At 42.3% G+C, this 72,089-nt stretch overlaps 1 protein-coding gene and 1 pseudogene across 2 annotated transcripts; both read right to left on the minus strand.

The window, feature by feature from the left end:
• Nucleotides 1–969: 969 nt before the first annotated feature.
• Nucleotides 970–30,618, minus strand: LOC147881806 (uncharacterized). 2 transcript variants are annotated; one of them, XM_087401335.1, is made up of 8 exons: nt 29,839–30,618; nt 13,902–14,267; nt 13,503–13,768; nt 13,118–13,262; nt 11,910–12,284; nt 11,373–11,504; nt 3,969–4,097; nt 970–3,798 (listed from the first exon to the last, which is right to left on the minus strand). In XM_087401335.1, the coding sequence occupies exons 1-8, from the start codon at nt 29,983–29,985 to the stop codon at nt 1,357–1,359; spliced, it is 4,002 nt and encodes a 1,333-aa protein (XP_087257461.1). In that variant the 5' UTR covers nt 29,986–30,618; the 3' UTR covers nt 970–1,356. The 2 variants fall into 2 exon arrangements, with proteins under 2 accessions (XP_087257461.1, XP_087257462.1); XM_087401336.1 differs by having other exon boundaries at nt 971–3,798; nt 13,118–13,259.
• Nucleotides 30,619–62,403: 31,785 nt separating this feature from the next.
• On the minus strand, nt 62,404–64,119 carry LOC147881807 (tubulin beta-1/beta-2 chain-like; annotated as a pseudogene).
• Nucleotides 64,120–72,089: the final 7,970 nt, after the last annotated feature.

Consider the following 72,089-nt stretch of genomic DNA (forward strand, 5'->3'; position numbering starts at 1 on the left):
GGAGAACTACATCTCTCCAATTCCTCTCTCAACAAGCACGAGTGCAATTGATATGTCCAAGGTCAAAGACCTTACAAAAAGAGGAATCAAGCAAATCTTTGTTTCACATACACTACCAGCAGTGCTCTCTTTGAACCACGTACACTACCAGCAGGACTGCTATCAGACTACACAATACATCTATCATCCTTGTGAATGCATTTTTGTTCTCTTATACCACGTTCCGCATTCCAAAGGTGTTCATGTGATCATCTCTCCTATCCTCAACTGGCCGGCAGATTTTGTCCTTCAGATGCATATACAAAGGTTCCGACACCTTGGAGGACTTAATTCCCCTGCAAGGATCGCCCAAGGCCCATGGCTCTCATGCGATCAGATATGCTAGGCCATATGTGCCCTCCCACAAAAACACGGCAGTGTACTTCTCTACTTGCTCTTCTCGTCTCAGACATTGAGAGTGGATGCCCACATTTTATTGTATTTGGTCTCCTTTAGTCTCATAAGACACTTAGGTCTTTTGAAGACTTTCATATATTTTCTTTCTTTCTTTATTTCTCTCTCCCCCCCCAACTAAATACAAACAAATAAAGCAAATATGTACGTCTTTGGCATCATATTTTTGCCATCCACAAGTTTATCCTGTTGGCAGAAATGTTCGCGTAGTTGGAAATGTGTGGATTTATCCCCTGGTATGCTTTACAAACAGAGCATTGGCTTAGGGCAGCTATGTTGAAAAACACACTTGTGCACATCCGTACTTGCATATCTTGCAAGGCCTGAAAAGGAATGTGCAAATGTACACCTTTGCGCATGCTTGCCAATGCTTGCCATCAAATAATTGATGCAGCTTAACAGGGTATTTACTAGAAAGCTCAAGAAAGACATATTTCATTGAGAAATCCATCTCAGCCAACATAAATTATTCACACCCACAAAACACAGGCTGTGATCAAGAAGCACAATATTCTTAGCAGGAAGAGCTCAACAAATGGCAAACATGAAAGCAGGCCAATAGCGCTTCCAATACTTACATAAGGCATCAGCTTACCAGTATACAACTGGATTATTCCGTTCTGAAAATTCAGATGTATATTCTAAATCGTTTGTTTTACTTCATGGACAGTAAGCAGCTATCTCTTTATGTCTGGATTTGAAATTTAATACACCCATCTTTGGGAAGATTTGATATCACAAGGAAACTTTGCTAATGAATGATAGACAAACTACACTGACCAGGTAAAAGGTAACTTCAGAGAATTGTACAGGCCCCTTTCACTCGAAGAGCCATAAATAATCATATGAGCACACCTACACTCGAAGTACTATTGAGAAAGCCACCTACTTCTTCCGTTCGTTCTAGAAAATACCAAACATATTACTACGAGTTGCTGCAAACAAGCTGTACTCTTCCACTGGAAAATTCGTTTTTGATATCCCGACAGCTTCCTGTTGCATCGGCTTACACCGCATCTTTGAAAGCCTAAGTTTTTCACTTGAAGATTCAGCCCTTGAGACAGAGACCAATGGCTCTTGCTCATCTTCAACAACTCTTGCAACGCCTCCAAAATGGAATAAGGAGAATTCCGAAGTATCCTCTAGTTTTGAGGTTAAAGTCTGCGCTGTGTCTGTTGAATGCTCAACAAATTGCTCCTTAACCTGTCCTTCATCGGGATAAGACTGCCCAGGATTAGCACCTATTTCAGTGACATCGGTGATAGCTTCATCCTTAGAAGTAGCATGCCGATCCCTTTGTTTCTTAAAGTTTGAATCCACTGGAATAGGCAGGCAGCTCAAACCAAAGACAGGCTGCAAAGGTTCAAAGGCAGTTGGCAGTGGAAGTAAAGCAGTTGGCACCCCGAAACCACTTGGGTTGCTGGCTAGCATCAAGCTCCCAGGATGAGGAAATGGCAGGAGACCAGGATTTGGCACTGATGCGCACTGTCCCTGTATCCAAGAGTACCCAAAAGGTTGTGGAGGGTGCAGCGGCAGTAGGGATGCTGGTAATAGTGGGAATTGCACTGAAAAATTCATCTGGCAGGACTGTTGTGACACATCAATTGGTGGAGTTTCTGTGTTGATTCCCATTTGGTTCAGCCCATGACCATGCATGTGCCCATGCGGGTAAGGCAATAGATCAGAAGAGCTCAGATAAGAGTGACAGGAAGGAGGAGGAAAATTTCCTGAGCATATAACCGCATGAGAATCACAGGAATATTCTGGGGCACCTGCCGGTATATCTGTTTTATCAAAAACTCCATTCCTACAATGCTCCTCTTCTTTGAAAGAGCCTTGCAATTCACATGGAAGAAAGGGAAATAGTTCATCTGTCACAACCATTTGTGAAGGAAAGCTTGCCTCCAAAGTGCTTTCAGTTGTTATACTGTCAGAAGTAACACTATCAGTGGTATCAGTGACACATGATGTTGCTGAGGAGGGGCTCAAATCCTCATCAAGATTTCCTCCTGGAGGAAGGTCCCCCAATATGCAAGTTGCTTCTTCATTACTAAAAGATTTCAGCTGTACTGCTGGAATCCCAGAAGATGCTATTGTCTCCACAGAACACCCAGAATGTGTCAAATCAGTATGCAATTTTTTTCTTGCAAAGTTACTGACAGAATCATCTGAATGGAAAACTAGATCCTGTTGACCTGCGCCTGCAAGATGTGAATGGGTCACTGACGTTGAGAGGTCCTTCTGAGGTCTACATTCCATTAAATTAGTCTGCACTGAAGATGACTTTATCTCTTCTTTGGTTACAGCTGAGATCACAGGAGAAACCTCATCAGATATTACTATTCCAGAAGAATTCTCTGCATGATCTATATGATGCTGATCAGGTTCCCCTCTTTTCACTCCACCACCTGATGTCAATGTCTTGTCTTTCATGATTTTCCAGTTATACTGCAGGGACCCAGGCAGAAAATTATCCAGCCTATACACCTGTTTAGAAACTCCTACCCTCGCATTCTCCCTTTCACACTTTTTTATTATAAAAGAATCCTTCCCAGCCGAGCCTGTATCATTTTGCATATTCTTGAGACAGACACCATTCTTGAGATGTGGAGATACATGCTGCTGATGGTTGTGCCTTTGTTGGGACCGTCGGGTCCAGCCTTCGATCCACTGTGGCCCAGAATTTCTGTCGGATTTGTAAGACCCTTTATTATGTCTCGGAGGGCGTGGGAGAAATTTATCTGTCACCTGCCTTGAAGGATCGCATATCGATTTCACAAAGCTTCTTGAAATTCCTTCTGATTCATAGGCCATGAGAGAGCTTCTCCTTGACAATCGACGAGAAACTGTCTCCATAAAGGGACCTTTTCTAATCTTTGACCTTCTCCTTGCTGCCTTTGATTGTTCTACAATAAAAATGTCATTGCTATCCAGAGCACTTATTGTGTCATCAACATCATCCATAGAGACAGAAGGGTCAAGATCTTCTGTAGTTCCATTGTCTACATCACCACCATCAGCAGATGATCGTGCATCCATTCTGTCAGGTGATGATGGTTGACCCATCGAATCATGAAACATGCCATCGGCCCTACAGGAATCTTTTGTTTGATCATCAGAGCAGACACCTTCATTTCCAATCGTTGAACAAACAGGTCCACTGCCACAGTCGACTCCAACACTACAAGTTAGCCTTGTATTTCTCTTGTCTTCTTCTTTGTCACGCTCTCTGCCTTTCAACTTTTCTTTCCTCCTCAACTTCTTTTCCTTCTCTTTAAGTCGCTTCCTTTCCCTCCTCTGCTCTTCTTCTCGCTTCTCATGTTCTTCCTCCTCAAGAAGTTTATTCTATTAGACCCAAGACGACCAATCATTGTCAAATTTAGCATCGAGAACAGAGATTTACAAGTATCAAAACCTACATACTTTTATGAAGCAATGCAGTTGCATGGATGATCATCAGCAGCACTACCGTATCTCAAATGAGTCTAAGTAAGATTCTATCCAAATGAGCACACCTGTTTCTCCAAAGTGCTTATTTCTTTGCAAGCCACATGAATGCGTTCTTCCAATAGGCTAAGAGCAAGACAAACAAATATAGTGTGAGCATTCTGTCTGGCAGTTCCCTCTCGAAAGGCTTTTTCAACCTGCCATAACAAAACCGATTGAATCTCTTAGCATCAGCTGATATGTTTCCAAATCATTATACAGATAATAAAGTATGGGAACTTAAAATCAACAGTAGATGAATGTCATCAGTCAGGACTGGACAATCTTTACCATCAATCAAACTCTACCATGAGCCACATTGTCAATGACAGTCAACAGTAGATGAATGTCATCAGTCAGGACTGGACAATCTTTACCATCAATCAAACTCTACCATGAGACACATTGTCAATGACAGATACTACAATTACTCATCAGCAGAACAGGGAAACCAACCAACAACACATCATTGTAACCCTGCTGTGACAAGACATTGTCACACCCTCCTAATGGTGTTATCCCTGAGATAGGTCGACTGCCAACTCCCGGATTTAAAAGAATACAACCAGACATGAATTCATGTAATAGCAGGTCAGCCAGTGCACTATCAAGTAGCAGAAAGGGAGTCTCCTCACCAAATTCCCTCACATCTGCACCACTGGCACCTCAGTTTTTATATGAGCAAAAGTCCAGGCAAAAAGTGTCTCAAGGCACAGAATGGAGACAAACACTTAGTAAAAAACAAAATATGGGAACAAAAGAAGGATAAAAAGAATCCTCTCAAGAAGAGTCTCTAGCAAGCTGCAAAAAACATTAAATAATAGGATTTGGTGAAATCCTTGGCTTTACTTTTATTGTAAGACTCAACTATCCGCACAAAATACACACACCCAGCCACGTGTGTGCAAAAGCTGCAATATATTTTTGACTCTTTTGAGTGTGCTCAGTGTGTATGTGTGTATCGGAGAGCTCTTTTCACAGAGAGAGAATCTGGAGATAATTATTTATGTTTGATATATAATTAATATAAAATACAATTTTTTAACCCGTTTCTAGACGAAACACCTGGCAAAACCCAGAAACGTTTGTAGAAACGTTTTGCGAAACACGTTTCTTGAACGTTTCTTGTGACACTGATGAGAATCGTTAACTGGTTGCAAACCTTGCAAAATGGAGGATGGCTTGAAACAGACCCTGAGAGCATGGTAACTAGAGGAGCCCAGGCTGGTCATTCATTATGAGAGGGACAGCTAGAGGATGTTGGTACCTGGATTGCTCAAGTTCAAAGGCTAGAATGCGCCTCAAGGTGGTGGTGCCATCTGGGATGGACCTGTGTACCAAGGTGGTTTGCTTGTGAAGAACCAGGCCTAGCAAAGTAGGAGCCACTAGATGAAATCAACGAATCGAGATCGACACCAGATTGTTCCATAGGGTTTCAAGCCAATGGAGCATCTTCATCGACGAGGGTCAAGCGTCGATGAGAGGGGGTATTGTAAAAGTCACCTCCCCATCTATAAGCCCCCATACGAGGAGAGCGCACGGGAGGTGGACTAAGGATTAGGGCTGCCACATGGGCAGCATGTTTGCTGCCATGTGGGCATCATACACATAGAGAAAAGCAGGAAGAGGGAGCTGCCACATGGGCAGCTCCTATTCTGCCATGTGGGCAGCAAGCTCACAAAAAAATAAGGAAGCATGGGCTGCCACATGGGCAGCACATGGGCCTGCCATGCGGGTAGCACAATGAAGGTCATACCTGGCAAATCTGGAGCTCCGTGGTGGACTGCAATAGGCCGGAATGAACACGTGGCAGTAGGGCTCATGTGGGAGCAAGTCTGCACAGATTTAGTGTGACGACATCAGCAGCAGCAGCCAGGAACAGTACGGACCTGTACAGACCAGAAGGGCAGGCTGTACGGACCTGCAGCAGTAGATCCAGGGCCTGGAACAAGTCAAGGTACAGTGCGGAACAGCAGCAGCAAGCAGGCACCTATTTGGAGGTGGCTTTGGACCTGGTGTAGGGCCTAGAACTGGTCAGATTTAGGGCAGGACCTCTTGGGCCAGTGGCAGCCTCCCATGTGGCCAGCCTCGCTGGTCGGTTTACAGACCAGGGCCAATCGATGGGGGCAGACTGGTGGGTCAGCTGTTTTGAGGCCTACTCATCGGCCAGTTTTGGAGGCCTTCAGGGCCTAAAAAAGGGAGCCATTGCGGCTCATATCGCATCCATTGTAAGCTGCCTTCAGGAGCAGAATGAAGCGGCGGAGCAGCAAGGCTTGGGGCCTACATTCAGGAAGACCAAGAGGAGCTGTGTACTGCAGACAGAGCTTGAGGAAGGGCGTTACCCTTGGCTGTGTAGAGTCCAGACAGAGCTTGAGGAAGGGCTTTACCTTGGCTGTCTTGCAGGGCAGCAAGATACAGGGATCACCCCCACTAGAGCAGCAGATGTCCAGCAGATTGGACCATCAGATCAGCAAGAGTAGGGCCTACATCCAGGAGGTCTACAAGAGGCTGAAGAGCTGCAGACAAAGCTGAGAGGAGGCCGCACACCTAGGCTGACAGTTAGGGCAGCAAGTGCCAAGGTGCAGGGGTCAAGTCACTGTGACTAAGTCTAAAGAAGCTCAACAAGGAGCATGCGGCCTCAGGGATATAGAAGTGCCAAGGAGATAGTAGGACAACTTTTGGTAAGGACAGAGGACCATGGTTTGGTAGGACTCAAGACTCTTTTGTATTGTGTCCTTTTGTGGACGGAAATATATACTTCGTTGGTTCTATATCTCTCTTGGATAATTGTCTATTTGCTGGCTTACACACACACACATGTATGTTGAGTACACATAAGGAAATAAGTTTTGGATTCTGTAGTTAAACACTTCTGCGTGAATTGCGGGGCCCATCTATCAGTCTTCCGCTGCATAAGGTACCCTCTGTTGAGGCAAGCAATAATAGATGAGGCTGTCAAGTCCTGCAATTCTTCCCCCCCTACTTCTCAATTAATTTATACTGTCAAAGATTTGGTTTAAAATGAAGTACAGACAGCCAAGTGAGAGGTCACTGTAGAGGTTGAAGCAAAGGTGAATAAAACTGATTATCAAGAAGAAATCAAAGAACATGAAGCCAGATGGGACAATGCACTAAAAATCAGAATTGGGGGGCTTCCAAACGGATGGTACAAGGTGGACGATTCCTTTGATGATACTTTAGCACAGGTTCAAGCAGCTTTGCCTAACATTGATTGGACAGTAGATGAAGATGATAAGCCAGACAATCCTAATGAAGAAGGTGAAGCTAGAGTGGTCAATATTGGTTATCGGAGAGGGTATATACCTAGATGAATCCAGGAACATTCCCAAACTCATCCTCTAAAAACACAACATAGTGCAGTTTCAATCTCACGAGAGTCACTCATAAGATTGAAAACCATAAACTCCATCACGCATAGCAGGGACTAGCTACTATGACTTCCCCACTGACGTCATCAGCGCCCAACAGTGGGTGTAGACCATAGTATAAAAGTATGCTCTCACACATACAAATCCACATACCCACACATACTTGAGCATCCATTTATAGAAAGTCTTCGTACTAAGTTTCTGTCGGCACTCCGGAGGTGAAGGGCAAACTCAGCCATGACGAAGGCTAGCACTAAAGGAGAAGGCTAATCAAAAAGTAGTCCAAATCTCTTCATTCAAGCTACAACTGCTTGTGAAGTCTAAATGATTTCATTTTAGTCTCTCCCAAACGAGCATCTAAATCTAAATCTAGTTGATAGGGCAACGAACCATTTAAGATAGAAAGAATTATCGCAATACCAGCAAGCCGCAACTTGGACAAAAACTTCACAAGGTGAAGTTTGCATGTCCGCTAATATGGCAGAAGCATATACCTAGATAAATCCAGGAGCATTCCTCTAAAAACACAACATAGTGCAGTTTCAATCTCACGAGAGTCACTCATAAGATTGAAAACCATAAACTCCATCACGCATAGCAGGGACTAGCTGCTATGACATCCCCACTGATGTCATCAACTCCCAACAGTGGGTGTAGACCATAGTATAAAAGTATGCTCTCACACATACAAATCCACATACCCACACATACTTGAGCATCCATTTATACAAAGTCTTTGTACTGAGTTTCTGTCGGCACTCCGAAGGTGAAGGGCAAACTCAGCCATGACGAAGGCTAGCACTAAAGGAGAAGGCTAATCAAAAAGTAGTCCAAATCTCTTCATTCAAGCTACAATTGCTTGTGAAGTCTAAACGATTTCATTTTAGTCTCTCCCAAACGAGATATACTGTAATTTCATTTAATTCACGAGATATACGGCTTAAAGTCCTCAGACAATCTTACAAGTTGAAAGGAACTAAACTATGGATAGCCGAGTAACTTACAAGAGCCCAGCTGAAAGATAAAGCAGCGGAATTAGCTAAGGTTAAAGCTGCCAGGAAAGATGCAAAGTAGGCAGTTTACCGTGGTGGAATAGCACTTATCAACGAGTTTAAATCCAAACCAAAAGAGACTCAATCGTAAAATGATGTATGGCCAATGATATATATGGTCTTAGAACATAGTCTAGGTACTCTAAATAAATGGAGTTGCTTCTACGCTCCTTGGGAGCTGCCATGTGCCCTCCCTAAGCTGATGTACTGCATGGTTTTCTCTATTGTCTCATAGACCTCTGGTCTCCCGTGGACATTAATAGACTCTCTCTCTCTCTCTCTCTCTCTCTCTCTCTCCATCTGATTCCAACAATTGGTATCAGAGCCAGGTTTGAGAAGACTTGTGACAGGTCCTAATATTTGCAATGACGAAAGGCTCTGGCGATTCAAGACGATTAGCGTCAGAAATTGGATCTGTGTATTTGCATGTGAGGCAAACTTTGCACGTGAGGTCATCGTCAAGAAGCAATACTATCAAAAACTTCTATGCGCACGCTGTGACGATTCGTCAGGTGTTATCGCCGTCTGTTAACTCTCTATTCCAGCCACGTAATAATTGGTGGCAGAGTACAATGGAAGGCTTGAAGTTTCATGCACCTGCGAATTCGGGCGTATAGCATGGCAAAGATAGCTCGCGGAAGATCTCCAAGGTTCAACCTTATCACAGCGCCCACTGCCTAGAGCTATCAGAGGACCAAGAAGCAATTGAAGGAGCGTGCTGGCTATTGATATCCTTGTAGACGTGTGTGGACGATTCCTCCAACAGTAGATGCGACGACCCATTCCGTCAAAACGCCGCCATATTCTTCCTGCACCAACTTGCTGTTTGGAAGGCTATATTTCGCTGTCTGCATGCCACTTTAGTTTCTCTCCGTACACGAAGTTTCTACTGCTATTGTCATCAGCTGTTCGTACATAGCAAGGAGCATAACTGACTATTATCATCTTCAATAAATATTATGGCACGCCTATCTCTTTTACAGCAGCTGAAGAGTTTTCTGGAAAAGGATTCCCCAACATGGCAAACAAAGATGCAATTGATTCTTATGAGGGAAGGTCTGTGGGAGTTAGTTTCTGGTGATAACAAACCACCCTCTTCAAGTCATGCTGAATATAAAACTTGGAAGCAGAAAAATCAAAAGGCGATTGCTATCATCGGGCTTGGTTTGGCTTACACTCTTATTCATCATGTGGACTTCAAGTTAACTGCAAATCAGATCTGGGACAATCTCGAAGGCATTTTTTCTAACAAATTACTATTTCTAAAGTGTTTCTAAAGCTTAAGTTTTATGATCTGAAAATGGCTGAAACAGATGAATTCAGTGACCATATCGCTACTATGTATTCCCTTATTACTCAGCTAGCAGGCCTTCAATGTGAACCGGATGATAAAGACAAAATGGCAGTTCTCATGAGGAGCATGTGGGATATTTCACGCTTTGAATCTACTCTTGAAATACTTCGTGTGGCTAGTACTACTTCTGAAGATATGGTTGGCTTACTTCTTGAGAAAGACTGTCGCAATAAGGATGAGAAGGACAAGCACACCATCTCCCTTGATAAAGCTTTGACCTCTTCATCGCAGTGGAAGACAGGAAAGAAGATTCAGTACTGCTTTTGCAAGCGTCTTGGCCATAAAGAAGCCTTTTGCTTCAAGAAGGAAGAACAAGAACAACACGTGCAACATGCTAATCTCATCAGAGTTCACAAACCACTTGAAGACCCAGCACCAGAAGCCGACATATCTGCTGCAATTGTGGAAGATCACCTCGACCCCAAGTTCGAGGATGTGTGGGCTTTGTAGATTTTGTTGAGTCGGGTACTCTGCCTGGGTAGTCCCCCATAAATGATTGTATTTTTTTGTTGTGTCAGTCTCAGTTTTAGGCATTTGAATTATCTTGTACCCAGTTCTGAGTAAGGGGGAGAGACAGAGTGATATATTCAGCCACAGGTCGCAAGCTGATTGGGAGATATGCTATCAACGGGAGGTGTTGGATAGTAGTATCTGCTGTCATCTCTTTGGTGTATTGGGTCTCACCACCTTTGCTCCGAAGGGGGGTATGTTGGATAAGTTGGAGCCTCAGGTGTGTGTGTGTGTGACTAATGTTGTATGTGACTAAGGTTCTAAGGTTAGCGTGTCAGTGTGAAGGTACTTAATGGTAGGGGTCAAGAGTCACTTGACCTTGAGTGACTTTAGGAGATGAGGTGTCATTCGCTTGCGTGTGATTGGTTAGTAGACATAAGAGAAGGTTGCCCTCGACCTAAAAAATGAGGGTGCTGTAATCGGTTAATTCACCACGCATGAATACGAATTCATTTTGCCTCGCATCTCTCTCTCTCTCTCTCTCTCTCTCTCTCTCCCCCCCCCAACCATCTGATTCCAACAACAACAGACCCTAATTTCCAATCTCTCTATGGGGTCCTACCATGGAGAGTCAAGTATGCTTATTTCACGTAACATGGTTGGCCAAATTGCTCCTTTCCACAATAGAGTCAGCTTTGCTACCTAAATACCAAAACCGATGAGCTTGCTACACTTCCCTGTTTATAATAACAAATAAGCTAAAATATCTCACCCATCCATTCCCAAGATGATCTGCTACCATGTGTAGAGTGTGAGGCATCCATGGCCAAGCCTATGACAGCAACAGACTATATCACATGGGATATGTAACTTGTAGGTTCTCCAAGAGGTAGGCCTCAGTATACCTTGCTAGCATACATGCTTACATATAGGAGTATACCTTAGCAGCAGGGCATTCATGGGAAATGCTACTATCAACAGCAGGTATTCAACTGTTGTGAGTCAGCTTCTAATGGCATTGCATGTCAAAATTAGTTACAGAAAGACCTCTAGAAATGTTGGCATGCAGGCAATGAGACACATCTACTCATGAAAGCCAGTGTTATTCTTAAACTTTGCATAAAAAATACAAGCACAAAGAGGATATAACCTCCCTCTTGTGATTCAGGGGGTTAAGGAGTTTCTTACCTGCTCCTTGAATATGACAGTTGCTGCATCCAGAAGGAAGTCCCGTGCCAGTTCAGGACTCTTTGCATGTTTCTGGAAGCGAGACCCTTCACTTTCAGGTTCACTTCCATCCTTGTCCATGCTCTCATCATCCTGATCACCAGCACCTCGTTAGTACAATATATGACTGTATTTTCACCTGGCTTGTGCTAGAATTGAGCATCAGTCCATCAACAGTGTAGATATACTGATGGCGTAGTGAGCATGAGGCAGCCATACAAACAGAGACATATCTACCATACCATTGAGATAGATCAATGTATGCCAAGTGAGAAGCAAACTTGAGGCAACCATATAAACAAAACCTGTGTATCATCATCTGATAATACAGGCTTCCGGCATCACCATTAATTTGTTCTCATTGAGAATTAATTTCTATTGTGTATATTCAGGAAAGCCAAAGATGAGACAGCTTTGTTTCTCAATGCATATCCATCATATGCTATCAAAGCAATCAACTTACAAAGTTACAGCTACAGAAACAGCTTATCAGCGCACCTCTTCTTCTTCAGCTTCTTCAGCATGCTCAAAAAAACGTTTGATGCCCTCTCCTTTGGTTATTGTCACATAACCATCTCCAACGATAAGTCGGCGATGCACACATTGTCGTCCTCTCAGGGCATGTGCCTTCACCGAGACCTCTGTACACCGTCCATCACGCTTCCAAGCCCTCAGGGTTATATAAAATGCAGAGACATGTCCTAAATCAAGCCCATCAACCCTGGCACCTTCTGAGAGTCCAACATCTTCAAAGCCCAGGATATCAGAGTGGCCTTCTGCTGAACCTAATCCCCACTCAAAGTGCTGATAAATGCTACCTATGTCTCCTCCAAAACACTCTCTCCAGTTGACATGCACAGATGTATCTGAAACCTGGAACTCGGAAACAATATAGACTTGTAAGCTAAACTGTTACAGTTTATAAGCAAACTTGTCATCCATCAATCAACTTCAGATGAAAGGAAATTCAGCTGTACATATTTCAATCGGATAGTTCAAAAGTAAAGAACAACCCCATAAATGGACATCAAGAATATGAATTTGAGCATCTGAAAATTTTCTGAAAAAGGACTCCCAGTCACTTTTATTCCTCGTGCATCAATATTGCAGATCACCTATGTATGGACTTAAAAGGAAATAGGAAACAAATGCCCTCTTATTGTCCTTACAATACCCTAAACAACTGATAATCTCAAAAAAAATCATCCTGTCTCCTCCTCCCATTCGATATTTGAACTTGCAGAGCTTAAGGTAATGTATCCTGGATCCCCCTTCATCTGTAAAATACCATAATCACACTCAACTCCACTCTAAAAATGTCATATCTGCTGCTTCAAAAGCTCAACTCTGTACACACCCACTAACTCAGGTCCCATTAAAAACCTATCTCGACAATTCTGCTTGTCTAAAGCTAATCAGATCTCCTAACCTGAACCTAATCTTTTAATAAATATAAAGCAATACCTATTTAGAAAAGCAAGACTATTTACAAGCATTAGAAAGAGTCGATTAGCATATGTCATCAGAGACAGATTTGAGATATGTATTAACGTAAGGAGACAAAAAGCGCAAGAAATAAGGTCAAAGATCATCAGTGGTTATGTAAGCATTCATCAGCAAAGCTAGACGCGAAATACCCAGTTCTGCAATATATATTAAGCAACGCAAACCAAAATGCTAAAAAGCCCATTGCCAAAGACAAGCACCTCATAGCGAAATGAGGTGTCTGCAGTACAAAACCATCGTGTACACCTTGGCTCTTTACGAGTACGTTTCAGCTCCTTCATCTCCTTAAACTCCCTCAAAACATTGCGCCGGCAATCCTTGCAAAATCGCTTACTGTCAAACCTGCTATAGCACAGTGCTTCAATTTGAGGTTTTATTTTGAAGAGAAAAAATTACTCATAAGAGGGCAACCCCTATAAAATGGAGCAAGCAACCAAATAATCTGCATATTGAGAAAGCGAAGCCCCTCCCAACTACCGATATGTTCTCTCCATATATATATATATATATATAATGACGAAGTCAATTATGCCAGCTCAAGCCTCGTACACATGCATATGCAAGAACTCATTCTTGGAAAACTACCTGAACATAAGCCTCTCAATAAAATCTTCTTCTTTCATCCGCAGCAAGGATCTCCTTGTTTCCTCTCCCAGTGCTGACCAGAAGTCAACCAGAGCATCACACGAGAGCCTCGCTGTGTGGAGAGCACATGTCTCTTTGAGACTGTGTCCTCTACCAGAAACAGAATTGCCACTTCCTTGGCTAATCCAGCCTCGCCCTCCACCACCACAGGCATCTGGATAAAGAAGTTCACGTTCCCGCTCCCTTGCACGGGCACTATCAAAAACCTGGGAGGACATGCTGTATACATTAATGAAAATGACTAACAACCTTCAAAAAAAATCATTTGAAGAATGTAGGAGATGAAACTACAGCTGAAGATGAAAAATAAACAGCCAAGATGGATACGGCTAAGCATACATTCTGAAGCACTTCAAGGGGTTGTCCATCCAAAAAGCAGTCGAGAAGAGTCAACATACTATCACGTGTTGCTGTTAACCCACCCCAGGGGTGCACTGATGGATCCCTCACATCATCTTGAACACTAGCACCTGTCGTTTCGCCTCTTCTCTCACAATTTGCTTTGTTGCATCCAGCAGCACAATTATAATGACATGAAAAGCATCCCCGAAGGCTCTTACCATGGAGAATGATCTGAGAAAAACCTTCAAGTAAAAGGCCATTACATCGTGAGCAGTACAGATTCTTGCGTACTTGCTCAAACAAGGCTTGTTTATCAATCCGCAATAAGTCATGCCGGGAAGATGAGCTGAGTTCACTCCAAAACTGCACGAATTATTCCTCATGTCAATAAGAACATTCTGGACAAGTCAACCCAATAACATTGAAATCTATTCCAACTGTTCAACTAGCTATAAGAAAATGCTGAAGGCATCACTAAACGGAAAACCTTAGATCTTGAGCCCTGGAAAGCCTAGAGTGCAGTACTCATTTCAAGACACATAAATCCTCAACAAGCAGCATATCAAAAGCACTCAAAGACACTAAAAGTTCACAAGGCTTCCCACAACAAGCTTCTTACAGCTATGAAAATTGCAACGAGAGCTTTGAGCTTCATATCAACTCAACACACTAATTAGTCATAGATAGGATGTCTCTGTATACCAGAACCACACTTTCAAGATATATTGATAGTGAGCTACCGCTAGCAGACCAAAAGAACTCAAACAGTTTATACAATTGAGTGGCACTATACAAGAAGTCAGCCACGTCACCAACAAGAAGTTGCATTACCTTTATTGCGGCACCAATATGGACAAAAGATTTCGCTTCTGAGGATGGTTCTCAAGCCAACAGGAGAGTGGTACTGAATGCTTGTATAGGCAATGGGTTGTTCAATTCTACTGTTTTTGAGATTCTGCTCATAAAAGTTGTGGTCCTTTCCAATGCAATGATGTGCTGCTTAGCTGCTGGTGTTTTCAATTGATGTTTTCCTGGCCTCCCCATGGGCAAGAGTCGTACACCTTTTTCTCTTTAGACTTTGAGAATAGAGCCTGTTCAGCAGTCTTTGCACCATATTTCTGACATATACCTGGAATCCATTGTCACGGTATATGACTGCTTTATATGTGGATTTCACCAGCGTATCTTCAAATTTTCTGCAAATTACTGTCTCTTGCTCTGCGAATCGCTTATTATATGCTATAATAGTATGAAGAAAATTCTCATTCTCCTATTGCAGGCTTGCTCTTAATGATCAAATGATTCAGGGATCAAGTCCAAGAAGATGACTTGACCAACAACCGCATCTCTCTCTCTTCCTGTACAGCGTCGAGGCCCCTTCCATCCCGCTTACATATCACGAGGTGAACCAGGTCATCCAAGAGGATCTCTTACAGCTATACACACATTTAGGACTTGGTTAGCAACTTCTACAAAGACCACTACCTGCGGATTACATACGATGGCTTCATCGATCCACCAGGATACACACGAATCCACCTCCCCCACTCCTTGGGGATATCGATTGGACAGTTCCGTGTCTCATCACACTGCCTTCAGTTTGAGAGCGGTCGGACAGAGGGCATACCCACTACCCAGAGAGGGCCGCGTCTGCACTTTATACGATCATCGGAAGATCGAGTCAAAGGAGCACTTCGCTTTCAGATGCCCCATGTACTATGAGATCAAAAGTCGCTATAGCTGCCTCTTCAGAGATGGCTTCGGGCCCCTATCCAACCTCCTCTCCTACCCAAATCAGAGATGCCTAGCAGCTTTCATTCATGCGGCGGAGACATTGGTCCGGGCACATAGGCAAAATCAGGGTACACAACCAAACTCCTCGCAGAGCTCGATCACAGAGTTTTTCCAGCCAGATAGCACCGACCAGTAGGACTTACGAAGATGACGAGCACACGAACCTGAGCTAGAGATACAACAGACTCGACATGGGACTGAGGGACATATCATTTTAGGAGAACTTCCCTCCATGCTCACTAGACCGGACTCCGGAGGCACGACCCAAAGGAGTAAAAGTGGCACTTCTCCGCCATAGGGCCATTGCTAGGAGACCACAGCGGACCACACAACCGCCAACATCCCATCACAGGTTTTATGCCAGCCTCACATGGCGACAACCCCCTTTCTCGGAGAGTTTCTCTCTCTCTCTATGTATTGGTGCCGTTATGAACATGATTATGGACTTTTCATCCTTTTTGTACTCATCATGGGTGGGTGTTGATGCCCGCTTAGCAGCTCCACCTCTTAGATCATTGAATCAGGTTTCTTTTAGCCTTTGGCATCCGGAAGACTTTAAATAAAATCTCTCTCGCGCGCGCATAGGAAAGCTTATGCACCAACTGGCAACAAGGCCAATGGTTATCAGATTTCAAATTGCAGTGGACAGATCTACCTTCATAGGCATGTCAGCAACACTAACGGGACTGGACATACCTATATGATGATCTCACACTCCTGAAGCAAAAGCGTAGAAGGGACGGATGATTCGAGTGATGGTAACAAGACAAGAAGGGAATGGGCTGCATATAGAGACAGTGGAATGGGCTGCATATAGAGACAGTGAGGTGATCATCCGAGACAAAGGAAAGAGTATAGAGAGATAAAACAGCACATGATAGTGTCGAGCCTATGGGACAGAGGTATAAAACAAATTGTGAATGGTTTCGTGGGACTATACGGTACCCTTTGGTCTGATCTAGGGGTGTTATCAAAGACCTACACGAATAGAGAATGTGCAGGCTGCATTACGCTGACTCCATAATAGGAGAGCGAAGCACCACGAAGCGCTACGTACGGAGCACTTCACACATGGACAGGAGGTCTTGACCCCAATCCTCGCACATATGTTCAACCATTCTGTGTGCAACAGCTTCCCCCTTCTTGGAGTACCACCACATAGTACCAATACAAGCAGCAGCAGTTCCACACATTGCATTGTTGGCAGGCCCCATGTGCACTCAAAGCTGCCCACATGGCAGCCCTCCAAACTGTCCATATGGCCCTGCTGCTGCGGGTCATGAAATCTTTCTCCAACTAAAACACAGTTTCAATATTCAATTCGCAGCAAATCTGAGCACTTAGAACTGCAAAAACATTTCGATCACTGGATGGAAACATTTTGATTACTGGATGGAACTTGAATCACAATAGAGAGAGAGAGAGAGAGAGAGAGAGAGAGAGAGAGAGAGGGATTAGCATCCTCGGGAGGCCTCATGGCCCTATCGGACGAAGTATATCAAGCAAAAAATAACTCATGCAAGCCTTGAAGGGCTGAAGCAAAGGGCGCGCTAGGGCCCTTCCTAAGTATTGTACTATGCTAAACAGCTCAAAGAGCTCTAACAAAACTTAAAAACAAACTGAAGCTGAAAGCTGAGACTCAGGAGCCGAAACCTGGCACCGTAGTGGCTCTCCGGTGGGCTGCGAGAATATCCTGGATCTGCGTCTGTCAAGTTGTCTCATGCTGTGGCAGGGGATGTGGTCTCCTCAATCTCTAGATCCGATGGGCTATATCAAGAGTGATGCCTTGTCTCTGGCGGTCCCCTTTGAGGAAAGCGCTCAATCTATGGATCCGATGGGCTATATCAAGAGTGATGCCTCGTCTCTGGCGGTCCCCTTTGAGGAAAGCGGATATAGGCCTAACCTCGATCGTGCGTGCTATGGCTACTCCCCGTGTCGTGTGTGTGGTCTCTGCGTCCCTTGCTTGATAGTTTCGTATCAGCTCACTCTGCTGCCCTCATATCAGCTAACTCCTCCTCCACCCCACTATGTCCTAGAGCTGACTCAAATGCATAGAAATCTGTGACATGCCTCTATGCTCGATCTACGTGTGGCACTGTCACCTATTGCTGCTCTCTGATCTATCGTAGTATTGTCTCTCTGTGTCGTCGCATCTCAAGCAGATAGAGCCCAATGCAGACTTGGTCATGGAAATGCATTAGTCACGAGAGCGGACCAATGCCGTCCCCCTCTTGGAAGAGGCAGTGGAAGCACACCCGGATCTCATAGTAGGTTGGGCAAGTGCATAGAAAATGCCCCTCTGTCTCGACCTCCCCCAACATGCATACCCTACAAATCCGTTGCTCTCTGGGTATCCATGCCGCTCTCCATGCTTCAATCCTCAACTCGTGTGACGAAAACCGCATCTGCCCAATGGCAATCCTCAGTGCATGTGAGACTCCTCTGTCCTCGAGGTGCTGTGGTCCGATGATGAGTCCATCCTCCAATACTCTCCAAAAGTGATACGGTTAATCTCATCTCGTGGAACCAACTCAGGCGGTGCATCCATGTTGTATCAAAACAAGGGAAGTTGGTCCATCTAGATACCGTGACTGGCAAACCATGTGAATATGCGTGTATACCATACCGTATCAACCCCGCACGCTATTAGTCGCATTGATGACTCTAATGCCAACCTCAGTAATCTCCAGTCGGATAGGGCCCAAACTCAGTGGAGGAATTGTGCGATCAACTTGGAGGGGTGTCGTGGCGAACTCCGCATGTACTATCTAATGAGGAACTGAGGGCTTACTCTGAATCATCCTAGACCCCATAGTCACCTGTAGCCATTCAAATCTCCTCCACTATGCCACCGCAAGATTATTCCCCAAAAAGGTGTTGCATACATGGCAGTGGGAAACTCCTGGTGCCCCCCCCACGTCCGAGACATATGGAGATCTAGCCGTATGATACGGTTAATCTCATCTCGTGGAACCAACTCAGGCGGTGCATCCATGTTGTATCAAAACAAGGGAAGTTGGTCCATCTAGATACCGTGACTGGCAAACCATGTGAATATGCGTGTATACCATACCGTATCAACCCCGCACGCTATTAGTCGCATTGATGACTCTAATGCCAACCTCAGTAATCTCCAGTCGGATAGGGCCCAAACTCAGTGGAGGAATTGTGCGATCAACTTGGAGGGGTGTCGTGGCGAACTCCGCATGTACTATCTAATGAGGAACTCAGGGCTTACTCTGAATCATCCTAGACCCCATAGTCACCTATAGCCATTCAAATCTCCTCCACTATGCCACCGCAAGATTATTCCCCAAAAAGGTGTTGCATACATGGCAGTCGACCTCACTAGGATGTCGAAAAGGAAACCCTTCATCGATGGATCCTGGAAGTGCGCCTAAAGCACTGACTCTCTAGATGGGACAAGGCACCTCGCTCTCGTGTGGGTCGTGCTCTAGCTGCATGTGTCATCATAAAAACTGGCCCTATGAATACTACCCCCAAGTATGTGTAGGATTGCACTATCTCCACTGGCCAATCTCAGTAAGTGAACCTCTGTCTCTATGATATGAGGACTATGTCGTCTGCATATAGTAGTATCTGTATCATCAGGTCAGCCAATAGTGATCCCTCGCATTCGAGGCAGGCTATAAAAGATGTGATCTCATCAATGTGGAGCCGAAAGAGAGTTGATGAGAGAGGGCATCCCTACTTCAACTCGATCATGCTCTCAACCCAATCCGATAGACCTTTTGGGGCAAGAACTCTCCCTCTGACGGACTCTTATAGGCTCATCACTCCTTAGATCATAATCTGCATCTCTTGTAGCCTTCTAATCAGGCGGGATCATGGAACAATGTCGAAGGCCTTCCGAAAGTCTAAAAAACAAGCATAGACTTTCTGACATCTCAACCTCACCTCTAAGAGAGAGAGAGAGAGAGAGAGAGAGACACACACACACACACTAGGGGCCAGAAATAAGGGCTGCCTCCCCCCCCGAAGGTCTTTATTGGAATAAAAACTGTTACAAAGCTTGCGCACAGGTGAGCATGTGTTGGAAAGGTCGCCTCCCCATCTATAAGCCCCCATATGAGGAGAGCATGGGGGGGGTGGACCTAGGGTTTGAGTGTCTGCCACATGGGCATCTGATTGGATGCCATGAGGACAAGAGCCAGAAGGGATTGAGTGATAAGATGGGCCTGCCACATGGACAGCATCTTGGCTGTCATGTGGGCAGCACATCTAGAGCTGTTATGAGCAGATCAGAGGGTCAGAATAGTGCAGAAGCATGGCAGATCTGTACGGATTACAGACGCCTGCTGTATGGCTGGTTTCAGGGACATGTACGGAGCTCGGGCAAGAGCCCTAGAGCTGGAACAAGCCTGGAGCAGAGGCAAGATAGTCTGGGACAGATTGCGATGGATCTAGGACATGGAGGCGCACTGTTTGCAGCAGGTTTGGTGGGGCTCGACCCTGAATATATAGGAGGGCATCTGCCCTTGATTGGAGGGCTAAAGGCCCTAGAAGTGTGGGCCCAAAAGGCCCTAGGTTGTGAGCCCTTATAGGCTGGACCAGCCACAGACTGGTCGGCCAGTTTGCTGCAGGCTGGTCGGTATTTTTGCCAGCCCCTTGGGGCCTATAAAAGGAGAGGCACTTGCCTCATTTCATTATCACTTGCAGCAGCAAACAGCCAGCAGATAGGAGCAGCAAAGGAGCTTCCCTTGGGCCTATGTTCAGGAGGTGAAGGGAGCACAAGGAGCTGCACACTAAGAGCTGAGAGCGCTGCCCACCTAGGCTGGTGCAAAGACAGCAAGGTGGAAGGGATCTGGACGGATAGTCTACAGAAGCTCGAGGTGGATCATGCGGACTGGAGTCTAGAGATAACTGGCTGATAGGAGAAGGACCTTGTGGTAAGATCAGAGGACCACACCATTGGTGGGACTCTGGATCTATATCTTTTGTACTGTGTCCATAGTTTTGGACGGAAATATATTTTGGTGGTTTCTCTATCTGGCTGGTTCATTGTCTATTGATGAGTCTGCACATCTAATCTATGTGACGCACATTAAGCAAAGAAGTTTGTGATTCCACACCCCACACGCACAATGTGTGAGCTCCTGGGCATTACTATGAGTCTTCCGCTGTGCATACCCTCTGTTGGGTAATTTCTAACAGCATGAATCCGATACAACTTGGATTCTCCATCCATTGGCCTACATCGAGCCCGCGTGCTCCACCTCGAGCGTCTGTAGACTTTCTGTCCGGAATGATCCTATCCAGCTTGCTGCCTAGAGATCAACCTAGGTGGGCAACCCTTCAAGCTCCATCTGCAGCTTCTAGGTCTCTTGGTCCTCCAAAGTATAGGCTCCAAGATGGGTGGAAGACTGCTCCTGCTGCTTGTGTGAAGGTTGCTCCAGAGATTGTGAAATGAGGGCCTGGAGGCCCTCCTTTTATAGCCCCCAAGGGCTGCTGACTAGAACCGACCAGTCATGCCAAATCTGGCCGACCTGGTCTGTAAAAGCCGGCTGGGTTGGCTGGTCCAACCAGCCCTATAAAAGGGCCTTTGGCAGGCCCTTTTGGGCTGCTGCCTTTGCCCCTTCCTGCGCCTCTTGCAGGCCCATGTACTGCTGCTCCAGGTCCCCCATGCAGGCGCATATTGGCCCTGCTCATGCTGCTACCAGTGTTCCTCTGCCAGCCACATGTGCTGCTTTCTGAAGGCGCCTTTTCCAACCCGTACATGTCTGCTTTGCAGCGCTGCAGCCCCTTTAGCCTCCTTTTCTTTGCTGTGAGGTGTTGCCCATGTAGCAATCCCCTCTCCAAGCTTTTTTCCCTCTGGGCACATGCCCTAGGTCTCCCTCCCCCACGCTCTCCTCATATGGGGGCATATGGGGAGGTGACCTTTCCAACACCCCCTCTCACTGACACATCTCGGTCCACTGCCAACACGTCGATGACGATGTTCCAGTAACTCCCTGGTCATAGTCCTCTAAAACATTTCGATGTCAAAATCTTTTCTTGGGTTTTCATCCAATGGCTCCTACTCCACCAAGTCTGGTTCCACTTCCTCACACCATCCTGGCACACATGTCCATCTCTGGTAGCACCTCCTAGTGCCACCACCTTCAGTCACATTCCCACCTTCGAACTTGAGCAATCCAAACGCCACGATCTTTTAGTTATCCCCCTCATAATGATGAACAACCTGGAGTCTTCCAAGCATCATGCTCTGAGGGTCTGTTTCAACCCGTCCTTCCTTTGGCAAGGCCCGCAACACATGAATATCTTCAGATAACCTGCACCACAAACTCTCACTGAGCTCTCAAGCAGGTACTCTTGTGGCTTCAGTACACCTTGTCCATCACCTTCCAGCAATCTGCGTCCGAGATTTGAAGAAGCACCCACACTTCCCCTTTTGCCTTCGAAGAAGGCCAATTCCTTCCAATCTCGCATTACTTGAGACAAATAAAGAGCAGAGTCTCTCCAAAGCATGCTATAAAGGCTCAAATTTAGATCATCAAGTACATACCATATCATCATATTGCCTTTGTGCTTGCTCTGAAAGCAAACCATGCACCTCATCAAGACACATACCAATAGCCTGTGAATCATGTACTATCCCCTTCTAAAGTACAGCATCCATCTGAACATGAAACCCAAAGGCACTCCATGGAATCCAGCCTCGTGTCAGTATCAACAGCCACGCACCTGGAAGATACCAACCACTCCATGCTGTCCGTCACCTTCACAAAGGTCTCTGACTCCTCGTTGACCCACATCTCAATGTCAGACATCATCAATGTGGTTTCTAGGTCGACATATTTGACCTCAGTAACGCACGAAGATGTTACCAAGAACAGCTCTTCGATCACCACATTTGCTTTGGCTTTCGTGTCACCCTCTGAATCTGAGTCAGACTCCTTCCTCTTGTTTTTCCACCACCATGGGAGTCCCCGACCATGGCATAGAGGGAGCATGGCGTGTTGGGAGAGATCCCAACCGAGAGCAGCCCCTAGTCATTCGCTTTAGAGATTCACATGCTCGACTAGCGACACTCCGACGCCCCGAGCCTCTCTACGAGAGCATCCCACCCTGTCCATGGACGAGGATTTGACACCACTACAGATTGAGCAACGAGTTCTTTTGCAGCAGCGGGATGTTGCCCGCAAGGAGGGGAAATGGACCGTGGTCCGAGATGGTAGGTTGTTGACCGGCACCCGTCGGGCTCCCACCCACAGGGCCTATGAGACTCAGGTTTCCGAGACCCTAGACTGCACCATTTGGAACTGTAATGGTACCTTATGGTCAGACCCAAGGAACTTCTCAGAGTCCTATACAAGATGAGACATAGTCTTTTACACAGAGACACACCAGAGCCAGAGCGTCCACTACCAATAGTCAGTGGCTACACATGGGAGTCAGCCTTCAGGGATGAGACGAGGGATACAGGAGGAGTCCGAGGATCAGGCAGGGTCACAGTATTGTACAGGTCTTCCCTCGTTGGAGCCATCTCCATTGAGAGGAAGGACGAACACTCCCGATTCATGTGGATCCGAATCCAACGCACAGACACCCATGACCTTTTCATAGCAATATGCTACTTCCCGCCAGACACATCCCACTTCGCTAGAGTGGCACGAGAGGAGGGTGAGACATCGCCATATGCACCCTTGCATCAGGATATCCCAGACCTTTCAATCCGCGGGGAAGTTCTCCTCGTTGGGGACTTCAACGCCACGACGAGGACCTCATCGGACCGACACAGGCCTGTTACACCATATGGACATGCGCTCCTTGATATGGGCGAGATGCATGATCTCATCATCTACAACGGGCTCAACCTATGGCCCTCCTCAGGTGGTTTTACTTGCTTCCCACACCGGGGGGGGCACTAGTGTAGTAGATTACATCATGGGATCCCCTACCTTCACTTCATGTATCACCGACTTCACCGTGGCACCACTCCCTCCAGGAGCTCATCACACATACCTATTCTTCACTATCGCCACCCCACGCTTAGCCACACCACACACACCACATAGGAAGCACGACACCTACCACAACATACACTTTGATCACAGCCTCTCACCGGCCTACTCTGGACGCCTAAACAGACTCCTAACCTACATCCATCACATACCACTCATAGAGGACCGTGCTGTCCTGATTAGTCACACACTCCACGAGACTGCCCTCCAAATCTTTCCCCACACCACACGGTCCACTAGACCACCACCTCTTGAATCTGTATCCCGCAACAATTGGTACGATGTGGAGTGCAAGGCTTTATCGTCGACAGCTCCGATTTGAAACCAGATGTCACCTCCCGAACACACCAGACACGGTACACAAGTACCGACGTCTCATACGTCGGAAGAAGCAAGCATTTCTTCGTCGAAATGAGGAGCTGCTGCTGCACATCTTGTATAGCAGCAACTCTAAGGATTTTTTGTGGAGATTCCTTGAGCTTAGGTCCCCATCACCCCTCACCGACACGAGAGTCTGGCACACGTATGCACACCATCTTTATGGTGTCCCACACCAGCCCACTTCAGATCTCATACACACACCTCGGTGGTGGTAAGATCAAAGGACCACGCTCTGGTGGGACTTTGGATCTCTCTTTCTTTTGTATTGTGTCCATAGCTTTGGTTGGAAATATATATTCTTTTGGTAGCTTCTATATCTGGCTGGATCATCGTCTATTGATGAGTCTGCACATCTATTTGATGCACATAAGAAGTTTGTGATTCCACTCCCCACACGGATTGTGTGAGTTCCTGGGCTATTCTATCAGTCTTCCGCTGTGCGTACACTCTGTTGGTCGATTTCTAACAACATGATCAACATGAAAAATTTGGGATACACAAAAGTGGCAAAAAATTTGTAGACAACTGCATCAAAAAAAATTGAAGACAAAATTTAATCGTTCCATACTTGCAAAGCGGACTCTTTGCCACGAAAGTCCAAATGACTTCTTTGATAAATGAGGACCATGCTAAAAAACATATTTACAGTTGAACCTCTGAGCCCATATCAGTCTGTGCCAGCCAAATGCTTACCGGAGGTCAAACAAAGAGGCCTTTGCACTTTCCTGCTCAATATGGCAAGGCTCCCCCCCCCCCCCCTCCCCTCTCTCTCTCTCTCTCTCTGTCTCTCTGGCACAGGCACTGCTACAATGTCAGGCAACGGGACTCACTAGGTCCGCGGCTCCTGATCTGTCTAGAGGAGGAGATATTGGACTCGAAGTTTACAGATGACAGAGAGTCTAGAGGGAGTCCAAGGATCCCTAAAGAGATATTGCTTGACCTCCAGGGCTAGGATAAACTGGCCAAATCAATTGACTTCCTCACAGCGGTTGAGGAGTTCAAGAGACCTTGGATTGGGCCGCTTTAGGCTTCTCTTAGACAAAAACAGTGAGATACTTTGGCTGCTAGGTGGTCATTGACATCACAGCAGATTGGGCCCATGCTTTCGAGTGTGCGGCACAACCTCTTGTATTGGACCTCGGCCAAAAAACTCTCGCAAGCAGGGCCCTCATGGCAACCAGGTCCTCTTGGCTATGGCACGGTATATAGCCTTCTACTAGAGATTTCACAGAGGATGCATGGGACAGCTCAAGCACATAGTGCACACTTTCTTATATATACCTTTGTAAGACTAGAATATAGCCAATCATACAAATTTAGAAGTTTTATTGTTCTAAAGTCCAAAAATCTACACAGAAAATAAAAGAGACAACAAAAGAGAAAAAAAAAAGGTAACAAAAACTTTTTTGAAAAACAAAAGGAAGACACTTAGCAAGCAAAGCAACACTTATGTCGCCATCAGTGCCCAAGCATAAGCAGGTACACTGAGTTTCTAGAGACCTAGTGTGCACTCTCTTCTGCACAAGATTAGATGGCACAAGGAACATTAGTGCTGGGGTCATTTGGCAGATGATGATTCTGTCCCAGGCAGAGGAAGGACTCGCAACCCAAAGATGCGAAGTAGAGCCCTTTTGGGCAAGCTGGTGGTGTAAGGTCTTACCCCAGGCTCAAAGCCCTCAAAGATCTTGCTTCAACAAGGGGCTTCTTAGGAACACACGCCACCAAGACACACCCCACGCTGGAGATCAATGGCTGTCCCACAAGTGGATCTTTTCCAAGGCTTTCCTCATAGGGAAGGGCCCCAACTAACGAGGAGTCTTTACAAAGTTTGGTAGTGTTTGTCCTTGGAGGTCTCATTCGGGCCAGCCCGCGATAGCACAAGGACTTGGAGTGACAGCCCCTCCTATGGCATCCAGAGGTCCGAGAGAAGGAGGATCTCATGCTAGGGTAGAGGACGCACATTGGATGGGCACAGTGGGATAGTGGTCCATTTTAGGGCATACGGAGGCAAAGGCATGAGTACGAGCTCTCTCTCACCTTAGAGGGGCAGGCATTCAAGTGATGGAGATTGACTCTACGATCCCAAAGTCATGTTGGGAGGGATTACGCAGAGCTACGGCTCCCCCATGTTGGTGCAGCTCGTTTTCTAGGACCCAGGTGCCCCTCGGGATCTAGTATTTGCATAGATCCCTCAGATCCTACCGCTCCAAACAGTACAGAGTGGGGCTTGAAGGCCTTCTTCAGCCCGGCACGGCTGGAGACCCAAAGATTGATGGAGCCCTGGATATGCTTGAGTGGGAGAGGATCAAGGTAGTGGGCCATTTGGGTAAGGACTTGACCACTGACCCAATTCCAGTCTTGGTAGGGCAAGAGGGAGCGAGGTGACATCTTTGGTTATGGGAGGACCAGCCTCTTTGAGAGGTGCAGTGGGATCCGAGAGAGTTCTTTGGCCTACACGAGGAGGGCACTCAATAGGGTGGAGGAGGTACCCTTCTTCTTGTACACGACACGCATTGGGCGGCACCTAGAGTTGGAGGATGCAGCCCGGACTCCCTCAAGAGAGCGGCACTTTGGTAGAGCAGCACGGTCACCAAGATGTTATTTTGGTCATCTTATGGACCAGCCAAAGACCATGGAGGATTTTACTCCTGATGAATGGTGGCCCATGGAGGTTTTCCCATTGGTTCATGGCATGAGCAGAGGTGCATAGATGGCAGATGTCACCATTGCATAGATAGAGATATGGAGATGATCCCACATTGTCTTTGAAGCTGCCCATGGCACAGAGGATCTGGATGGGGACCCTTCGGATTGTTGCCAAGACACAAAAGGTGCAGCACGACTTCACTTGGGGATTGCTGGTGAAAGTTCACTTGGGATGGCTGCCTGGCTGAGGAGGGGGGTCATTCCTTCTCCATCGATCCAGCCTCTCCAACGTACAGGATCCAAGGTCAGCAAGTCCTACGGATAGTGGCAGAAGACGCACCACCTCCTTCCCGACAGCGCTCTATGCCCTCGCCAGAGGATAGCTTATGGGAGATGGCGTCCAGCATCACTACTTGGAACATCTGGGTTTCCCGTTACAGTCTTGTGATGGGAGGTCACCAGGTTCCCTGGACAGCCACCCTAGTTGCCATTATGGCAGGTCATCATCTACAACTTGCATGCCATTTGGTAGCATGGGATGTTAGGATCTCAGACGACCGCTGCTGAGAGGTGGGTGCGCTTTTGCAAGGCTTGGCCTGCAGATGTCTTTTGTGTATTCACTGTGTGAGGCATTCGCTTGATGTCTCCACCTTGGTTGCAGCCCTTGTTTTAGAGATTTCCTAGGCTGTGAGCTGGGTCCTCTGAAAACGGGCTGGTTGGACAACCAATATCTTGTAGCATTTCTTCCTCGATTAGCAACCCACGGCTGACTGAGGAGGGTGACGGGTCCCACTCCTCATCGCCTAGCCATTAGAGACTATAAGAGTTCCCAAAAGCGTCGATAGGGATTCTCCCACTCACTTCATATATCTTCATATGCGACATTGAGTCCCAACTCCCCATATGCAACATGTCCACCGACAAGGGTAGGAGGCCAATGTCCCAACAATGTTTTGCTAAATTGGAGCCCAACTTGGTCAGCCCAGGCTCATCTGTTTGACAGCTAGTTGGCTCCCCCTATAGGTCTACTAGATGGGGCCAGCGGGGAAGGGACAGGGCGGTCGGAAGGGGCGCCAAACTGCCTCCCCAGCTCCATACCCTTCTTATCTCAGAGATGCCTCCAAAAGATACGTAACACATACAGCAACAATTCATCCAGCCCTTTCACTGATGTTTTGGTGGCAGTCTTTCTACCTGAATTCAGCCCACACATTGGAGGAGCATGATAGAGGTCCTTCGTGCTGTCATTTCTCTGGTATACTTCGACACATTTTAAACTGTCTTCCTGTCACATCACAATAATGATAAATAGGGTGATGATATCCTAAACGAAATGTTGCACCCTAGGAGCAGACCTATAAGTGGTCAAGCATGAGTTGAAACCAATGGCTGTAAGTTAGCATAGAAATGCCAAGATAGGGCCTTCGGGTGAGCACTCAAAGTTAGTTGAAGGGGTACCTTGATAAAAGGACCCCAAAGGGCAAGTACCCTTGAGGGTTACCCACATCAAGTTAATCCATGAGGCCAGGAGGTGTGTGAGGTCACAGCCACTTGTGAGTCCCCCTGCAAGCCAGCATACAAGGTTCAGAATGAACTTGGGAGACTTGTAATAGTAGCATTGGGAAGGTCAAAGTGAATCTAAAGATGAGGCTAAGTGTGATGAGGGAAAGCTGTGGATGACTGGAGCTGTTATGGTGGCTGATTGCTTCAGCTTGAGTGGAAGGCCTGATTTGCAATCTGATCTCAATGTGACTGATCTTTCTTCGTCCACATATATTTACTTTTATTTTGGGCCTTTATTCATTTCAACTTGGGGCCTGCCAACTTAGGCTTATGCCCTCACTTATCCACTCTAAGTTGAACAATATTCACCATACACACTCATTGACTGCTGCATACTCCCTTGGCAAATGTGCTTAGGAACTTGTTATTCCATTGGCCCCACCTCAGTATACAGGGCTTATTGTTTAACTTCATGTTCATTAGACTGCTATAACATGACAATTTTTTGTAGAATAGATTACTTCACCAACCATGGTTATAAAAGGAGGCTACCGAAAAGAACCATGTACAATGATATTTTGCATCCTGCGAACACGGAGATCCCGAGCCTACGAGATGCCACCCAAGGCTCAACCAATAGCGGCAGAATAATAAGGGTTGCATTATTTATCATGCACATTTTGCCATGTAAACAGGTTAACCCAAACACCTGAAAATGGCAACATGCTCCAAAAAGGTTGCCAATGTTAATTACTATGCCCAAATGTTATCCCTTTAAACCTCTCCTGTATATCAGTTCTCCTTGAATTGGTGGATATAAGACTTTGTGACCATATTTAGAAATGAAGAAACTGGAGCTGAGACGACCATCCAGTGAGATGTGGTACATTAAGTTGCCACTTTGTATGGATATGCTGGAGCTAGACAAATTTTGAATTGTCCAGCGTCTCAAAAGTCTCAGCCCATTGCACCAAATGCCATACAACTTGTCGCAAAATCAGAATGTTCTACCTCCACGAAACCAGCTCATTAACGTAGAAGTTCATATATCACATATGGAAACTTCACCATCATTGAGAATAGCCAATAACATACAGCAAGCTTTAAGGTGAGAAACCTGACAACAATCAAGCCATAATTTACTCAATGCTTATGCTTCTGCCACTTCAGGAAAACATATTTTTAGCATAGATCAGTTCTTAATCAGGACTTCCTTTGAAACTAACAACGCTTTCAAAGTAATCTTACAAACTTGAAAGCCCGTGATCTCCTTCCACAGCAGTCAACCATTCTAGCGGTTCTAAAATGTCAGGATTGACTGTAAATACAATGCAGCACGTGTAAAAGCCTAAGACAGACGGTCTCAGTATGGAAAATGACCCGAGAAGACACATAAACTATAACCAATAATCATGGTATCATAAGGAGTTCGGGTAGGAAATTTAGAATATTGTGCCAGATTTTTTATTTTCAGGGGGCACTTCCAATCTGTACCTGTCCATTTATGAACACAGATTCCCTAAGAATGTCCCTAAGGTGCAAAACCTACGTCGTACCGCCATCAAAACCACGCCTTTTCTGCCTCCACAAATCAACTTCCAAAAGAGGATCCACAGATTAAGTACCTTGTGCAGTTGAGACAGATCAACGTCATCCCGATAAGAGCTTGACCGAAACCGTCCACGAGAATCAGTAACCGACCCAGGCGTAGAAGCATGCAAGCCCGAGGATAAACGATTGAAGGGCAGATTATTGTTCGATAGACCCGGCATCGTGATGTGAAACTGAAAATATTTTTCCCATTCCTTTGTGTATCGCGCATCACTTTTGGGAACCCATCAATAACTAATCTTTCCGATTATGTCTGGCCTGATTTTAGCGGATCAACGACCAGAGCTCATTCAGATTGGAGTTTTCACCGAGGCAATGGCCATAGTTCAACCCGAGAACCACCACTGAGCAACCACAGCAGATCTAGAATCAAGGGCTTGGATCTCAGTCACGCTAGATTCGAGCCGATCATCGAGGGGAAGGCAAATTGAAAAGGTGATAAGAGGAGGGACAAATACAGAGTGATTATCCTGATCGTCTAAAAGGGCATTCGAAATGAATCAAGGGAGTGATGGGGCTATGGAGGGAAAGGAAGGGGAGGAAATTGACTGGATCAGGGGAGATGGAGGAGGAGGGGGAGGAGGGAAAAATGGGATGATTGGTTGGGAAGAAGAAGGGGTGTAAGCCAAAAGGGGCAAGTTTGGGTGAAGATGCGGCAGGAGAAAGGTGAACAGGGCGATGGGCGACCAAAATGCAGAAATGGGTCCTTGCCCAAGAGAGAGAAACACGAGGATCCGCAGCCCCAAGGCCCAAACTGCCTCATCCCGAAAGAGAGAGAATCTAGAGGGAGGTAGAGAGAGGTATAGAGAGAAATTAGAGAAAGAGAGAGAGATCTAGCTTCCGTCAAAAAAAGTCAGATTTAAAAGTCGCGGTTTTTCAATTTGCTCAGGTATTTTTTATTCGCCGCGTGGCAGTCTCCCATTAGCTTTCACGATTTTCTTTTTTCCCCCCTCTCTTATTTTAGCCTTTTTCCGCACCAAACCCGTGCCTTTGTCTTCTCTTCCTTCTTGCCCTTGTTTTCATCACTTTACAGCCCCTTGTTTTCATCACTCACTTTAGAGCATTACTTGGGATTGGCATATATGCCAGCCTCCTAGCATACTTGTGCATCCGTTCCCATGCTTTGCTTGTTGCGCCTCGAGCCTGCGGTGTAAGATTTCATATCTAGCCTTCGACAAAGCTGCTTCCGTCAAAGTTGTGATCTCCATCCATGCTTCGCTTTAACTCTCACAAACCTTCCTTCACTACACTCGAGTCGTCGCTCCGAAACCAGCTACATGCAGTTCATGGTGAAGCTAGTTGAGAACAAGTAGTTTGTGGTGAAGAAATAATGACGAGGCGCATCCTAGGGATAGATCGAGTGTTTGCTACAGTCATGCATCCATCTTTTAGCACACGCTCTCTAAAATTAGGTTCTTTTGATCTGGATATCATCGTGCTTTTCTTGAATTCAAGTTATCGTTGGCCTAATCAATCGCATGGATAGATATTATTGAACCTACGCAATATCAAAGATGTACTTTGAGGGCGTTCTTCAAAACCTAGCTTTTGAATTTATAAGATGGGTTTGCTCCTTCCTGATTTTTCATACACGCACAAACCTTCTAGTGTGCTTCTAAACAACAGTCATAATACTTCTTCTTCCTAGACGATCAACATAAAAGGTAGCGCACTCCTGCAATTTTTGTTCCACATCTGAGCAAACTGAGAAGACGAGAAGCCTTCGCAATTTCAAGAGCTAGTCTTCTCAAAGCATCACAATGGCTCACTGCAGTACGTATATTGTCGGGAACAACAAGTTGTTCCCATTTCTCGATTGGTGGGAAGCGAAGCCTTAGCAGGGAGATTCGTTGCCTGTGGTACATTGGAGGACGAAAGCACAGCCTGGATCAGTAGCTCCAAGCCCCTACATGCTGGGTAGAGAGATGGAATTCCCATCTCTATCGAGGCATCCATATGCCACCATTTAGCACCATATTCTAGGGGTTCATCATGGGAACAAGTGGCAAATATGCCTCTTTTGCCAAGCTTGGCAACAAGCTCTTACTCTCCTTTTAGCAAATTCGCCTTCAATTATGTACCCGAAGTATGCACTTTGAAGTGATAACAAGTACATAATAGCAAATCCCTTAAATCCCCTCACACTTCATTGGTACACAATAGCAAATCCTTTATATTTACCAAAACCTCACCTTGATTTTTCATCATAACTCTCTCTCTCTCTCTCTATATATGTATATATATATATATTTGTGTGTGTGCACGCACGCACATGTTTGTATGTGTACCGGGGGCACCCACTCTCATGTATATGCATGCATCATTCACATGGTGCAAGTGCTTGTGTGAACCACACTAACAGGCATATGCATGCATCGTTCACACCTCCTCAAGTTTATTATTAGCCACTAAGCTATCCCATCATTCTTACTTGTGCCAATGCATACTTTTTTAGTGAAATGTGTCAATACATACACATATGGATATGCTAATATACATGTGTTGTATAATCCGATGGCGATGCAAGCCTTTAATGGAATCAAATTTAAGAAGCTGTACAAAAGTCCAAAATGCATTAGCTCTTTCTGTGACCCAACTCAAACTTCTTTATGAATAAAATGCCTAGTCTTTCTTGCAATCCATTTGCTAACTTTCTACGTGTCAATATGTTTTATTGGATGGAAATGCATTGTGCGAACAAATATTTTTCATGCTTATGCACCTTGATATTTCTATGCAAAGAGTAGGTACTATTTCTTGTGACGTTGGTAGTTCCTAAATAGATTATACGAACCTTGGCATGCATCACGTCAGTCTTTAGAAGTGCACATGTGTCAATATTTGATGATATTACACAAGGATGATGGGAAGAAAACTTATTTTTATATGATTACACCTCATCTATATCATGCCATTTTTGCTTGCCATAAGCATGTAATGTAATCTAGGACCTTCGAATTGTCCATCTTTTTTCCCAACAAAGTTCAGGCAAGAAATAGGATAGGCCTTTTGGAGTTTCTTATTTGGAGTACACAATTCCTTCATGCATTCTAATAATCATACCCATCATGGTCAAGATCTTTTGTGCCTTTTAATTATTGGTCTTCTTCATGTAAATGATAGATGATGAGCAATTTCAAGTAATCAAGCATTCAAATGCAAGATGCTTATAGCACAACACAACCTTAAATGATGTAAAATTAAAAGAGAGTTGACATCTAAATCTTTACATGTTGCAACTATTGTGAATAGAAACTAATGCTTGGACCCTATATTCACTCAATGCTAAATAGCTTAATGAAGTTACTAGGCTATGTGAAGATTATGTTCTAAAAGATATTGTATTGTGAAGCTTTTAGATTTCATATATTAATGCTCCTACTCCTTGAAAGTGTGGCAAAAAAGGTACTTTTTCTTGTTGAACATATTGTTGATGATAAAATAAGGCCTTAAAGGATTTGATTGTGAACATTGTAGCTTGAAAATGTTGAAGGTGCCCTACCTCCTCGAAAATGAGCAATTAAAAGTGTAGCTAAAATATTAACATTGTCCTATAGCTGTGAGAATTGTATAGCCAAAGTAGTAAAATTTTACGTCGTATATCCCTCTAACAATTAGTTTTGGTTTGCTTTACTCTAAATGTTTGGGAAACTTCCACAAATAAGACGTGAACAAGCAAACATTGATTGATATTGGCTATAAAATGCCATATACCCCTTTGACAAAAGAGGGAGGAGCTAATCACTATGCTAGCATTCCATACTTATTACAGCAATAACGTCCCTTTAAAATTTGTAACATAACACTTGCTTATTGGTGAGGAAGTTGATTTGCTTCTTCCGAGTCTAATGACCCTCCTCCCCCCCCCCCCCCCATCACTTTCTTAAGTCCAATGACTATGAAGAAACTATATGTCCTCTTGCCATACTATTAGTAAATTCCAACATGAGCAAGGATTTGTTCAGTTTACTTTTACCATACTCATGCCCATAGAATGTCTTTTCAAATTGAATTAACTTTCTCAATCAAATCACCTCTCCTTGAGGGATTGACTGTACTGTTACTGAGCATAGTATCCAAACTTAGAACAAGACATAGTGTTACTGAGCATAGTGTCCAATCTTAGAACAAGACATGCCAAGATAATTATTAATCTTAGTATTGCTATCACTTGGTACAGGCAAGAATAAACCAATGTCTTAGAGTTAATCCATATCTAAACCAAACCATGGTCGCTATTCAATTGGGTAATCCTCTAGAACTCAGGAGTTCTACCCTTATCCGTTGACCAACCATATAATTTTCTTTAAATTTTGGCAAAATCTTTAGAATAAACCAACGTCTTAGAGTTAATCCATATCTAAACCAAACCATGGTCGCTATTCAATTGGGTAATCCTCTAGAACGCAGGAGTTCTACCCTTATCCGTTGACCAACCATATAATTTTCTTTAAATTTTGGCAAAATCTTTATAAGCTAGGTGCACCATAACTTGAAATTTCCTTTGCATGAAAGTCTCAACCAATCATTTGTCAACCCCTTTTGATTACCTCACCTCATCATCTACCCAGTGTCCCATACCACCTAGCTAATACGAGGATACTTTAACTTTCTTTTTTGTCACACTAATTCAAGTGAGACAATGCCACCTTGAACATTCTTTTACATTGTAGCTTAAACTTAACTATGAATGGTGGATTGGGATTCCAACTTCCGAACTACCACCTAGGGAGTCATGTGACATATCCAATACTACTCTCTTTATGAGACTTTGCCACTAGTGGTTCTGCCATGGCATACCATCAATAGGAATCATGTAGATCATCAATGCACTACCTCTTTAATTGATTGCAATCAATCACTCTCTTTTTCAATAATCTTAATTTGTTAACCATGGGTTTACGATTGAACGCCTAGATGATCACATTGTAACGAGCTATTTTCCTTTTTCTAAGTTGAAACACAAATCCTTAAAGTACTTTACCCAATACATTTGATGGTATTTCTACTATTTTTCTTTATATAGCCCTTTGCTCCTCTCATAACCAAAGACTATCTCACACTAAACTAAACTTATAATGATGCCACATTCAAAGGTAGGCACCTCTAACTCTTTAATTGGTTGCTTCACACACAACATCACACTACCCTTTTATGTGGGGCCAAGCAATCACTCTGTTCTTTGAGTCGAAGGTCAAACTCTTGGCAACTTTGGCCCACAAATCCTTTGACTTTTCATCTTTCTCTACCTTGATAGCAATTGGACAATGCAAGGCCAAAATCCATCTCAAACTATAGCACAGTTGCTTTAACTTATGCACCATAGCATGCCATTTCTTATTGGACAAAGTTCGACCACTTATTGAGAGTAGTTTACCATCTTCTAAGAACATCTTCACTAATCACTATATAGCCATAGCTTTGGGGACTTTCTTATTTCCTTATCATTGCTATGTTCATGAAATAACGAAACAAAAGAATAAAGAGTAAAAATATTATGAAAGCTAAAAAACCTTAATATATCCTAGAATACATCCAACTAACAAAGTAGGGACAACCATTACTCTTTGACTGAAATAGGGTACATGAATAATGACAAACAAAATTTAATTAAAGTAGAATGATGCTTTACAAACAAGGATGATATTTGCATAGGTAACTAGGTTGTCATTACAAAATCCCACATGATAAGGAAAACATCATGAACAACTAAGTTCGAGATATCCATGTCCAACCTTTTACTAGTTACCACATACATTGATGGGCACTATGGCTGAACTTGGAGTTTTGGGCTAACACATAGTCCCAAGGAGTCATACTTGTTTTCCTTTACCTTTATGGCACTCATTTGAGCCCTTATCCTTTTGCAACTTAAGACACTGTGCTTTATTATGTCTTTCCTCTAGATAGTAGAAACAACGTTTCTACAATATAGCCTTCTCATAAGTTGGAGACTTGGAAATGGTTGATACCACTTAATGATGTCATGCATGTGAAACGATAATCAACTAACCACGTCCGCATTTAAGGCATTGGAAAATCATTATAGTGGTCTAGAAGTCAAAATTGTAGGTTCTGACTATTATTGAGACTTTTTTAGTTATGCAATCTTTTACTACATAGCCTAAGCAGTCAAGTAGTGTGCCTGTCACACCACCCGGTGGGGAGGGAGCTTCAATTAAACCCATTGTTTCTCCAGTTTCTTTAGAGATCATATGATTTTGCTCATGTCCTAAAAGACATAAACCCTCCCAATATCAATGGTGAGAAAAAAGAAAGGAATAAGGGTATGTCACCACCTTTTTTGTGATTACGTCCAACACCAGATACTTGTGTGTCCTGGAGACCAGCCAAGGCATATGGATGGTGGTAAAGTCTAATGGAGAGTGAACCGCTACCTGCCTTAGGGGTGTGATTCAAAATACTCTATAAAATAAATTTCTCCTCAAGAATGAGTTGGAGAGAAATAGGGATGCCTAGGATCACTGCAAGATGAGAGGTCGACCATTGATCTAGTGCATCACTGAATATAGAGGTCACTCTGAAACTTTCAAGAATTAATGACTTTCAAAAGATATGTGAATTTATCAATGGGCTTGATTCGAACTATTAAAACAAGCCAAGCACAATGAGCATAAAATGCTTGATGAGGCAATTAAGTTTGCCCAGATCTTTGACAACATTGTCGGCAAAGAAAACCATACATCTAATGCACAGAGAGTTGCATGGTGCGAGTCACAATCATGACCCAGGGATAACTAGAGTATCCATGGAATTAGAAACAGGCAGACTGGAATTAGATCAAGCATAGCAAACAAACATAACTGAACTACAGAAATAAAATAACCAATGGGAATGCTAACACTTGGATACCCAAGTAGCTTTGCTAGAATTTCTAACGTAAATATAGCCAGCTGGAAGAAGATACCCCGTCCAAAGTGATGCCAACTAATAAACAGAATGATCCAAGAAGCTAAATAATGAATAAAAATGACCTGTAGATCTGTATGTTGGCTATTTCGGGTAGCGCAAGACCCAAAAACGGGCTGGAGTGTGCAAAAAACAGCAACCCTTGAACGTGTAGTAACCTCCACACAAACAAATTCTGGCAATAACCAGGTCATTTTTCTTTGCAGGGCTTGAAAAAAGCCTTCTAGTGGTTGGAGGCAAGGAGTAGTAGGTCGTTTTTTTCATAGAAGGATTATATACGACTTCCTTGATTGGAGTAAGCAACAATCTGTCTGAGGAAGTGAGGCAGCTTGTTGTATGGGATGAAAACAACAAAAACGAATTGCAAACAATGCAAACGACACACCTACGGGCTCTCATACTACAAGTTGAATTTGGCCTGCTAACTTCGAGGTCTCTCTCAAAAAAAGATATTGCTTCTATAAGAAGTGATAAAATTTGACGAGTGCCATAGTAAAGATAGTCAACCAACCCTCTTTCTCACTTCTTCTCTCCCATGAAAGCAACAAGGGATGCACCCTCATGAGTACATACATATATATATATACATACATACATGATGGCAGCAGATAGGATGGAAGTATAGCACACTCGCTAGTACATACCTACATATATACATACATGATGGCAACATGTAGTGATAGGATGGAAGTGTAGCATAGTAGGATCTATTGCTCTAATATCAGATAGGACGCCTATAGTAGAGGAGGATTGTGAGCATGCGTGTAACCACTCAACCATGCCATCATATAGGGCCCCTAGGCTATTCTTGGCCACAATGCTAATCTGAGCAATCTAGCCACACACAACTAATCCCCTATGCACCACACATGTGGACACTACCTAAGTGCCATGGCCATGTAACCTCAAGCATGCCAACCCTAACTAAGATGAATCCCATTGAACCCCAACTATGGACATAGTCCCTTTACGTGTTCATTATCAATCTTGCTCTCACTTTAATTTCCAAAATTACCATTGAATTAACACTCGGCCCATGAGTCCCTAAAGACGTCTATGCACACATCGAGCTACGTGCTGTGCAACTTGTCTTACTTGGGAGATCACTAGTCTATGGTTTGTGTGACCTCTAGCATGGGGTGATTCTTGCAAGGATCTACGATTGAGTGTGGTACACTAATCTATATCATGTGTGCCATGTGTCTACATACTAACTTTGATGGTGTTTGCAAGTATTGTGTTCTTCTGCTAGGCCATCTATGGCTATCTTGTAAGGGTGTTAAAAAAGATTACAAGGAATTCTAACTTATGCTTGCAATGGTAAGCCATGAATATTTATGGATGGGATCAAACCGTGTTGATTAGTTCCTCATGAGAATAGTTTTCCTTGATCATTCATTGCATGATCTACCTTACGAAAGTCATGCGAGAGAGGCTGTGAAGGGTGTACAAGCATATGCATTTTGAGATCTACATTGCATGGCATAGTAATGGTTGACTATGAAAAGACTCTCACTATGCTTAGTTAACAAATGCCTCTACTTGTGAATTGGTTGATCTTTCCAATATATCTTGTTGTAGGTTTGACATATGATGGTACTTTAGAATTTAGATACTCAGAACATATAAGGAGGTTGTGTATCCCAACTAAGTGAAGCTCTAATGTAAACTCACCCAAGATTTGTGGAAATTTGAGTAGTGTAAAGTGTGTGTATGTGTGTGTGTGTGCGTGAGAGAGAGAGAGAGAGAGAGAGAGAGAAAGAGAGAGAGAGAGAGAGAAAGAGAGAGAGAGAGAGAGAGAGAGAGAGAGAGAGAGAGAGAGAGGGAGAGGGAGAGGGAGAGGGAGAGGGAGAGAGAGATGGATAATGGGAGGAGTGAAACACTATCCCAAGTTGCCACTTGCTTCATGCTGAGGCATTGGCTGGATCTTGACCTGTGGAATTTGACCTGACTATTGTAGGTGCTTCAAAAGCCATTGGAAAAGCTATTCATAGTTTGACTGACTCATTTTGTTGCACAACCCTATTGTAATATTATGACATGGGAGGGGTTTTGTGGGAAATTGTATTTTCCATATGTTGGAAGGTTTTTTTTTTGAATTTGGTGGGAAATTCATCTTATGTGGCAATTGTAATTTCCCACCTTTCCCCCCAACATTTGAGCTTGGTGTATTTGTGGGAAAAGAGTGAGGGACTCCTCCTTATGACATGCAAAGATGTCCACATCATAGGAAAGTCAAGAAATGGTGGGAAATATTACTTTTTCCCATGTTCCCCATTTCCCACCATATCATTACCCCTTTAGTTGAGCCTTGATGCAATACAATTGAGCCATGCTACACCTAAACAGGCAACTTGGTTGACATAGAAGCCTTAGATTCTACTCACGTGACTATTGCACACTCTTCTTTCCAAATTGGTACACTTGTCATTCCTGCCTTGGCTTCTATTCTACACACTATTTTTTTGCTCAACTATTTGGCAAACTATTGTTACGCCACTGCTGAGCCTTGTTGTACTAGTCTTAAATCAAACTATACTTGAGTCGGTGGCTTAGCTGAAACCCTATAAGCTTCTAGGGTTTTTCTTCCTTTCATGACTCACAAATATTCTAGGGTTTTTCTTCCTACAGAGCGGTGAAAGATTTCCTATAGACATTGTCCATTAGGATTATCCCTTTGAATTTAACTCATAGGATGTATCTTCTCAACCAAAACCCAAGGGAATCTTGGACTGGCTCAATCATGAGAAGACCACAAAATAGAATTCTTTCAAGCTACCTTCTTCATCTCTACAACTTGAAACCCTTCGTGCTTTGTGTTATGAATCGGTGTAGCAATTTTCCTCTTCCTCTTAAATTCACTATGATTTACATAAGGCTTCCATTCTTTAATAATTTAAAATAATAGATAGTAAATGAAGAGATTGGGGATGGTTTTTCCTCATGTTATGGCGTGGGATCCTTATTTTGACCCAGCTAAAGAATATATGTCTTCATGCCCACTATGGATTACATTGAAGGCTCTTTTAGTTTGCTTTTTTCCCCATATTCACACTCTTGTAGCTTTGCTTGGGGCGAGTTCTTGATGTTTCTTAGCAAAAAGTTTTATTTTGAGAAGAGATGTTACAGTTTGTATACTTTGGGATATGCAGGTGCCTCTCAATACTTATTTGGATGTGGGTCTGGACATATCTTCTCCATATAGTATTCCTCTATAGTTTTCATCCTTTCCAAATGCCTATTATAAAATGTCGAAAGCTTGGCCATTTTGCTCGACAGTGCTCTCTATAGGGAAATTGAGCTCTTCCTCCTCCTCCTCCTCCATAGTAAACTACAATTTACCCTGGCCTTCGGTGGAAAACTCGCCTTTCCACCTTACTAATAAGCAATGGAAGAAAGTTGGAAGGAGGCCTATCACTAATCAAACATCACTCCGAGGAGCATCCAATCCTTTCCCAAGTATTGAGTTTACATGCTTCTTATGAAATTGTAGATTAAGGATCACCCTCTATGCAACTAGGTGTGTTCACGGATGACATTTATAATGTATAGGCTATAGGCATAGATACAACTCCTCATCCCCCTTTTATTTATTTCTAGATATTGTAGTTCCTAATAGTTTTGAGGTTGCAACTATGCCCACTGATGTTCATGCTGCTATGCCCATATATGCAGCTGGGGTATGGCTACCAATGTTGTTTGAACATTGCAAGATCCACATTTAAATTCCCAGGTTTTGGGCTTGGATGCCTCAGAGGCTCATGTGGCAAAACTTTCCCAGGTTTTTGGGCTTGGATGCCTCAGAGGCTCAGTGGTGAAACTCCAACTGAAAGGGGTATGGATTTGCCAAGAAAGAAGGACATTATAAGAATTGGATGGGAAACTTCTCTAAGTGTATCTACAGACATTATGCTACTTCTTAGAAATAGAGATACCAAGAGATTTGTGATTCCAAGAAATTTGAAAAAAGGATATTGATATGATTGAGAATGGCACCAGATTGAAAGGACTCGAGTGGGTTGATCATAGTAAGAGTATTATTGCATAGCATAGAGGTAGTTCACCCCCTTACGAGATCAAAATTTAATCTATTACTTTAAAATTTCAAAATACTAGCTATCATTCACAAGAATCATAAGGAGATCCAATGCCTCATTTTAATACTATGAAATTGATCATTTGCAAGCTCTTTTGGAAAGCCAAAGCTTGCATGTGTGTGTGATTTGTTTTGATTTTTTTTCCCCAATGTGTAGGCGTAGAGTTTTTTGTTGCTTGATAGAGGAGTTGCTTTGACATCCCTATAGAACCTGCTTGATGCTTGACAATCAAGAGGCCCTGTCCAAGTGCTTGATGCTAGGGAGGCCCCATCTATTTGGGATAATTAGAAACATGCTTGTTGCATGTTCCAATCAATTGACGGAGGAGCTACTTTTGAGTTTTTGAATAATCCAAATGATGTTGCAAAATCTAGGTCCATTAATACATGCCATCACCACCCTAGATGCTATTGTTTCCACCTCTTTTGTTGTTGCAAACATGCTTATAGATGTTGTTGAGGATATGGCCCCATTGATGGTGCACAATAGCTGCAACATATGAGTTTGGATGGCTAAGAGTTGAGCTTAGATACCCACGAGTCTCATGTGATTGGGTCTACTAGTATGTCTATTAATTAATTACAAGAGGTGCCATCGTCTAATATGCATGTGCTTAGTGTTATGTCAATGACTCAAGACCAAGCACAGATTGCTTTTCAATCCCAGAAGAAAGCTGACCTGAAGGACTCAAAGCTTGAAGAGGGTGGTAATACGAATGCCTATCTTACCAGTGTGAAGGATTTGAAAGAGCACTTGGCTAATATTGATGAGGTGGTGCCTGATTCTTAGTTTGTTTCTAATACACTTGATGGTTTTCTCTACTCTTATCAAGATTTTGCTAGCACATTGAGGTTGGTTACAGGTGGCAATGCCAACCATTATTCCTTTGACCAGTTGGTTGCCCTCTTACTTCAGGAGGAACAAAGCCATGCAAGCCGCAATGCTTCTATAGCTAGTGATTTCCTTTGCTACCTAGCATAAAACAAGGCATAGGCAAATTTTCAGTTGGTAAACCCCCCCATTCACACGTTGGTCACTCCCATGATGCTTCTTCTTCGGGGGATAAGAAGAAAAAGAAGAGATCCAACTATTGCAGGAAACCTGGGCATGACATTTCTGAATGCAAGAAGAGAATTGCATCTGAGAAGATGAAGAAAGAGTCTGGTCTTGCAAAATTTGGCTCTCCTAGTCTAGATGATTGACTTGAGCCAGCTAATTTTGCACCTGGCTAGCATCAGGCTTTTCTTGTTATGTGTCAATATAATCCAGATGTTCATGATGCCTGCATGACAGTTTCTGATATATCTAATGCCTGGTTTTTTGATAATGGTGCTAGCAAGCATATTACTTCTTATAGGAAGTTATTTTGCTCACTATAATCCAGATGTTCATGATGCCTCATGACAGTTTTTGATATATCTAATGCCTTGTTCTTTGATAATGGTGCTAGCAAGCATATTACTTCTTGAGCATGCATCTAAGGGGGGGACAGTTACATGTGCCAAAAATGCATCATATACAGTGAAAGGCATTGGGCAAGAACCTTATTTCTATTCATCCGTAGCTACTTGTGGCTATCAAGTTCTCTTTGATGGTGTTTAGTGTGGGTTTATGGTACTACACATGCCTTTACCATGGTGTTGACTCGAACGTTGACTAGAGGGCTTTATAGAGTTGATGCCTATTGACAGATACTTGGATGATGCTAGACTTGTAGATGCAGATGTAGAGGCCTATGCTGTTGATTGTTCTACCATGGCAGACACCCATTTGTGGCATGAGAGGTTTGGACACCTCAAATTTAGGGCTTTGGTGAAGGGATGGTATGGTTATTGATCTTCCAAAAATGCATATGCCCTCAAAGCGAGCCTTGCTTGTTTGGTAAGATGCACCATTCTACATTTCCCAAGGATGAGAGACTTGGTGTATCACGCAAGCTGTATTTGGTTCATAGTAACTTTGTGGACCCATCCAAGTCGCAACTCTTGGGGGATTCTATTATTTTGCCACATTCATTGATGACTTCACTAGATATACTTGGATTTTTGCTTTGAAAGCCAAATATGCAATTTTTGCATGCTTCAGGCATTTTATTTACCTTGGTTGAGAATGAAAGTGGGTTGAAAATTGCCCACATTAATATAGATAGGGGGTGAATATATGTCAAAGGAATTTGCTGATTTTTTCGCCTCACATGGCATACATCATCAATGATTATGCCTTACACTCCTCAGTTGAATTCAGTGGCTGAGCAAAAGAATAGATCAGTCATGGAGATGGCCAGGTGTATGTTGAAAGGCAAGAACTTGCCTAACAAAAGTTATGGTTGGGATGCCATTATGTGTGCAAATTACATTTTGAATCAATGTCTCCCCAAGGCATTGAATACCATCACACCTTTTGAGGCTTGGATAGGTCATAAGCCCAAGATTTCTCATTTGATGAATCTTCATTTATGCCCTTGCTGGACTATAAAAAATAGCCCATTCTTGATGCCCCAGATCTCTTTGACAGCTTGATGTCTTTGTCTCATTTGGATTCCCATGATGACATCACATTTGAGGTTGCTCCTTCATTTGTTGGTCATTTAGAGCCACATGTCTAGCATGAAATTTAGGCTTCTTTATGGCCTAATATGCCTCAACCTGATAAGGATATTGTGCATAAGAAACTTGAATAGGAGAGAGCTTAAATACAGGAGCCCAAAAAGGTCCCTTGTTGGCTCCTTGACACATTGAAAGATAGCAAACAAGATACTCCTTTGCTAACTCATACTAGAGACACTGTCCAAAAAGAGCATGCTAATTTGGTTGCTTGTGCATTGGTTGCTACAGCATGCAATGAAGAACCATTATGCCATAAAAATGCTTTTCAGAATGAATGTTGGATGAAGGCTATGCAAGTTGAATTGGATTCTATCTATCATAATAACACTTGGGAGTTATGTGATGCCTCTTGGCAAGAATGCCATTGGAACTAAGTGAGTTTATAAGATTAAACGAAAAGCTAATGCTTTAGTGGACCCTTATAAATCCCATCTTGTTGCTAAGGGCTATGCTTAATAGCAGCAAGGCATTGACTTTAAGGAGACTTTTGCCCCCACGTCTAGGATCACTACTATTTGCATTGTAGGACAACTTTTCTTCATGGGCATTTGTAGGAAGAGATCTATGTTTCTCAACCTCATGGCTTTGAGATTGAAGTTTTTGAAAGTAAGGTATGTAGCTTAAAGAAAGGCCTCTATGGATTGAAGCAGACACCCTAGGATTGGTATTCCAGGATACATGCTCATTTGCTTACACTTGGCTTTCAGAATAGCTGTACTGAGGCTACCCTTTACATCCGCAAGAGTGGGACAGATTTGTTAATTTTAGTACTCTATGTGGATGACATGCTTGTGACTGAGACACATGCTAAGCAAATTGCAGATTTTAAGCTTGACTTGTAGAAGACATTTGCTATGTTTGATCTTGGTCTTTTGCATTACTATATGGACATTCAATTTGCTAGCAGTGAGGCAGGGATTTTGATGTCACAATCAAAGTATATTGGATAGCTTTTGCAGTGTTTTAGTTTGAGGATTGCAAGCCAGTATCCACACCATTAGAGCTTGGTTTTTACTTCTCATTTGAGGATGGGAGCGGTGCATGTGATTTCACTCTCTATCAACAGCAAGTAGTTGGTTGTTTGATTTAATTATGCCATACTAGATTTGATCTTCAATATGCTATCTCATAGTTGAGCAGATATATCCACAGTCCCTCTACACACCATTGGCAGGTTGTGAAGTGTGCCTTTAGATATCTCAAAGGCACTCAGCATTTGGGCCTCCTCTTGTACATCTTCAGACTACTCCTACCACCATCTTCACTGATAGTAAGAGTGCTTTGATTGTTGCATGGAATCTAGTTTTCCATGCTTGCACAAAGCATATTGAGGTTCACCATGACTATGTATGAGAGAGATTATCAACAGGTGATATTTAGTTTTCTTATGTTCCCACTGAAGAAAACTTGGCAAATCTTTTGATGAAGGATCTTCCTCGACCTAAGTTTGAAGCTTTTCAACAAGCTTCAAACTTAGTACCTTTTGTGATTTGATCTGTTGTACTTTGTACAGTCATAGGTTGCTATATCCCTACATGATAAACATGTGCAACCATGATATTAGATATTCAGTTATACTGAGATGTGTATAGGATACTTCAAACCATACCATGGAGGGGCATTTGTAGGCCATTCTATGGGCTATCCATAGGTGTCACTCATTCCTTGGTATGTGCCTTGTAGGCCTAGTTACAGTCAGTTAGGTCAATTGGTACAATTAGTACATGTACCACTTAGGACACAGTCCAGTTAGGGAACTTTGCCCTAGGGTTTTATTTTATTGGCCTCTCATACTTTCACTCAGTTTTGCAGCAATTCATTACAATTGCTCGTTTTTGCCTCTATTCTTGGTTTTCTTGAGTTTCCATTCCTTGCCCTAGTCTGCACTTTCTTTTGGTGGTTGTGGCATAGAGTTGATGGAAAGCTCTTGTGGGTATGTCCCTTTTTAGGGATAGATTCTTGTGGGACTACCGTGTTGATTATTGTTGTCAAAGCAAAAGTCAAGGACGAGTTTGATGGCACATGCTTTGGAACCCAATAGGCCTCACCCTTCCCTTTGAGAGTAGTAGGTTCTTGTGTTGTTGTCCCCTTTTTAGGGACAGGCTCTTGTGTAATTGCTGCAACAACTTGTGTAGACACGAGGGTACAAGGGAGTTTCCCATGGTCGTATTTTGGCCATATTTGCATATGAGGTTCCAACAGCAGGTGGTTGCTGGTCTGCATCATTTTTTGAGGTAGGTTCTTGTGGTACTATGTGGCCTTTGCCTAGGGGATTGAGTGGTAACAATAGGGGAGCTTGCATGCCTTAGGGGCCTAGTAAAATCCTTGAGCCTCCAATAACCGCTTGAGTACCCACCTGTAGTGGTGCTTTTGATGGCTTTCATTAGTCATGCAACTTTAACCTTCATGGATGTAGAATGGGAGTGGAGTGATGGAACTGCACTCTTACTCTATCTCAGCATAGTTTGAGAGGTAGAAGCCAAGACTGTATCCTTTGAGAGCCATTAGAAGTTATTGCCTTTATGTGTTATCGATGTAGCTATGGTAGGCCTGTCTGTTTTTGTCAATATAGATGTAGTTAAGTGGTGGCTGTGGTCGATGAGGAAGCCATTGTTGGGGCCATTGGGATCCTAGGCTATTGGTCGGCCTTATTTTTTACAAGGGATGTTGGAACAGAAGTCACCTCATTGATTGTGACAACCAACATGTGGCCATCATTAGTTAGAGTTGCCTTATGATCTCACCAATTTGGCAGTTAATTGCCCTCAACCATGTCCTCCCAAGAATAATCTATTCATCCATAGCACCCACTGACATAACATAAAATCTATTGTCCACATGATGGTTATTGACTGATAAAGAAATTTTGATGCAACCTATAGTGGGCAAGATTTTGCCATCTACCGCACATACCATGACATGCATGGGTTCAAGAGTTACCTTGAATGTTAGAAGTTGGGTATATATCTTGTATGAGATCAAGTTGTGGCTATTGATGAAGGCATTGGCTGAGCACTTTGTTTTCTAGCACAACTAAAATCAGCTTGTACCCTTCTAAGGACAATGATAAGGTCTTCCATGGGGTTTAAGCCTTCCACAGATGCTTTACAAATTGTTATAAGCCCTAATTTTTTTGCTTTGGCCTAATGCGCTTTAGCTTCTTCTACCGCTTATCAGTTCATTTGAGCAACTTCCTTTTTAAATTCCTTTTCCTGATGGATGGCCTGTAACATTTGTAGTGTTAATGGGTTGTAATAGCACTTAAGCTTACTACCATTAATATAACCATCCATCTCAGTACCAAGGTTGCAATTCTGCATGACCCTTTGGAGGTGTGATTTCTACAACCCAATATGGACCCATCCCTTGATATTTTAGCTTAAGCTTGGTGTTCTTGATGCTGTATAATAGCACAATGTCTCCTTCCTTCAAGTCCTTACTTCGTAAGTTGTAGTCAAACCATTTCTTGTGGCATGGCTTCTCCACTTTTATGCCAGATAATAGTCTACATGATACTGGATGAGCACTCAACATAGTGGTTAGATGCATTCATTTCTAGTTCTGATAGAACTATCATTCAGACACTGGTCATAATAGAAGTATGGAGGGCTAAAATCCTTTTTTGGCTACCTAAGTTTTTTAAAGCATGGTATTGTCCAGATTACATAGGTATTTTCACTAAGCAAAATTAATCCTTATGATGAAAATGTGTTTTTTTTCTTTTGACATAGTTAGTTCTATTTCCATGTTTTTGGATCGAATGTATGGATGATCTTCGGCAAGCATAAAAGACATGATATGTATATGTAGCACATGATCATGTTTACATATATTCAGTCATATATTCTACCTTGTGATCTATCATAATCTTGCTGTGTGGATGCTCAATCTGAGTAGTGTTTGCTTTTTTTATCGCAAATTTTATGTATTATTGTGTCTCTACCTCTCCACAACGACTCAAATTGATAGTATGGGGATGAAAGAAAAGTTAATTGTGAGTTTTAGGCATGCTTCATTGTTGGAATATGTTTAATTTGCTTATGATCACATCAATTGTTCCAATGATATTGAGAGGAATAAGATGCTGGATGAGGTTCTCGCTCGCTTGAAACCTTGGTTGAATTTCACCTTCGTGGTGCTGAGTTATCATCACTTTTAGTTTTCAGCCTGTTAGAAAGTGACATGTGGCAGTGGATAAGGCATATAAATTTGGGGCTTTTGCAATTTTATGCATTGGAAGGCTTGCTCTATCAATCCTTTCTCCCTAAAGATGATGCTATCGTGCCATTTTTTTCTTTTTCTTAACTAGCCATATCAAAAATGAGAAACAACAATATACAAACACACTAATCTACAAACTAGACTTAGTGGATTACCCAAAGCTCTGATACCATGACAAAGAGAAAATAGATGACTGCCACTAAGCCTAGTGTGACTAGATGAGCATAAGAACTATGGAGGCTCAAAGCACACTGAATAAGACATGAGAGGGAGATAGGAAATCTATATCTCTTGCAATGTGTGTTCAACAATACACGATAGGCCTCTTATATAGAAGTGCCCTTTGAATAGTCAAAACTTGTGGGATCCTCTGATCCACATCTCTCCTTGTGGATATCCTTGATCTACATCTCCACATCATGTAGTCCACATCCTAGGGTGGCTACTTTAATACATTCCTATACGATACCTTAGCCTTTAATCTATGTGCTCATGGCACCATTTCTCAACAACTCCCCTTGGTGCCATGATCCATTGGCTACCGCAAGGTGGTCAGATGTGAGTTTACGTTCCATCAGTTATGTCTAAATGCAAAGAAACACTTGCCATTGATTAAGTGACTAGCCACATGTGATGAAAGGCACAAGCAAAGAAAAGATGCTCCCAAGATGATATCGCCCTATCTTTTATTATTGAGCATACCACTAGTGGCTCTAATTGCCAAGGTCCTCCTAAAATTCCTTTTTTGTCTTCCTCCAATCCTCTTTGAGTTACAAATTATGGCATGTAGAAACCACATCTCGAATTTTTGATTTACGATGGGTCTTCCATCACTCCTTACATGCACTGAAACATCCAATTGTGATCAAACTCCTTGAGTAGTGCATCTATGACATAATCTTCTTGTTGAGGGACTAGTGATACCAATTCTTCAAGATGTCATGTTTGACATACATGATCTATCGCATACATGAGATGACACAAGATCCATTGTCATCCTCAATGATCCATCTCATGTCATCATGGAACATGATATCTAGACCCTCAGGAGGAATCTTAAGTTGACTTTAATGTTTGATGCAATGATAGATCTGAATGATCTAACCTTCATCACAAGTCTAATAACTAGTTTCAGCTATATAAAAAACTTATAAATTTTCTTATGCAATCAAGACTTGGCATAGTCTAGTCATGTGCTTTTGTTCCATGCATGACAAATGCATTTCAAAAAATTCAAATTCAATCCAGTTCCTTCTTCTTGCTCACTTATCTTTTCTTGTACTTATGGGCATGAACACTTACCATAATGGCCAACTTTATGTTATGTCTATAGTGGCAATGGTCGATCCAAATAGGTATGCCATAGAGCATCCAATTCATATCTCAATATAGTAAATAATCAATGTAAGAGAGAATTTGTGTCTATATCTAAAAGTACTAATGATCAACATAAAAAATATTCACAATACTAGCAAATTATTACTGTAAGAGAGCATTCTTGTCTATATCTAAAAGGGCCTAATGATCAACATCAAAAACATTTCACAAATTTTGACCTCTTATCATTGTTAATTTTTCAATTATAGTTTGATTCAACATTTCACAATGATTATCACAATCTACAACTACCTTCCCATGGAGAGTGAAGAAAAATTCCCCTTTGAGAGTTACAAAACCACAAACTCTACACATTTAGTAGAAGACAATTGGAAGGCTTTCATACCGTGGGAAAGTAGAGAGGATAGGGCTGAAGAGTACACAAGTACATACAATGTATATCTCTGTTGAAAAATAAAGAAAAATGGTGCCAATAGCTTAATACAAGCTCCCAAATCTCCTAATGAGAAAACATGTGCACCTCAGGATCTATGGAGCACTCTAAGGTGGATGGAACCTGTGTGGAGACATGATGAAGAGAATGCTCATGACATGTACCTCAAGTCAATTAGGCTCCAAGATAGATAAGCTTGGACTCATAAACAAAATCTTGAGTGAATGTGCATTCCTCTACTCAACAATACATGATAGGCCTCTTATATAGATAGTGTCCTTTGAATAGTCAACACATGTGGGATCCTCTCATCCACATCTCTCCTTGTGGATATCCTCAATCCACATCTCCACATCATGTAGTCCACATCCTAGGGTGGCTACTTTAATTCTTTCCCATACCATACCTTAGCCTTTAATTATGTGTTCATGGCACCACAATTCTCAACACCTCCCCTTGGTGCCATGATCCTTTGGCTACTACAAGGTGGTCAGATGTGAGGCTACAAGATCAAATCCTCCCCTGGGTGCCTCCATGGCTACTCTCAGGTGGTCAGGCTTGATTTACAAAATATAGGCAAGGTTTTGGTTTCCCAATACATTCCATTGATGTCACCTTTTGGTGGCTCATGGCTTGATGACGATGGCATTCACATCTTTGCTTGATGTAGCTTGATGCATGATGCTTTGTTCTTCCATGTGCCTTGATGCTTTATGTGTGGATGCCATGCTTCATGCTATGGTCATCTCATGCACTTGTGCTTTTGGCATGCTTATGACAACGATGTGTGCATTCATGCTTTGATTTTTCATTTGTCGCAAAGGTCTTACCAATCGATTTCTTTCAATATTGGCAGTGTCTAATTGCTAACAATCATTTTGATCTGACAAGCAGGTAGAGCTCAAAAAGACGATCACTTTTCCCTTTTGGAGCGTGTCCAAATTCTTCCTGGATTGGAAGTTATGCCTTGTTGAAGATTTTGTGGAGAAGAGGGGGCATGATGAGGTGGCACATGGATTCACATGTAGAATTCAAACTATGCTTAACAAGAGGCTGTGTGCTTAGAAGGCACTTAACTAATCCTACCCTAACCATGGTTATTGCTAGTGAGTTAACTTTACCATGGTTTCTTTTGAGTTGCTTGACCATTGACTCTGTCCACGAGAGTTAAAGATTTCTGTTCACTTGTTTTGTGAGAGATCTCGCTCTTGAGAGAAAGATAGTACTCTAAGAGAGAGATATAGGAAGAGAGAGTTCTTCTGTTCCTTCCATTCTAAGGTTCTTCGTTTCAGTTCAAAGAGCTCAACATTATGAGCTATGGAAAGAAAGATATGTCCTTTCTTGAGAGAGATCTCTTCTTTGTGAGAGTTAGGATTCTCTGGTTTTTTGATAGAGATAGACAAGCTAGTGACATGCCTCACAAGCTAGTGCATGAGAGAAGAAGCTCCTTCAATGAAGGCAACTACAATTGCCACCATCGACAAGCAAAAAGCTCAATGAGCTTCTACATCCACGACCTCTGAAGTGTAGCCTATCCATCAACAAGGCAACCCCATGGTAGTAGCTCCTCAGCTAAAGCACCAGGTTGCTTCCACGAACCTCCAACATACATGGCCGCCTCCTTCAACACAGATACTTGGCAACATCGGCTTTCCATGCGAAGCCTACTCCTTCAACGGCTCTTCCCAATAGCACAATGAGCAGCTGCATTGACCTCATCGCCCGGCTCCTTCACTGACCAAGCAAGGTCGTTGGCCTGCACAACCCGACAGGAGCACCGCCAACCGATCGACTCCTATAGCAAAAGTAAACTCCAACGACTACTCAAAGTCCTCATAGCTAGCTTGACCTCTCCACTAGCTCCCGCTACAGGCATAGCCTCCTCAATTGCTTGTCAACAAGCAAGCGCCTATCTCTCCAACGCTCTGCACAACTTCTACAATGTCTCAACAAGTTCCTAGCCGCCAATAGTTCTCCATAGCTCCTCCATCCTCAACAACTACCAGGCAACTCAGTCTCTAGTGACCCTCAACCACCTCAATAACTCGGCTGCTATAGGCTTAAGCAGCGCTAACCCACAGTATCCTCAACAATGAGCGGCCTCCTTAGCCACCTTCGACGATTGTGATGGATTCCAAACACTCCACAATAGCAAGGCTCCTACATGACAGCAAGTCCCACCTCCACGAACGCGATGGAACCTCAGTGATGAAAATCTATAGTCAAATGGAATCTTCATAAAATTCGTCAGAATCTTTCCTAGATTTCGGTGCCCTGCAGTCAGACATGTGGCCTTAACCTTATCCTCACTAGGATCACAGAGGGTTAGTCACCCTTCTGCCACATGGCAGGTCATCCTCAATCTACCACGTCACCTAGTTGACACATGGTAGTCGACTGGCATGTTAGTAACCTTATCATGCCACATCAGCACAGCCATGTAAGCAAGCCACATCACCCTGCTAGCTCATCAACCACATTAGTAGTCCACATCATTAGTGCCACATCACCACTACCACATCATTAGGGACATGTCATCATTGTCATGTCATCTACCATAACACTTGTGCCATGTCATCTGCCACATCAACACTACCACATCATCAGTGCCACATCATCATTACCACGTCATCTACTAACATCATCATTTGTGCCACCTTAGCACTGCCACCTCAACTGTCCAGTCAGCACTGACCTCTGCAGGCACACACAGTGCTCCACAGTCACTACATGTGACCACTCCTGCCACCTAATCACAAGGCTCCACTGGCAGACCTCTTGCTAGGCACAGTGCCACATCATCACTGCATGTGACCCATAGTGACACATCATCATTGAGCACATTTGAACTCCTTTTGCCCCTCCACCTAGATCAAGTTGTATCTATTGATCCAAGAAGAATTTGAGGGTGCTCCAAAAAAAGAAAGTTGCTCGGTTTTTTGTGTCTACACGTTCATCACATCATCGCACATTTTGGCACAAGTTACAGTCACATTTGAGCTTCATCAGCGAAACCACTTCCTTCATGCACATTCGCTTCTACATCGATGCATCTAACCTAGCACTTAAAAAGAACAAAAGAAAAGGAATTATTTGCTGTTCTTTCATCGATCGATGGTCGGTATAGATCTAGATTAGAGTAGACTAGATCACCATAGAGGGGACTCTTTGAATTTCCCCAAGTTTCCAATCTAAGCCATGCCCAAAATTCTTGACTAGTACCTACTCAGTCCATATGCTCACATATAGTTTCACATCATTACATTACTTGAAACCTTACGTTCATTAGTTCAATGAGCAAATTTCAGAGTTCAAAGGCATTGCAGATTGTTTCAGTGGGCAGATAGCACTTGATTTCACACACATGCCACCATTGTAAAGCCTATACGGCTATTTCACGGCATTGTGCACATCATTTTAGCCTTGTAAAAGCCTCTCGGATATTCCTGGTATCATTGCCACAAGCCTTGTAATACAAATCAAATTTTATATATTGCAGTTCTATCTTCACTGACGGTTCATAGATTTCACTTGGCATAGTTAGTGTATTTGCAGTTGATTCATACAGAGATTTTCACGACACTCTTGAGTACATTTCTTGCACCATGTCTATGACTAGCAACCTCAATCTAGAGGCATTTGTTAAGTTAGACAACTCCAATTATGGTACATGGAAATACCGAATGGAGACCATTCTTATACTTCAGGACAAATGGGAGTATGTCGATGGGTCTACACCTAGACCATTGGTCGATCCAGCCACAAGTAGCTTGCCATTGCCCAAGCTTAGGCAGAATGGGATAAGAAAGACAAGTATGCCTATCATTTGATCAAGCAGAATGTGCAAGATGTCATGCTAGGACAGCTCAACATAGTCAAGACATTGAAAGAAGCATGGGATATGTTTGCAGCTCTCTACGAGTTGAACACATCCAGGATTCTCACCCTGAGAAACCAAATCAACCAGAGTTTTCGTAATAGCAGTAAAACTAGTCATGCTTATGTACTCCGCATAAAAGACTATAACAATCAACTTGCAGCAGCGAGAGAGACTATGAACCTCGCAAAAATGGTTCAAGTAATTCTGAATGGACTAGGAGACGGATACGAGAATCTAGTCTAGAGTATTGCCCAATGGCAAATTCCGACACTGGAAGAACTTCAGTCAGTCCTACTTGTTGAAGAACTTAGGACTCAGGCAATTCAAGCATGTAAAGGTCATTCTAATGATTAGGCATTCACAGCTTCAGACAGAAGCAGAGGTAGAGGTAGAGGCAGAGGTACATCATACTAGAGAAGTGGTCATCATCAGCAACAAAATAAAAAACAACATCAACATCAGCATTAGCATCATCCTCAACAGCATCAAAATCAGCAAATAGGAAATCATTCCAAGGAAGATTTCAAGGACAAGGGAATGCATCCACCAACGTGTCAAACATTCAGTGCAACTACTCTCACAAGTTTGGTCAACACTATGAAAGAGATTGCCGCAAGCAGTACAACCAAGGCGGTCAATCCAGTAGTAATCGAGGGAATTTCCAAGGCAGAGGAAATCATTGTGGTGGACATTCTAGTCACAGTCATTTTGCAAATGAACATGGGAATATGTTTCTTGCAAGCGAGGAAATGCATCAAACTGATACAGTGTACCTAGACACTGATTACAATCCCAAAGAGGATTTCAGCTATCAAGTCGACCGAGTGGAATAGGATCCTTGGTATATCGATAGCGGTGCATCGTCTCACATGACAAATCATCAGGAATGGTTCATAGAAATGAAGCAATTAGAAGGTCAGAAGAATGTCATCTACACAACAGACATTACACTGAATCCAATTCAAGGGACATGTGTTATCCCTATGAACAATTTCACTGGTATGAAAGGATTAGTGAAAGATGTGCTCTATGTTCCAAAGCTCAGCAAGAACCTCTTGTCAGTAGGTCAAATGATGGAACACAATTATCGAGTCATCTTCGACAGCGATGAATGCACTATCAGAGATAAATCCAAAAGAGGTCAGCTAGTAGCAAAAGGTATCAAGGAAGGACGCTTATACAGAATGCTAGCTACAGTACTACATAAGCATGCCATGTCAGCTCAACAACAACAGATGCTACCATCTGCAAAATGGCACAAGAGATATGGTCATGTCAACTTCAAGTACTTATTAGATCTCAGGAATCAGAATATGGCAATTGGGATTCCAAAGCTACAGTTTCTTGGAAAAGTTTGTGAATCATGCTGCTTCGGCAAACAAAAGCGAACCAACTTTGGCAGAAGTACCTCTCATGCATGAGGTATTCTTGATTTGATGCATACAGATGTATGGGGTTATGCCCAAACCTACAACATCAATTATTCACTTTACTACTTGACTTTCATCGACGACTACAGCAGATATTTTTGGGTCTACTTTTTGAAAGAGAAATCTGAAGTGTTTTCCAGATTTCAAGAATTCAAAGCCATGGTAGAAAGCCAGACAGGCAAAAAGATCAAGGTCATGAGATCAGATAGAGGACGTGAATACATGTCTTTAGTATTCATGAACTTTTACAGAAGTCAGGGTATACGAAGACAATTCACATGTGCAGATACTCCTTAGTAGAATGCAAGAGCTGAAAGGAAGAATGGGACTTTAGCAGACAGTGCTAGAGCAATCCTTAGTGAAAAGCATGTTCTGAACCAGTATTGGGTAGAAGCAATAGCTACTGCAAACTATTTGCTTAATCGGCTTCCTATCGAGGTGATACAAGGTATGACTCCTTATGAAGCATTCACTGGACACAAGCCACACATTGGGCATCTCCGCATATTTGGTTGCATAGCATATGCCCACATACATGATGATCATCGCAGGAAATTGGATGCAAAGTCATTCGAATGCATCATGGTTGGCTATAGTGAAGAAAGCAAAGCATACAAATTGTATGATCCCATCAACTGCAAGGTCATTATCTCCAGAGATGTAATCTTTAATGAGGAATCAGAATGGAAAACCTCACCTTCATAGGAGATAGAAGCATCGACTTCACAGTCATCTACAGAACAAGTTGATGAAGAAGAGCAAGAATTACTAGCAACACCCCCAGCAGAGCCACAACAGCTCAGAGTAGGGAAAGTAGACCTCCAACCAGATTGACATATGCTCAGAAAGGCAAAGCAATTTAGGCAGAAACCATCAACTATGATCTTATGACTACCATTATGGCTACAGAAGAGCTAGTGTACTTTGAAGACGTAGTAGACAAGCCAAAATGGCAAACTGCTATGAATGAAGAAATGGATGCTTTGTATAAGAATAATACTTGGGAATTATGCGACCTTCCACCAGGAAAGAAGGCCATAGCAAACAAATGGGTATACAAAGTGAAGTACAATCCAGATGGAAGTATTCAAAGATACAAAGCCAGATTAGTTGCAAAAGGATTTGCACAACAATATGGTCAGGACTATGATGAGACTTATGATGTAGTAGTAAAGATGGATTCCATACGGTTCTTGATATCACTAGTGACACTCAGTAGATGGAATGTGTATCAGCTTGATGTCAAGAATGCACTTCTCAATGGTTACCTAGATGAGGAAGTCTACATGCAACAACCAGCAGGTTATGTTGAACCAAGAAAGGAGAATAAGGTTTGCCATCTCAACAAAAGTCTCTACGGCTTAAAGCAAGCACCCAGAAGTTGGTACAGCAGAATTGATAAGTATTTTGCTAATCTTAGATACATGAAATCCAATGCAGATCATACTCTCTACTACAAAGTTCAAGGGGAAGACATTACTATTGCACTTTTGTACATCGATGATCTGATTGTGATAGGAAGCAAGGATAGCTTCATCAGAAAATTGAAACAAGACTTATCTGCAGAGTTTGACATGAAAGATCTTGGACTTATGCACTATTGTCTTGGAATTGAGTTCTAGAGAGATTCAGATAGATAATATATAGAATAGAATGGTAGCATAAAAATGAGAAAGATCATGTGCAAAGTGAAATTCATCACACTTGTTCGACATGAAAGATCTTGGACTTATGCACTATCGTCTTGGAATTGAGTTCTGGAGAGATTCAGATAGCACATTCATGAGTCAGCTTAAGTATATTGATAGTCTCCTAAAGAAGTTTCATATGGCAGATTGCAAGATTGCAGCCACTCCCATGGAGTAGAGTTTGAAAATTACTAAAGATTTAGAAAAGCCTACAGTCAATAACAAATACTACAGGTAGCTCATCAGATCTCTTATATCTGACTATCACTCGGCTAGATATTTGTTATGCAGTAAGCTCACTAGCACAGTTTATGGCAAATCCAAAACAATCTCATCGGAATGTAGTCAAAAGAGTCTTGAGATACATCAGAGGTAGAAGATAGTTTGGGATAGAACATAGAGGAAGTCATCCATGGTTGCATGGATACTATGACAGTGACTATGGCAGAGATCATGAGACTAGCATATCGACACAGGGATATGCATTTTTCCTTGGTAAAGGTGCTATATCATGGTTGTCAAACAAACAACCAATTGTTTCTTTGTCTTTGACTGAAGCAGAATATAGAGCATTCACTATAGGTGCATGTGAGGCTATATGGCTCAGAAGACTATTGTTAGAAACAAATTACTTTGATGAGTCAAAGCCAACAACAATATACTGTGATAATCAGTTGGCTCAAGCATTGGCCAAGAATCTAGTATATCACTCCAAGGCAAAGCACATTGATGTCAGAGAGTACTTCATCAGAGAAAGAGTGTTACTTAGTGACATCACACTGTAGCATTGTGATAGCAAAGAGAATGTTGCAGACATCTTTACCAAACCACTTGGTAAAGAGCTATTCGAGAAACACCGACTAGCTCTTGGTTTGACACAGAGGAAGGACATTCCCATTAAAGGGGTGTGATGGAATGTAATGCTCAGTCCTTCTTTGATTCCCCAGAATCATCATCTTGAGGGAAGGCCTACTTCATGATGTTGATTTTGAGGGAAGGTGTTGAGAGTTCATGCTCAACATCATGTGATCATATGTGCATAGCACCATCATGTGATCATATGTGCATAGCACTAAACTTATAGAGTGCTATAAAGGAAAGGGTTAGATCCCCTAACCCTAACCCTAAAAGGGTTTGTATATATTCTATTTTTTCATGTGATCACGTGTGCATAACACCATCATGTGATCATATGTGCATAGCACTAACCTTATAGAGTGCTATAAAGGAAAGGGTTAGATCCCCTAACTCTAACCCTAAAAGGGTTTGTATATATTCTATTTTTTAAACTAAATCTAGTGTACAGTTAGTCATTTGTGATGTGCTCTCTAGCTGTGCCCTCTCTCCTCATCTCCACTCTTCTCCTCTCCCCTCTTCATATTTTGTCATGTGCCATGTCCACGGGTTTGTCAATTTAAAGGGCCTGTGCAATTGTTCAACAAAACGATAAATAAACCGCACAAAAGCACCACCATCATGAATGTTTTCATGATGGAGAGGAGTATGATCATCATGCTTGCTAGGTTCGTGTACGTCTAAAGAAAATCGATTTGAAGAAACCCAAGCATTAAAATCGCACAACATTTATTAAGTATATGAAAACAATTAAAATACACCTTGGGAAAGTTTTATTTTTAAAAAAGAAATGCAAAAACAATAATCATGATCAAATAAAATTTTAACATGCTAACGATTATCCTTCATATTAAATCCAAAATCCATTAACAAATTTGGTATATGCCCTCACATTATGTCATTATAATATATGGGGCCTATAATCTTTGCAACCAAGGATCCATTGAAAATGTTGCTTTGATGCCAAGAACATCATACAATTGCTTAGAATTACAAGTTGGATAGGCACTCCTGATCTTCAACATATTTGCTAGGCATACCAGGCACTACTAGACACGAGCTTTGTTTCAACGATTAAGCACCAATGTTTAGAGTGCGTGGTGCACTAATTGTCGGTATGTACGGTGGGATTAAAAATGTCAGTATATACTAACCTTTGCTAGAACTGTTAATGGTCGGTATATACCGACTAATAACAAAAGTGTAATGGTCAGTATATATCGATTCTGAGAAGCTTTCCTATACTGACATTTAATAGAGAGTGTTTTCCGTATACTGGACCTTAACAGAGAGTGTTTTTCCTATACTGACCTTACCAGAGAGTGTTTCCCAATGACAAAAAAATTTTCTTTTCATACATGTTTGATCCTTTGAAAGAATAAAAATACAAGAGCATGTACATCAAGTTTGAATCTCATATATTCATGTCCAAGTTTGAGATGAAAAAAATCAATCAAGAGCATTTACATCAACGGCTCATCTTGAGCCAAGTCTTGTGCACCAAACAAGTCTATCTCCAACTCTATACCATGTTGATCTCCTATATCATCATCGTACTCTGGCATTGTTCAATTGGATCTGGCATTGGTAGTGGCATCTCCATGTCCACATCTCTATCTTGAAAAATTTGTTTACTTTGTGGTGCAGCTTGGATCATGTACCACCATCTCAGATCAAAATGATCTGGATGAAAAACCATCTATATTGAATATGGGTGTCAAATTCCATCAATGATATGAATTTATGCTTAAGTAGATATGAACATGTACCAATTAATCTTAAAAAATGAAAGCATTTGATTAATTAAATCATTAGTACACACCTGCTCACAATGCTTGGGAAGAACAAAAGTATCACTTCCATTGGTCTAGAGTTCAGTAGAGTCTATTGCAAAGAAACAACTACTGTCTTTCCTCAATGTAGCATGGGGACCGTTGTAAATAGTTCTAAACCATTTTACATCAAGAATGAAAATACTAAATTGTCTAAAATCAATTTCATAGATTTTGTATATGGTCCCACAATAATCCAACTGCGAGGAGAGAAGATTGGTATCCGAAGCACTTGCTCGGCTATCTTGTGTGAAGTTAGCCATGACTCCACAATCATATGTGACTCTCTTTGAATCGATGTGTTTCATGTGAAAATGCCGTCCATATGACCATAATCCACTATACTTTTTGTATTGCAAAAGAGCATCATTAAAACAATGTGGATGCATATATTTTATAGCATATATTGCCACAAATAACTTAATTACATCAAGAGGTAAGAAACTTACATGCATCATACATCCAAATGAAAACTCTCGCTCATGCTCATTTATTGTCTCTCCATTGTGTTCGGCTTTACTAGAGCCAGTTGTAGCCAATCAAGTGACATGTGAGTGGGGAGAAGGGCAAGATCCCATGGATATGGTTGCGCTCACATGTGCATGACTTTGAATCTCATCCTTGCATTTATTCTTTATGCTTTGGCTGCTTCATATCTCTCAATCCACTTCTGCATCTTCCTATTGAGGATACAAAACTTATTGAATTTCTCCATTTGCTCTTCGCTCGTCTTTCTTTCAATCCCTTTTCCTTGGGGAACCTTGCCAACGATGCGATCGTCATCCTTGTTATGCCAAGCCTACAGCATATCAGGATCCATGGATGCAAGAAACTCCGTGATATATGCTAATGGCTCTTGCACAAGACATCCCTCTACCATGCTTGCTTATGGTCTTGCTCTCTACCTTACAAATCCCTTCAAAGTTTTCATAAACCATTCAAGAAAAAACATCCACTAACTATGAACGGTACCTGCAATGGCCACCTCATCAACTATGTGCACAAGCAAGTGCACTTGAGTTATCATAATGCTCGAGGGAAATTGAAGAAAATGTAATCAATGTGAGTTGATAGTAAGCATACCTCACAATACCATTGATCTTGAATATAACATTTCTAACATCTTCTTGTAAGCACCCTTTCACTGTAATTGAGAGGATGAACTATCCAAGCAATAAGGAAGTCATGTCAATAATATAGCATAATCATAATTACACTAATATAATGCATCACGATTATTGGTACACTAGTCCTACAGCTTAGAATACTTCTAAGACCTTGTGCCAATCATGGAACTTGATCCCACTAAGCTTATTGTCCTTTGAAAATGCTCCTTTTAAGCAATGCATGTACCCTATCGGTGTTCGAAAAGAGGTAATGTCCACATTGATCCACTGCCTCCTCTCTCTTGGAGAGGATCCATGCTACTTTTGGGAGGACAACTTTACGACCATGCACTTGGGGCCACAAATGAGGCATCCTATCCATCCATAGCCTTTTTTATACGCTTGAATTAAAGGGAGTAGAGTGCTAGAGTAGAGCTTGATTGATTTCCAAGTCTTCCACTCTAGTTGCATTCTAAACTAGTTTCTTTTAATTTATGCAATGTTACTTTCCTTAAGACTCTTCCTAAGGTTTCATATTATAGGTAACCTATGTCGCAACCTACACGAACTGGGAGTGATGTCGAGGGAAAGGGTGAGGATGAGGTTAGAGGTAGGGATGAGTGTGATGAACGAGGGGAGGATGAGGTATCCTCAAACACTAATAATTGATATAGGCCTTTAGTCTCATTACACTTGGTTGCCTACATCATTTTGTACAATTATTATAGTCTCTCTCTTATGATGCAGTTCTAAGGGTAGGAGTATCATTTGTATCTCTACAAGTTTTTTCTAAATGATATATCATGCTTTTTTTAAATTCTAGGACTATGGATTTGTATTAATCCTTAGAGGGTGTTTTGCAATACATCTCACTTAAATACAAAACACCCTTCAAGGGTGTTTTGTAAAACATCTCATTTTCTATTCTCATCCTTTTGTATATCTTATACACTTTGCTTGAGTGCATGTTGACTTATAGTGGGGCAGAATAAGACCAATATTGGTCCCACTTTTTCTTTGGGTGGCCGGCACTAATATTGATTTTAACTTATTTTACGTAGCATCATTATTTGTATTGCTTGCAACACTAACCAAAATACCAATGAAATTATTATTGTATATGTTTTTAAAAAAACTCAAGAACTGACTACTATACTGCCAACCCCTTGCCAACTAAGATGCCAATCCTTTTACTCATACAAAACAAGTCTCTTTATAAATTCCATTATAACTTATAAATTTTATCTAGAGGGCAAAATATCTAACAGTGCAAGGGTTGTAATTAAAAAGCAAGGTGCTTATAATAAGTATAAAATCATGCATATTATATAGACAAAGTTCCAAATATAAATGCTAAATTTAAGGCATTGGTTATGTAATGACTAAAACTATTAAATATGTGGAGCGGTATGTACCAATTTTGGCCTGCCCTAAGGAGGGAAGGCTTTAGTAAAGGCTAATTCCCTTCAGAAAGGAAAGTGACGTGGATTTTTGCTATTTTGTCCCCATTTTTTTCTCCCCCTTTCTCTCTCTCTCTCTCTCTTCTTCTTCTTCTTCTTTTTCTTGCTTGCTATTTTTGTCCCCATTTTTTTCTCCTCCTTTCTCTCTCTCTCTCTCTTCTTCTTCTTCTTCACTCTCTCTCAACTTCCAGGGCAAGCCTTTTGAATGTATTCAACTTGTTTTTGGCCTGCCCTGAGGAGGGAAGGCTTTAGTAAAGTCTACTTCTCTTCACAAATGAACATGACATGGATGTTTTATGATTGCTATTTTTGTCCCCATTTTTTTCTCCCCCTTTCTCTCTCTCTCTCGTCGTCTTCTTCTTCTCTCTCTCAGCTTCCAAGGGCAGGCCTTTTGAATTTATTCAACTTGTTTCGTGAGTAATAAACTAGACTAAACTGTCACAGGTCTTTTATTTTCAACGACTACTATTACCTACTTAAAAGTGTGAGATAGTAAACAAGGACGCTTTTCAATTTTACATAATAGGGACACATATTCAGCAGCAACTATAGTGATGGGTAGCTCACAAGTTCTAACGTCAAGACATATGCATATGTATCTTCTACGAATTTCTAAGTTATTCATCAGTGGCTCGGGACTGAAACGTTTCTAACATGTATACGTCTACATATGTAGTTGTGCAAAATTCATGGCAAATTCAGACTACGTTGCCTCAGCCTCCTCCTCCTCAAACTCACCCTCCTCATCAGCAGAAGCATCCTGGTATTGCTGGTACTCAGAAACCAAATCATTCATGTTACTTTCGGCTTCAGTAAACTCCATCTCGTCCATTCCCTCACCGGTGTACCAGTGCAAGAAAGCCTTCCTCCTGAACATGGCTGTGAACTGCTCGCTCACTCGCTTAAACATCTCCTGGATCGAAGTGGAGTTACCAATGAACGTAGCAGACATCTTTAGACCCTTGGGAGGAATGTCGCAGACGCTCGATTTTACGTTGTTTGGAATCCATTCAACGAAATAAGACGAGTTCTTGTTCTGGACGTTGAGCATCTGCTCATCCACTTCCTTGGTGCTCATGCGCCCCTGAACATGGCGGACGCGGTGAGGTATCTCCCATGCCGAGGATCAGCAGCGCACATCATGTTCTTGGCATCCCACATTTGCTGGGTTAATTCTGGCACTGTCAATGCTCTGTATTGTTGTGAGCCTCTCGATGTCAGAGGAGCAAAGCCAACCATGAAGAAATGCAGACGCGGGAATGGCACTAGATTCACTGCCAATTTGCGCAAATCCGAGTTGAGCTGACCCGGGAACCGCAGGCAGCACGTAACACCACTCATTGTCGCAGAGATCAGATGGTTCAGATCACCAACTACAGACATCAAATGGTTGGGTTAGTCGTTGTATCTGCAAAGACTTTATAGTGGTCACATATAAATCAATCTAATGCTCCCGATCAGGGGAGAAGGATCGAGGAATTACAAGTAGGGGTGGTAAGTTTCAGAGTTCTAAAGCAAATATCATAGAGGGCTTCGTTGTCCAGCACCATGCACTCATCAGCGTTTTCGACTAGCTGGTGCACAGAGAGAGTGGCATTATAAGGTTCGACCACTGTATCAGACACCTTGGGTGAGGGCACAACGGAGAAGGTGACCATCATCCTGTCGGGGTATTCCTCTCGGATTTTAGAGATGAGAAGAGTTCCCATGCCGGAACCCGTGCCTCCGCCCATAGAGTGGCAAACCTGGAATCCTGCATCGCACAGTGACAAACCCCTCATTCAAAATTCGACATGTAAGCATAAGTGCACTGCGTAACCTTAGCCGATCGACGACAAACGTTCACACTGCAGAGCCTATCGATTTATAGGCTTTGTCAAAACTTACACGCACAATCATAAAGCTCGTTCAAATTTGCAAACGGGTTTTTGACGCGCAGCCTATAGCCTATAAATTGGTCACAAATTAGCTCATTCAGCATTTCACACAGGCTAGGTGCCGCTAGACTTTGTTGTAATATATCACCTTGCAAGCAGTCGCAGCTCTCAGCCTCCTTGCGCACGACGTCCAGGACAGAATCGATGAGCTCCGCTCCTTCGGTGTAATGGCCTTTCGCCCAGTTGTTCCCGGCGCCGGTCTGGCCAAACACGAAGTTATCGGGGCGGAAGATCTGGCCGTAGGGCCCGGAACGGACGCTATCCATGGTGCCGGGCTCGAGGTCCATGAGCACAGCACGAGGCACGTAGCGGCCACCGCTGGCCTCGTTGAAGTAGACGTTGATACGTTCGAGCTGGAGGTCAGAGTCGCCATGGTACGTACCGGTGGGATCGATGCCATGTTCGTCGCAGACGACCTCCCAGAATTTGGCACCCATTTGGTTACCGCATTGGCCACCTTGGATGTGTAGGATTTCTCTCATGATGGCGAGGGAGTTTGGATTAGATGGAGGGAGCTGTAGCTATGGCGATCGAGGAGGATTGGTGGCTATGGCGATTGAAAGGTCGATAGATGAGCAACGTGGGAAAGGCAGCGGTTGGGCGTAACCGCTTCATCCTCACCGTCCATCCACCCATCTATCTCTTGCATGTCAACCTACGTGATTATCATCTCTGAGTTACCACGTGGCACTCAAAGCGCAGTGCCACTTGGCACCCTTATCCCTACGCCCGCCTCACCTCCCATATATATGGCCTCGGGGTAACAGCCCAGGGTGCATCGTCCTTGGTGATTGAACGTGCACGCGCGCACACACACACAAACACCCCCTCCCTTAATGGTCCATATGTATGGGCATGTTATCATATTTGCAATGCCACCTGGCATCCCAAAGATCCTTATTGTCACTCACTATATGTAACCCTATCATGTGAGTTCAACAAAAGGATATTTTTAATTTCTAGCTTGTACAAAAATTAATTTACATAAGGGAGTATTTATAATAATTTTTGAACAACATTCACAAATTTGTATAGAAAAAAGGTACTAGTATTGTATTAATGAAAAATTTACACAAGGGATTTTACAAATAGGACTTGAACGCAAGTCCTTTTTCTATCACCTCTGAATTCAATAAAATGGTCAATCGGGATTAGCTACTAGCTCGACTCGTTGAATCTATTTAAGTCTAACAATCACTACTCTATTTTGCAACCTGGGATGCCTTGCCCAACATGCTCTTGCAATACCCATTTCCAACAAGTTCATTGACTACTACAAGCTGGTATCGAGAAGCTTATGGTCGAGAGGTTCCTACAACTCATGAGTGAGAAAGTTCTACTCATGGAGTGCGTTGATATAAGTTTCATTGAAAACAGATAGACGGTTGAAGAGATATGGACAGTTTACTGGAAGGAAGTAAAAACTATTATGAAAATAGACTGTCAGACACAGAGACTCATAACATTTTGCAGTAATATCTGATTTAAGATCTAAGCACATAGAGACATGCATCTTAAAGAGATCTTTGCGTTGATATATGTTTCGTAAGAAACAGAGAAGCGGCCAAAAAGTTATGGATAGTTTACTAGACGGGGGTAAAAACTATCATGAAGACAGACTGTCAGACATAGAAACTCATAACTTTTCGTAGCAGTATCTGATTCAAGATCTGATCACATAAGAAATTCCCTTAAAGAGAGCTTCGCAATGATATAAATTTCATTAAAATCGAACTATCGAGCATAAAGTTATGAGCAAAATACTAACAGGGGGTCAAATTGTCATGAAAACTACCCTCCACCCATGCTAATTTCGCCTGAGCAAGATGCTCCCTCAAGACTCCACCTTCATCAACGATCCACCCCTCATAGATTTTTCCTAGAAGAGGGGAAGAAGTTTGCATGGTGGCTTGGAAAACAGATGGACCATGTGTGCACAGTGAGCGGTCGAATAGAAAGAACTTTTAAGGCTTTGAAAGAAAGAAAAGGGAAGAGACACTCAAGAGAAAGAGAACGTGAAGTAACCTTCATTACTAATAGAGTGAGACTCCACTCCAATGCAACTCAAAACACTACAAACACAAGGGAGAAGAAGAGGTTTCATATGTATAAGAGGGAGTGGAAGCTCCAAGACTACTCATAGAGAGAAAATAAACTAGAGAGAGATGGACTCAAGACTCTACATAAGAGAATATCTACATGAGCCATGTTCAGGTACCGAAAGTTTTTTGGAATACTATTTGTTCTTACTTGATTTATGTAAGGGAATCAGATAAGAAAGGGAATGAAGATAGCACTTAACTACTAAGAGGAGACAATTCCTAGATGAATATGATGATTACTCTCTAAGGTACTTGCCTAAGACTTTACCACCTTAGAGTGCTGAGGACTTATCCATAGATCTCATTCTAGAGAGCAGACCACCTAGTAGACCTCCGTATAGGGTGACTAAAACACAATGGGACAAAAGAATCATACTCAAGAATTGTTAGAGAATGAGATGATAAGACCTAATAGTTCACCTCTCTATTCACCAATTCTTTTAACTTTAAAGAAAGATGGATCGGCGTATGTGTGCGGACTACACAATTTTAATAAGATGACTATTAATAATAAGTTTCCAATTGACTTGGGCAATAGCATAATGAGACTTGCAAACCTGCTATACTGCCCTTTTGTCCCCCTCGTAGCTTTCTTCTCTAATGCCCCTTCCCTCCTCCTACTCATTCACCCTCCTCACCTCCTTGTTGGCCCCATTTCATGTTTGTGAGGGAGAGAAGGCTCATGGAAGAGGCTTGAGGAGACTAGAGCTACAGCAACATGAGGCCAAATGGTGGAAGAGATTGACGAACAAGGGAGAGGAGGGCTTCTTTTATAGAGATTTATCACCCTCCTTCACCCATTTACAATTGCTGCCTGTAGATTCTTTTCCCCATCAATCACATAAGATCGTATGTCACCATCCATGTCCTTTTTGGCTACTCTTGCCATGTGTCCCATCACAAGATGCTCAAGACTCTTAAAATATTGAGAAAATCAAGTCTCCCCACATGGAGCCCATAGGGACCCTCTCTTTTCCACATGTCCACATCCTCCTTATTCCACATAGGAATTCTAGAAGGATTCCTCTTGACTTCACACTCCTCCACATGCCTTCCACATGCTTGGCATGTGGCCTCTCTTATATTATTGGAACACGTGGACAAGAGCCCACCTCTTTATATGACTCACTCTTCCTATTTTCTAAAAACCCCATAATATCCCATACACAAATAACTCTCACCCATACCAATGTATTTATAATTCATACCTATGGAATTTACAATGATCCATTCCACTCATCCTCTCAATCCCATACAATATCTTAGAAAATAGAAATAAGTGAGAGTTGCTAGGCTATCACTTGATACTCAAGCTCTTATCAAACATAGAGAAAAACAATACCAATTCCAAATTAAAAATATCAATTTTTGGCATCACGGCAGCCCAAGACACAAATGATGAGGCTCAAGTCCGAACTCTAGTCACGTCTTCTTGACATGTCTCCAAGCCTTTCCATTTGCTACAGGGATCCTGAATATTCTAGCTGTCAAGCGGTTGCGAGAATGCCAATCCATAATTCTAGCTAATGATCCACAAGGAAACAAGTGTGCGATGCTTGTTAGGATCAGCATGTATCGCAATACCTTTCCCAAAATCTTGTCTCCTTGTGTGTCTTGTCAATATCGAGATGCACCACATTGTGGATAGCTTACACAATCCTCGTATGTTCCTCTATAAAGGATGCAATCATTGGGACATGCATGAATAGACTTGTAATCCATTCCTTATGATGCCAGCATATTCTTTGCATCCTTTCTTGAGTCAGGCATTGTATTTCCTTTTGGAAGTAGTGTTTGGAGTAACCTAGGGCATTGCACCATTCAATGAATTTGAAGCAAAAATTTGGAAGTTACGCATGAAACTATACTTTAGACCACATAAAAACTTACCAGAGGAGGGACATAATGCTAGTTTCTGACCATCCATAAGTTGCTTGTAAATTCAATATCAAAAGAATAGAGGCAAGATGAGAATTTCTTGCCTCTTCATACAACATGGTGCTTGCTTCACGCTCAAGGAGGCCACTATGTAAAAACCCCATATAGCACGTGCGACAAGGTGTATTAAGAAAACCCCTTCCGTACAGATTTTTATAAGCTATATAAACCCCTTCTATAAATTTTGAGATGATTAAAGTATCCCTTATGTATGAAAATTTTCACTTTTTGAATTAAAAGCCCCTTATGTATGTATATTTTTTGTAACTCCAAAAAAATATAAAACCCCTTTCGTTGATCGCACATTCTATCTTCCATATTTCTTAATGGCCTCCCTGGGGCTTCACGTTGCAAGCTCTCTTCTTCAAGACTCATGTTATCCTCCCTATTCACTTCCACATCTTCATCTCTTTCATTTTGTGGTGAAGGAGCATCAAAATAAGTGTTTATCATGTCCTCCATTATTTCGTCCTCATTTAGGCATCTTCCTCTTTACTACATTGATTATGTTTCTCTTCTAGCTCTCCATATTCCCTTAGAATGTTTCGATATCCTTGGGTCAACATCGATTTGTGATAATGATTATGCAGTGCCTGTGCTCTCAAACATCCCGAAATAATTTCATCTCCCGGCATGAAAATAATGTAGTTAATCGTCTCACACATAAGTCACATACAAGCACAAAAACCATTGAATTTAATGAATTCACTCTCATAAAGAAGCTAAAACATGACTTCTACCTTGTCGTTCAACTATATCTCTGATAAGGGTTGAAAGTGACCATATCTCTTTATGTGTGTTAGTGAAATGTTGCGTAATCTCCTTATTGTCCTTTGCAATGTGCACAATCACATAAGACTCGTTGAAAAGATTTGCTCTACTAGTCTCTTCTTTAAACTCTGATGAGCTTCAAGACATCTATAAATTTTACACATGATATCATTAAAACACCATTATCCATACATGAGAACAAAGCATGCCAAAATTTTTGTTTAATCATTGACCATGCATTGTTTCATCGATATTTATGTCAAAAAATGTTCTAGAAATTTTACTAGAGCGATATTTCCATTGATATTAACGTTGAAAAAAGCATCGATAATGCTTTATTGTTGTGATAGGAGATTTAGAACTGTCCAAAAAAAAATTGATCCATCACATGGAGATAATGGGGGCTCCATAACATGTGCTCACACAGTTTGATGTATAAAGCATAGCATTACGGCAATGCATAATGATTATTTATGAGCTAGAACAGGGGATGCATGGGCAAAAGCATGGAAATCTTCATTCTTGACCCTGTAAATGGGATCCAATGGCCATGATACTTTGCACAGGCCTTAATCTAGGTGATTTTAAGTCCTTTGAAAATTATCATGGCCATTGGGTCCCATTTACATGACTAGAATACCACCGAGGCATTATTTCAAACTAGAAGAGGGGATGCATGGGCAAAAACATCAAAATGTTCATTCTTGACCATGAAAGCATCCTATGGCCATAATACTTTACAAGGGATTCCACCTAGGTGATTCTAAGTCCCTTGGAAAGTATCATAGCCATCGGGTCCCATTTGCATGACTAGAATACCACCGAGACATTATTTCAAACTAGAAGAGGAGATGCATGGGCAAAAACACTGAAATGACCATGCAAATGGGATCTGATGGTCATGATACTTTGCACGAGCCTCAATATAGTTGAATTTAAATCCATTGTAAAGTATCATGGCCATCAAGTCCCATTTTTATGACTAGAACACCATCGGTGCCTTATTTCAAACCAGGAGAGGATGCATGGGAAAAAACATGGAAATGTTCATTCTCTACCATGTAAATGGGATCCCATGGCCATGATACTTTGCACAAGAACAAATATAGGTTATTTTAAGTCCCTTGAAAATTATCATGGCCATCGGGTCCCATTTTCATGTCTAGAATACTACTGGGGCATTATTTTGAACCAGAAGAGTGGATGCATGGGCAAAAACATGGAAATGTTTGTTCTTGACCATGAAAATGGGATATGATGGCCATGATACTTTTTATGGGCATCAATATAGGTGATTTTAAGTCCCTTGAAAAGTATCAAGGCCATATGGTCCCATTTTCATGACTAGAATACCACCCGGGATTATTTCGAGCTAGAAGGGGGGATGCGTGGGAGAAACCCTGGAAATGTTCATTCTTGACCGTACAAATGGGATCCTATGCCATGATACTTTGGATGGGAGTTAATATAGGTGATTTTAAGTCCCTTGAAATTTTTTTTGGCCATCATGTCCCATTTGCATGACTAGAATACAACTGAGGCATTATTTCGAACTAGAAGAGGGGGAAATGCATGGAAATGTTTGTTCTTGACCATGAAAATGGGATCCAATAGCCATGATACTTTGCATGGGAATTATTATAGGATATTTTAAGTCCCTTGCAAATTATTGTGTGCATCAGGTCCCATCTGCATGACTTTCTATACCACTGTGCATTATTTTGAACCAAAAGAGGGCATACATGGCAAAAACATGGAAATGTTTATTCATAACCATGAAATTGGGATCTGATGGCCATGATACTTTGTACAGTTATAAATATAGGTGATTTTAAGTCCCTTGCAAAGTATTGTGGCCATCGGATCCCATTTGCATGACTAGAATACAACCCAGGCATTATTTCAAACTAGAAGAGGGGATGCATGGGAAAAAGTATGGAAATGTTTGTTCTTGACCATGTAAATGGGATCCAATGGCCATGATACTTTGCACAGGAATTAATTTAGTTGATTTTAACTCCCTTGCAAATTATTGTGGCCAGAGGGTCCCATTTTCATGACTAGAATTCCATTGGTACATTATTTCAAACCCAAAGAGGGTATGCATGGGCAAAAACATGGAAATGTTCGTTCTTGATCATGAAAATGGCATTTAATGGCCATGATACCTTATACGTCCATCATTCTAGGTGATTTTGGTCCCTTGAAAAGCATTGTGGCCATAAGGTCCCATTTTCATGACTAGAATACCACAGGGGCATTATTTTAAACCATAAGAGGGGATGCATGGGCGAAAACATAGAAATGCTTATTCTTGACCGTGCAAATGGGATCCTATGGCCATGATACTTTGCATGGGCATAAATATAGGTGATTTTAAGTCATTTTCTATGTATTTTGTCCATCTCTTCCTATTTACATGACTAGAATACAAACAAGTCATTATTTCAAACTAGAAGAGGGGATGCATGGGCAAAAACATGAAAATGTTCGTTCTTGCCCATGAAAATGGGATCAAATGGCCGTGATACTTTTCACAGGAATAAATATAGTGATTTTAAGTCCCTCGCAAATTATTGTGGCCATCGGGTCCCATTTATATAACTAGAATACCACCAAGGCATTATTTTGATACATGGTAAAAAAGTGATACACATCCTTAAAAATAACACATTTTCTTAAACCAAAATTTGCAATAGTACCTAGAAATAATCTTTGTACCATTTTGAATTAGAGGACTACCAAATTTGATCCACTTTTGTGAATGGATGCTGAACATGGCCATGGAAAACCAACATCTTGGACCCACAACGTCTCGGTTCAATTAAGATAGTAACAGACCCTAAAACAATGCCCATATGTTTTAAAACTTCACAACCCATTTCATGCTATCACCTTGCCAACTCCATGAAGACCTCAAGTAGGGATTTGTATTGTTCATTCATTTTTGATGCTTCTAGCGATAGCAATATCGATGGTAATATCGACATTATGGGTGGGAAGTAAAACTCAATTCCAAATTGCATCATTTTCACTCTTCTCTCCCATACTTCATGGATCCCCTAGAGCTTGTTAGGACCTCAATAGCTTGGATGCACATCTCCACAACCAAGGATGACCACCACACCTTGCAAGCATCCATGGATGTTCTTATCAAAGCTATACTTATATAGTAATATAAAATCTTGGTGAAAGTTGATTAGACTAATTTTTTTAGTTTCACAATATTAATAGACTATAGTATGATTATATATTTTCTTCATATTTTTGAAGCAAAAGATGGCGAAACTTCAAAAAAATTTGCATAAAAGTTTCAAATCCTGGAGAATGTTTCAAACATTTGTTTTTATTATGGCATATTAACTTTCAATACCAATATAAAAGTTTCCCTTCTTAACGAAAATAACACAAAAAAATTGTCCATGCAAGCATCCCTTTTCACTAGGTATATTGATTTTCTTTGGTGTTCTTGAGTTTTTCTTTTCTTTCCCTTTCCCCTTTTGCCTTTCCTTGACTTTACCTTTCCATCCCTTTCCTTTCCCTTTCCCTTTCTGTTTCTCTTTCCTTCCCCTTCCCTTTGCCTTTCCCTTTCCTTCCCTTTTCCTTTCCCTTTCCTTCACTTTCTCTTTCCATTGATTCCT

This window comes from Dipteris shenzhenensis, chromosome 30 (genome assembly GCF_047967505.1).
Source record: "Dipteris shenzhenensis isolate YYH24624 ecotype China chromosome 30, Dip_SZ_1.0, whole genome shotgun sequence".
Taxonomy (NCBI): domain Eukaryota; kingdom Viridiplantae; phylum Streptophyta; class Polypodiopsida; order Gleicheniales; family Dipteridaceae; genus Dipteris; species Dipteris shenzhenensis.

Bases quoted from the DNA above. Each gene is read 5' to 3' on its own strand.
- LOC147881806 (XM_087401335.1), bottom strand. From the start codon at position 29,985: ATGCCGGGTCTATCGAACAATAATCTGCCCTTCAATCGTTTATCCTCG. The intron at 14,268-29,838 runs GTACTTAATCTG...TAATTCGTGCAG, and splicing joins ATCTGTCTCAACTGCACAAG to TTTTGGAGTGAACTCAGCTC. The intron at 11,505-11,909 runs GTGCGCTGATAA...GCTGGTGATCAG, and splicing joins AAGAAGCTGAAGAAGAAGAG to GATGATGAGAGCATGGACAA.